We start from the raw sequence: 72,089 nt of genomic DNA on the forward strand, positions 1-72,089 counted from the left end.
AACCAAAGATGCCCGCTAATATGGCAAGAACCATGACAATAGACGTGGCGAAGCAAATTAAAAGTTACATTTATGAATCCTGGCAGAATGAGTGGTCCTTGGTGACGACAATAAGCTTAGGAAGATCAAAACTGTCGTCAAAGCTTGGGACTTATCATCGCGGAATAACCGCAGGGAAGAGGTATTAGTTAATTGCCTAAGGATCGGCCATACCCGGTTGACCTACGGTTACCTCATGTGTCACGAGAGCCCTCCCACATGCAGTACATGTTATGAAACCTTGACAGTACGACATGTACTTGTGGAATGTTCTGAGTATGATCAATGTAGACAACTTTACAGTATTCCGGACTCACTAGAAGAAGCCTTGGCAAATGACCCGAATAGAATAGATAATATAATAATGTTTTTAAAAGACATTAAATGATTTAATAATATATAGGAAAAGAAATTAATTTATAGAAATCATGTAATTAAAAAGTTTTAAAATATATATAGTATAATTGTATAGGATGTAATCTATAGTGTGTATGAATCTTAACCATAACTTTATAGCTTTAAGAATGTGGTTCTGTAAGTGTGGTTGTTTTAGTAAGAGACTCTGTATGAAGTTGGCACATTCTCGACAAGCGATCTAGTCTCTCACTACAGAATAAACGACTTATCTACACTATGATACAGGCGCCACGGTAGCCGAGCGGGTTAGAGGCGAGACCTGCGACGCTAATATGTATTGTGGTACTGGGTTCGATTCCCGGTCTTAGGCCTTGGATTTTATTTAATGGTTAATAAAAGATATTTACTGTAAAGTATGTTTGCTAGTCGCCTCCGTCCACGACACCTAGTTGGTAGTTGGACGTTAAGCCCCGCCTGAAAAAATAGGCGATTACTTTACTTTTTTTTTACTTACACTATGATACTGAAACCTGTCTGGACTTACGGAATGGAACTTTGGGGCTCAGCCAAAGCTTCCAATATCTATAGAATCCAATCCTTCCAGTCAAAAACACTCCGTTAATGCTCCTTACTTTGTTTCTAACTCTACCTTGCACCGAGATTTCCTTGTCACTTATGTTTCAGAAGCTGTAAGATCTCGTTACGATTAATAATTCCTCGCTTCAATTACCTAACATCCTAATCCAATAGTATCCCAACTTACTGCATTGCCTGGAAATACTGCAAGACGGTTGAAGCGCAGATAGCCACACGATCTTCTAAATGAAGTAAGTGCCAATGTACAATAGTTGAACTGTACCTCTTTGGGAGTTTCACCAATGGGTCCTCTCATGCTATTCATTGTACTTATTCTGTGTATCATATTGTATCAGCTTCACTTACGTATTGCAGAAATATACTGCAGTTGTGAAAATAAATAAAGTAATAATAATAATAATAAAAATAAAAATAATAATAATAATACACGCGGAGGTCCCGGGTTCGAATCCAGCTGCTGACCCTTAGATTTTCTCTTCCTAGGAGCTTCTTACAGCTCACTGTTCGGTGATGGACAGTGTTGTCTGTAACGAGAGAACACTGTCCGGAGGCCGGCAGTGCACTGGAAAAAGCTCCGGGCGCTAATGACCTCAGCTGTTGATGCGCAAAAAAAAAAAAAAAAAAAAAAAATAATAATAATAATAATAATTACCTATTGCTGAAATTAATTAGATAAGTTATTACTTTATTGCTAAATTGTGTGCAGAATGAAGTTAAAAGCATCTACGCAATGGGGACCTAATCTTGGCCTGCGCGCCCACCACCGGCTGACTTCCTCTAAAAGATTTGTGTTTTTACCTGGAATAAGGGAGTTAAATGTTACTCGGATTGACACTTATTGATTGTGGCGCCTTCGGCCAACTATCAGGAGGGCGGTATGTCCGTGCGTATTTTTTTCTTATAAATTGCCGACAAAAGTAGAGTTTCTTGGTATACCTAGTTATTATAATATCTTTAGGTTGCTGTTCTTGGGCTCTTCATATTAATCTATTTCAAGTTTATTAGAGACTATATCGGTATAGACTAAACGGCAAGTGTTTACCGTGAATTTATACTGCACTTGGCCAAAAATATTCTTCCTCTTGTCCTAAGAATGTAACTTTTTTCCAGAAACTTCGTTGCGCAAACGTATTTTTTTAAAATGTTTTAACTATAGTAAAGTAATCGCCTTAACGTCCAACTACCAAATTAGGTGCCGTGGACAGAGACGGAAGCTCATACTTTACTGTAAGCAATTTTTTCTACCAAATAAAATGTAGGTAGTCCTACGCGGGATTCGAACTGGGGATCTCCCACTTACAAAACCATGCTCTAGGCCACTAGACAAACACCCTGTTTTAACTACATGTATAAACTTATCAAAACCTAGATAACGAATATATAAAACATTTTCGATGTACGGTTTGAAAAGGTATATTTAAATCTGCCATTTCTATGATAATTGATAACTTCACAATTGCCAATTTGAAGTGAGCAACTTAAGTTTTTGTTTTATTTATTATTTTTTCTATTTATTTATTTATTTTAATCTTTTATTGAAATTTGCGACTGCAACGCTTGTTGCAGCAAGCAAATGTGATGTAATATAATGGCGACACTCCAATAACGTGAATAAGATGCACTATACTGCTCTTATGAGGAGAGTAGATCGCGGGACCATCTTCCCTTCAATCACCTGTAATGTGGAAGAAGATAAGTGTTCAATTAAAGGATCAGGATGAGCTGCTGTAAAAGAATGAAATTTTAAGAAACGAGTGTTAGCAAGATCTGTAATGAAAGGGATTGTGAGGAACATAGAACGGAGCGTTAAGAAGTTTTCGAAGTATTTTTGACTGTAATCTCTGGACGCGTAGTGAGTTGGAACGCTTAGTCGATCCCCATACTGCAATGCCATATGACCAAATAGGTCGTAGTAACAGAAGGTATAAGAGTCTTTTGTTACTGTTTTGATTGAGTTTCGATCGTTTGTCAAGTAGTCTGGCGAGAAGTTTGTAGCGTTGGTTAGATTCTTGTCTTTTCAGTCTAGTATGGGGGATTCCATGTCAACCTTTTGTCTGGGTACAGTCCAAGGTAGGGTACTTTGTCCACAGTTGGTATAGGAGTTTGGTTCAAGATAATGGGAGGTAGGATTTTTCTTCTTAGAGTAAATACTATATATTCTGACTTCGTAACGTTAGTTTTTGGTTCCTGTTTTTGGTTAGCCAGTCCTGTAAGTGGTTGATGTGCGTTTGAAGAGTTCGTATAGCGATAAGAGGATCGGAATGAGGAGATAAGATTGCATTATCGTCAGCAAAGGTGGAGAGAATGGTATTTGGATGTTGAGGTATGTCTGCTGTATATAAGGAGTAAAGAAGAGGACCTAGGACACTGCCCTGAGGAACACCAGCTTCTTTTGTACGAGGGTCGTTTGAAAAGTGGTAAACCTTTTTTATTTTTCAACATAGTCTCCTTTTAGGCTTATACACTTCGTCCAACGCTACTCTAGTTTGTTGATCCCTTCCGAATAATAGGATTTGTCCAAGTCTGAAAAATAGCCATTCGTTTCTGCAATCACCTCCTCGTTTGAATAAAATCTTTTTCCCGCCAGCCATTTCTTCATATTGGGGAACAAATAGTAGTCCGAGGGAGCCAAGTCTGGAGAAAAGGGGGATGTAAAACGAGTTGGAACCCTATTTCCATTAATTTTGCGACCACAACTGCTGAGGTGTGAGCTGGTGCGTTGTCGTGATGGAAAAGGACTTTTTTTGTGGGCCAATCGTAGGCGTTTTTCTTGCAGCTCGGTTTTCAAACGGTCCAATAACGATGAATAATATGCAACTGTAATAGTTTTACCCTTTTCCAGATAGTCGATGAGGATTATTCCTTGCGAATCCCAAAAGACAGTCGCCATAATCTTTCCGGCCGAAGGAACGGTCTTCGCCTTTTTTTGGCGCAGATTCCCCATTGGTAACCCATTGTTTAGATTGTTCTTTGGTCTCAGGAGTGTAGTGATGTATCCATATTTCATCCACAGTGACGAAACGACGCTTAAAGTCCTGCGGATTCTTCTGGAACAGCTGCAAACCGTCCTTGCAACACTTCACACGATTTCGTTTTTGGTCAAGCGTGAGCAATCGCGGCACCCATCTTGCGGATAGCTTTGTCATGTCCAAATGTTGATGCAAAATATTATGTACCCGTTCATTCGAGATGCCCACAGCACTAGCAATCTCACGCACCTTCACTCTTCTGTCATCCATCACCATATCATGGATTTTATTAATGATTTCTGGAGTAGTAACCTCAACAGGGCGTCCAGAACGTTCAGCGTCACTTGTGCCCATATGGCCACTCCGAAAATTTTGAAACCACTTATAAACTGTTCTAATCGAAGGTGCATAGTCACCATAATGTTTATTAAGCTTCTCTTTAGTCTCCTGAGGCCGTTTTGCCTTTCATAAAGTAGTGTTTAATCAACACACGAAATTCTTTTTCGTCCATTTTTTGAAAATCACTCGACTTCCTCGATTCAAACGAATGCCAAACACAAAGAAATAGACCGATCTGGCTGAAACTTGGTGTGTGTTCTTCCAAGAGATGCTACTAACTAAACATAACCTCGATACGCGCCAGAGGTGCTATCTCTCTGACTTTGCACGGACTTTTCAAACGACCCTCGTAAAAATATTCCTTGACCATTCTTTTATATTATTAAAAACTATTAATTTAAATGCCAAATAAATTTAACTCACGGATTGCTTTAAAAGAAACAGAATCTACCGTTGAAGTATCATTGCAAATATTATTGACAGAATGAAATGAAGTTCTTCTTGATGAAAAAAGAAGTGGAGGGAAGTAGAAGAATAAAGAAGGGTAATAGATGAATGAGTGCCAATGGAAAGAAAGGAGATGGTCTTTATCTAAACGTTCATTCGCCATTACCTTACCAGCCAACCTTCTTTTATCTGAATTCTTTGCTCACTATTAATGATAGAATTGACAAAGGTATTTAAAATAGATGCTTCTCGACCCCTAAAACGTTCCTCTCTAGAAAGAGCACGCAATGGGAGGAGAGTGGGCGGATTTGAAAGAGAAAACGAAATGGACAAAAAGACTGATAACAAAAGAACAGAAAAAAGGGAAGTCTTTCTGAGATTGAACCAGTTTTTTTTTTATTTACGATTGTTTTCTTCGAAGATTTGAAGAAAAATCTATTTAACCCCTCCACTTTGGCGCATCCTTCGCTTGTCTCACAACTTCTCCACTCGTCCGCTGCTCATTGTTTAAGGACTGTTGTTCTTATTCCAGCCCATCAGCAGGATAAAATGTCTTCCAGTATTCTTTACCTATCATTTATTTAGAATTAATAAAAGTTCTAACTGTCTAATATCATTAATAAAAAACGTAGAAGTTGTTACTCTCATAAATTAGGAAGTTGAAATTCGAGTGGCTGACTGAAGCTGTACTATCTCCAATAACAAAAAGCAGAAGTTCGCTTCGTTGCCGATTAAAGCTCTTTTAAAACGTCTTTGCTTTGTTCTTTTTCTTCTTTTTTTGAAAAATCACAATCTTTGTTTCACTTTAGAGTAAAATCATTTTACTCTGGAAACCAAAATCATCGTCAAAAACTGCAAAAAACTAAGCAATGTTAAAAAACATCCAACTTTGACAATTTTTTTGCTCTTTTCCTATAAAAGTTTACATTCCCAAATTTTCTTTAAAATATAGGGCTGATCCTTGTCTATAAATAAAATGTTACCGCAACAACATAAATTTAATATAGATTTCGAGAAAAATTAGCAAAAATGGCATTTTCAAAAATTGTTCTTCTTCTTGTTACCTTTTTTTTGTAAACAACACAGCGCCGAAACGTGCCATTCGATTTGGAATTTCATGCAGATGTATCTTTTGGGGGTCTGGTTGCGGTACTTTCTATGAGAGAGGAGTCGGCCCCATTTATGTGCGACCCCCCGCTTAAACACTGTAAATCTTTGCTCGATTTAGATAAAAATTTACTTAACATTCCTTTTCTATCACACAAGTCGATGCACGATACAGAACACTTGTCTTTCCCACCTGCAATCTCAAGTAAATCCTCTAGCTCAAAATCTATCTTCTAGAACTTTACCTGACAACCCAAAGAGACTTCTTAAAAGATATTGGCCTCGTGATCTCCTCTCAAATGAAGAGAGTGACTAACTGTCTAATGTTTTGGAGTGTTACCACTGGGTAACTTCTCCTCTCGTTTACTTCCAGCGTTTTCTTTTATTATAGTTACTTCTAGCACTGATTGTAGCACAAAAATAATTATTATTATTAAGAATACACGGACAATCCTTCTAATTGATCCTTAACTATTTTCATTTAAATTTATTTCAAAATACAAACTAATTTCACTAACCTTCTTTAATGTATTAATCTAATAAGTCTACGTAACATTAACGCACCATGCTGCTCTTTCACAGAGTATCGAAATTATCGATACTTTGAACGGATTTTCATTAATAAAATATCAATCGATTAGAAATTATTTTGTATATATAACTTTTACGGGTCTCGACGCATATGTATTTATTTGAAATTGAATAGTCTATTTGGTAATCAACTTGCTTTCTGAATCAGAAGACAATCGCAGATTATAAGCTCCGGATTTCCATTTAGTTTGCAAGATTCACTTTCAATATGAAAATAGTTATTTTTTTTTTTTTTTTTTAATTCGTGTAATATTTGAAATTCCTTCACTTTGAGACTTCTAAAGGTAATTGTGAGTAGTCCAAAATACAGCAAACTAAACAAGTGCTAAATATAATGAAGTGAACCGTAAAGAAAGAGAGACAAGCCTTATATCAAAATTTAAGGTGTTAACTAAAGCTGCAACTAAAGTAATTTTAATATCCACAGTGAATTATTACAGTATTCAGCAAGAATCAGCAGCAATTGTAGAGTGAGATGGAAAGAGTCTAATTCAATTCACCTAAGTGATTAATGAAGCTCTGATACTGGCTGAAAGTTCGAAGCGCTACGACGAATAAAATTTGCTTGGATATTATAATTTTAATAAATAAAATGTTTTAAAAAGTTAAACTAAGGCAAGAAATATATCTTATTTTAAGTTTTTTTTTTCTCACTTCATTAGATTCAACCTCGCTAGGGCAACCCGACAGCATATTACTCGTACCTTGTAAGACCCCAGCACAACTACCACTTTAAAAGTTCCAATATTGAACACGGTTCCCATTGTTACAGTTTAAACGTAGGGATATCTGAAATTAAATGTATTTTTCTGGGAGTGTGTCGATTTGACTTTTTTTATAGTAATATTTTTGTAGCTATTACTAGAGCATAAGTATTCATCTGGCGTGGGTGACACGTATGTCTGTCTATAGGGATGTTTTACCATGCAGGGAGTTGGTTTTCGCCCTGTTCGTACGTGGTAACTTACACTCTGAAAGTAAAGCGCATGTAATCACAGCACACATTGATTTTGTGGTAGAAGATGTCGGGCGAGGGTCAACAGAATGCAAGAATAAAACAAAATAACAGCCCGCTCCAGTAGCTCAATTGGTGATCTACTATAATGCTGGTTGACCTCCACCAGAGAATAACTCATGCACATGGTGGTAGAGAGATATAGCAAACTTTGGCAACAGTAGCCACAAAAATATAAGGTTATGGAGTGTTTTTAAATCTGGATCAGACTAGACAACGGCTTTAACCCAAACCAAACGCTGACATTCTGGATGTGCCCTGAATTCATCTCCTAAATCTCAAGCACCACTTTTTAGAATGGGGGACGCTTACCCTTCTATACTACAACTATTACGAAATTCTACACTTACAAGAACGGCTGTGTGCTTGTATATTTCTATCTCACACTCCTTTATTTTATTTCTTTTTTTGTTTTTTGTTTTATGTTTTGGAGTTTTTATAGTGGTTATTCAGATAGCGTTTTATGAATTCAGTTTGTGAAACTAAGGTCGGAAGGAGGTTGTTTCCATTAGGTATATATGTTGGACGGTTTGCTTGGGCTGTCCGCCATGGAATACATAACGCCGCTGATGTGCATATAATAACGGCAAACTCTGTACCGCCATATTTCTAGCTGAAACACTAGCTGATATCACAAAATGTTTTCTCTTGGAAGGAAATCTTAAGAATAAAACACACAAAAAAAACCTGTAAACTTTATTAAAATATTTGTAAATAAGTGCTGTCATCAGACAGAACGAATTTAAAGTTTGTTTTTTCGCTTTCCTTACTGAAAGAAAGAAGTCGAATATTCGAAAATTGACTTTTAACAAAAGTAGAGGATTTAAGGTGCTCCAAAATTTGCATTTTAGCGAATGTTCTGAATGTCTTCGAGAATGTTATTGTGTTAAAAAGTGTAATTATTACTTTGAATGTAATATTATTTTGAAAACAGAGCATCACGGTAGCCGAGCGTTTAGAGGTGAGACCTCTAAAGCTAATGTGTATTGTGGTATTGGGTTCAATTACCGTTCTAGGCCTCGGATTTTATTCAGTGTTTAATATAAGTAGTTGGAAGTAAAGTATGTTTACTAATCGCCTCCATGCACAACACCTAATTGGTAGTTGGACGTAAAGCCCGCCTGATAGATAGATTAGATTAGGGCGGCCTCAAGGCCTACGCCACTGCGGCCCCTTTGGATCTATTGTGGCTCCCCTCACTCTAAAGCTCACCCTACAGACCTGTTAATCAGACTCTTAATTCTGGAGATCGGCTCTTGGGGAAAGCTCACAGGCCTTGGTTATTCCTCCCCGAGAAGTAACAACCTTAGCCACAAGAGTCCCTCACACTGACACAACACGTGCAGTGCCGTTTCTCCTCTTCTATCATCCGTCAGGCCCGTGCGATGCATGAGTTTTCTGTGCCTGCAATGGCTAATTAATAAGCCTACAATCATCCTTATAGCCCACGGCCTTAGCGGATTAATTCTGCAGTCAGCTTCGGCGAATAGCCTCTAATGAACTCCTTCAGTCTATTTACCTTGAAGACAGGAGAGTGGCTCCTGGGTACAGTATAAAGGCTTGCAATTCCACCCCAACTAGCCCTTCTGAGCTGTACTACTTCATTTTCACCTGACAGAACCAACCCAAGCTGTATTTTTCCATGTATTTGTTTAATCAATCTATAAATTAATAGTGGTAAGGCCTACATTCATTCTAAAGGCTATCCAGGAGTTGTTGCAGTAATGCCACATTAGCTGCTTAACTTTTTTTTTGCCTGCTCCTAACGATATTTCTAGTTAGCTTTTTTTGTACACTAATAATTTTAGTATAAAATATCCACTCGGTTCTTGAACAACAGCTGCATATTCTATGTTAATAATTGTGACTGCCCTTAACCGAGAGTAACTGCAGTTAACTGCATAAAATCCTCAGTGCCTTGCTGAAATTTATGGCATTATACAGTTAAAGGACAGTAACTTCATGACGTGGAAGTATTTTCTCTATTATATTATAATTATTACATTAAGAGAAATTAAGATTACCATTCAATAAGTATTTTTATAGGCCAATTATTGTTTTATAGATGGCTCTAAATAATGTAATGTGTAGCAATAACGTTTAGTAGAAATAAATAGCATTAATGAGACTACTTGACTATTAACCCTAAGCTTAGGAGTACACTGTCGATGTGGATGCTACAAGGTATCCAATGAGATTGAGTATAAAGGTGGCTCGTGCGTAGAGCCTAGTTAAGTGATAATGATATGGTAACATGTTATGGCTGTGGTAGGTCCTTGTGAAGGTATACATACATATATATATATATATAAATGCATATATATATATATGTGTGTCGGGGTCACGAGATAAGAAGGACCAGAGTGTGGGTAAATAAGGACAACATTGAGAGGAGTAAGAGGGGTAGTTCGGTGCGGCAGAGATGCTGCCGATCAGCGAAGTAGAGCAACATCCCCAGGACCAGCAAGCGGACTTTGGGGGTGCTGTTGCCTTCCTTCATCATTACTCATTTACCTCCTACTCGCGCTTGCTCCACTCAACCAGTCTGATCATCAACAGCAGAAGATATAGAAGGGAGCCAGAAGTTGGTAGGTTTGAAAGTTTCTCAAGTAACAAACCTCTCCACTGTCGTCACCCTCCGACTATTCCTCTCTCTCTCCTTTAACCATTTTCTTCTCCATCATCCTTTTGACTGAGGAGGACGATTTCCAGGCAGCAAGTAAACCGCCCGCACCTTTCTGATACCCGCACACCAGCCTGCTATCTTATCGCAACATGTACTCCTCGTTAAATTATACACGAAGCGATGACACGGAATGTACATGTGTTAGTATTTATATTTAGTGTATATATTTGTGTAGTTGTGTGTTGGTGTTTGTAGGCAATGCTGGGTGTATAATGTTGGTAGTATGGAGTGAACCTAGTAAAACATAACACCCACACAGCCAGACTTGTCCAATGTATGGACTGAATGTATGTCTAAGTGGATGTAACTACTTAGCGCGGAGTTCCAGTGGCAGCAGTCTTATCTACCAGAGGTCTCTCTTCCTTCCTCATCGGCTCTCGCACCCTACCACAAAGACTTCTGTATACAACTTATGTTACATTTCATGTTGCCACATATTATACACTCTCATCATTCTAGAACTACTAAACAACACAAGTGCACTCATATGAGCTACATCAATCCCACTTATTTTTTTCAATCTTTCTCCGTAAAATGCTTGCTCCAAAACTGTTGCCAAAAAAAGGAATGTTAATTTGTTACCTTATCCTTCAGACAGGCGTTCTATTGGGAGTTACAAGACGCGATGCATGGTGAATTCAATTTACAGAGGTTGATTACTTCGAAAAAACAGATTAAAATTTTTGTTATCTTATCACAATCACCTTAACTGCGTTTAATCAATTACTATTATTGTTTGTGTCATTCTCACGTTATTTGTGCTACAATCAGTGCTAGGAGTAAATAAAATAAATAAATAACTGTATCTTGTGTCTTTTATGTTAAGAAAAGGAGATTTTTGGGTCAAAAGCTGATTGCCGAGTTCTCTAGTCGAAAAATTTCAAACGAGCCTTTACAATTAGGCGAGAGTACAAACTTTTTACACTTTAAACAAACATTTTTTAAAATCATTTATTTACTATAATTATTTATTTATTTAGTTACAATCAAAGCATTTTATTGCGTTATAAGCAACAACAATAAGCAACATTCACACATATCAGAGTGGAGTAGTTACCCAGCGTTAACACTCCAAAAACATTCTAAATTCTACTGACTCTCTTCATCAGAGAGGAGATCGCGAGGCCACTGTCTTTTAAGACTGTCTTGGAAATGTTCTGGAAGGTTGATGTTGTACAAGTGGATTGTGATGTGATTAGAATGTTAAGATGGAATTTTCTGCAACGTGTTTTTGCAACTTGTGTGACGAAAGGAATGTTCAAGTCTGTGTGAATGGTTTGATTGGAGCGTTTACTATAGAGCGAAGAATTTTAGACTGCAAGGACCTGGATCCTTTGCAGATTTGAGCGTTTGGTTGAACCCCACAGTTCGATGCCATAAGCCCAGACTGGCTTTAATATATTTACATATATAAGTCTTTTGTTGTCCAGAGTGAGTTTTGATCTGTTGTCGAGTATTCTTTTCAGTTGTCGGAAGCGTCTGTTGACTTCTGTTCTCTTAAGTCGAGTATGAGGATTCCATGTAAGTCTTCTGTCAAGGTAAAGCCCAAGGTAGCGGACTACATTAACTGCTGGTAAAGGAATTAAATTGTAAAAGACAGGAGGAAGAGTGATGCGTCGAAGAGTGAAAGTAATGTTTTGAGATTTTGTTTCGTTCAGTTTGATAGCCCATTTTTTGAACGATTTTTCTAAGGAGGTGAGGTGAGATTGAAGGTTTCTATGAGCTATTCATGGATCTTTGTCTGTAGATAAGATGGCAGTATCGTCAGCATAGGTGAGAAGAGTAGTTTGAACATGAGTAGGTATGTCTGAGGAGTAGATTGTGTACAGAATGGGGCCTAGTATGCTGCCTTGCGGAACTCCAGCGTCAGCAAGGCTGATTGGAGAAAGAATAGTTCCTACCTTCACTCTAAAATGTCTGTCAGTCAAGTATGTTTTCAAAATGAGGAAATAGGTGGCTGGAAGGATGCTCTTGAGCTTCCAGAGAAGTCCAGTGTACCATACCCGATCGAAAGCCTGCTTCACATCAAGGAACACCCCAGAACAACATTCCTTCTTCTCAAGGGAGGTGGAGATTATATCTACAATTCGATGGCACTGCTGTATGGTGGAGTGCTGTCGCCTGAATCCAAATTGGTGATCTGGGAGAATACCAGAAGATTCAATTATTGGAAGAATACGTTTTAGCAGGAGTTTTTCAAGAATCTTTCCTAGCTCTGGGAATAAGCTAATGGGACGATGTGACGACGGGAGCTTTGGAGGTTTATTTGGCTTTCAACAAACTAAAAATCTAAAATCGACCAACATCTCACGATCGTAGTACCTTCCCCTGAGAAGGTTTACCTGCAGGCCTTCAATGCTAAATAACTGGTAAACGTTCCTGTTTCTAACAAAATAGTTACTTACAATTTAATAGGTACAATTCCCAAATCTACGCCTACTTAATTAGTTCCGCTAATCTCTAATCCTAAATTGTTATTAGGGGCTCTTATGGCAGTGATTACAAGTTTAACAATTCTACGTGCAAATTATTTGATTGTGATCGTAACGTTATGTCAGTAACAGTAGTCAACGAGTGTAACTTTGGATCCCAAATAGTCTGCTATAGAGGAACCGTCTGATGGTCATCCTAATTAGGCCATCAACCAATGTCAGTCCACAGCCACAACTGCTCGCCTATTAAAACTTGAACAGATGAAGTATACTTGGGTTCTCTGATAGTTACGATGATACTTTAGCAAATCTCTTGAGTGATAATAGCAGTCAAATAAATCAATTGAACTAACCACTACTAAAATTCTATTTCAACTTTTTTTATTTAGGGGTTGGTGATGCTCTGGTATTTATGAGCGTGGCTATGACAGTGGGAGATCCCCAGTTCCAATCCTGCGTGTAACTACTTAGTAAAGTATGTGCTTCCGCCCCTGTCCACGATACTTGATTGGTAGTTGAATGTTAACACACCTGAAAAAATTGGCGATTACTTTAGTTTTATATTTTATTTATTTAGTATTTTAGAATTTAGAATATAAATTACATTCAATAAGTAAATATGAATGAAGATGTAAATGGTCGTGAAGACATGAAGGTGGAGAGAAACTACCCAGCGGTAGCACTCTCTACAGGAAGTATGTAGATGTTGACGATGATCTTCAGTTCTCAAGGAAGTCTCAGAGTCATTGACGCTTCAGAATATGGTAGATCAGATACCTAGGCAACCATGGTTTAAGGAAACCGTTACTAATAAATGGGTTGTTACTACAATAAGCAGGCTGAGAGCGAACCACGCAGGGTGTGCAAAAGTATCTTCACAGGATCAACAAAAGGTCCTCTCTCCTCTTTGCGTAGATTGCAAAGAGGAGGAAGAGGATTTCAAACATATAATAATGATATGTCCACGTTATGTGGTAGAAAGTAAACGAATGTTTGACGACATATACAGGTATTTAGATGCACCATTTCGCTACGAAGACATAACATTCTCCACCAACTTAAATCTATAGCAGAGCTAGCAATGAAATATGAATGTATTTAAAAGCTATAGCCGAATTAGAATGAATGCAAGAAAATAATTAGAGAAGGATTAATAATTTTGGTTAAGCTATAAGGATGGCAGGAGCACAGAGTACTGATCCATCCATTAGCTGTAGTTTATGTAAATGGTTGTATATAGTAGTGGGATGAATGTGTGAAGCGAATGTATTCATAAGTAAGAATGGAGAATGAGTAATATTCTAGCGATAAGCACCTAGACGATGCTGGCTGTACGGCCAATATGAAGAGTAAGGTTTACCACGTAGAAAAGAGCCTCAACTATCTACCGCGAGTAGTTTTGATTGGAATGTCGGTTCTGTCCTTATGTTCGCAGTTCCATTTTAAATAATTTCATAAACAAACCAAACTCCAATTAATCTTTTGCATTTTTCTCTTCATATTTAAATGTTCAATTTTGGTTATGTTTTACACAAACTATGAAGCTTAAAATAGTTTGGCTTCAGTTATTAAAGCGCCATATTGAGGTTAAGGATGATTAATTCCAGGATCATCTTCTCGGGCAGTAAACTGGTCTTCCCCAACGAATATAATCTAATCTTACTAATGTAATGAAATAATTAGCGCATTGTTTTAGTGAAGAAGACCAAGGATGTAGCATTTAGTTAACTAAAATGCCTAACTGTAATACAACCACCAGATGCTAACCCCTCTTAAATGGCCTAATAAAATAAATAGTCCTTTTTAAGTAAAACAATTAGAAAAACCTCATTTTATTAACAATTCTAGCCTCGTACTCATTATACGTAATATTTAACTCTTACAATATAAACTGCTAAATTGTAATAAAGATCTGCTAAGAGTTTTAATTTCAAATAGAGAGCAATTCGCTTTCTAACTACGTAATTAAATCAGTATTCATGAGTTTAAAAAGAATTAACTATGCAAATTTAGCCAAACCGGGGGCTGTGGGTACGATACAGTCCTCTTTACTGTTTCAAGTAAATAATCTTGAAGAAGTAACAGATATTTATCCTCTTAAAAAAAGCCAATAAAGTACATCTTTGACTTACAATTGCAGTTTAAATCAGCCAGATTTGTTGATTCCTTTAATATTATAATAATAAGCGTCAATAAATATTTCTTTCATAATTACATGTAATAGAAAATACTTATTACTTAAATGTGTTCAAATTTTCTAAATTGCAATTGACCTAAAATATTATTGTGTTAAAAAAAAAACAAAAAATAAATACTCCGCCACGGTAAGTATTTTGTATTTATTTACTCGTAAAGCAATGAATGTATTTTGGTTCGGTATATATATTTTTTTTTTTCTAAGTCCTGAGTCAAAAAATAAATATGTTATTTTTATTTATATATGTACTCGTACAGTCGAGCCTCCTATAAAAGACGTTCTAGCGACCACCTCCATTTACGGACAGTTTTTGGATTTCCCCGTTTTACCCCTATACACTTTCTATATAATCCTCCGTCTAACGGACACTCTACATAGCGACCGTGGACATTGATTTTGGGGAACGGATTAAATGTTTCACCTCCCACCAACGACCACCTTATTCTTAAAAGTCCGTTTGACGCGGTGATCAAAATAATTATCCCCTCTCAAGTTTTTTGTTTTTTTCTAAAGTTTTTTATATAAGCCCGTACATCTTGTACCATTTTAATAATTTTTCAATATTACTTTGGACGAACAATATTATTTTTTCCGATATGTCTCTCAAACGAAAGTAGTTAACTCTAGAAGAGAAAATAAATGTGTTGAAAGATTTTGCAAAAACCAAATCGAGCCATTGTCAACTTGCCGAAAGGTTTGTTCTATTTTTCTAATAATAGATAATAGTATGAAGATAATTTTACCATAAATTATTATTGTTATGAACAATTGTGATGATTATTATACAAATTGTTATAAAAATTATTAAATAAGACAATAATATGTAATTTTTTGATAATTTTTTTGGATAATTAAGAAAGATTTGATGCAAATCATATAGCTAAATAATTATACAATTATGTATGTTTTTAAATCTATTAATAATAACCAATTTTTAAATAGATGTTTGGGAAAAAACCCATATTTTTTCATTATGAAACTTGCCTACACTCCTTCTAACGACCACCTCCAAACAGCGGCCACTTTGCTTTCCCCCGCCAGTGCCCGTTATTGAGAGGATCGACTGTATATGTTCGATTTATTTTTCGTTTAGACGCAAATGTACTTTACTAGCTGAAATCTCACAACTAATAGCGCTGAAAAAGATTTTCAACTTTGCTGAGATTGCTATAAATAGAAAATAGGCAATAGTAAAGTAATGCTAATTTTTACAGCAGGGCTTTACGTCCAACTACCAATTAGGTGACGCAGACGGAGGCAATTAGCAAACATACTTTACTGTAAATTTCTTTTATTAACCATTAAATAAAATCCAAGACCTAAGACCGGGAATCGAACCCAGTACCACAATATTAGCTTTGAAGGTCTCGAGAACGACAATACACAGCTTTACGGATCTCTCCTTATATACTCACCATTTTAATTGCAGTGGCGTCTTTTGTTTAATTAGTTATTTGAAATATTTTAATAAATTTTGTCGCTAGAATTTCACAAACAATGTAATAAAAGTAGGAATTAATATATCTTTCCTTTAACATTAACTTGTTGCATGTTTTGTCCCAATAAAGGGAGCCCCTCTGTATACAAAGCACAACTTCCTTTAATTGAACAGATTTATAATATTTCCAAGTGCAATAAATGGTCTTTGTAAAACAAGGTTTCTAGTTTTTTAGCACTGAAATAACGTTTTAATAAATCAATGGTACTGGAAATGAAACCGTTAAAGCAGGAAGCAAGGATCTTTACGAACGTGCAAATGAAGCGAAAGAAAGGGAGTCAATCGTGCATACACTATTTTATAAATGAGGATCGAGTATTTTAGATGGCTTGAAATGTGTTAGCAAAATAAAGAGGGGACTTGGAATGCATAAAAAGAGTGTACAAGATAACTTCATTGTATTTCAAGACATTAAACGAAGAAAATTAAGTGTGGTTGAAGTATATCAATGGAGATAATGTAGCTGGATCAAAGAAAGGTGACATTTATTACTGGATAAAAAAGAATAAAGGGATAAATCTAATAAAACAAAATATATTTATAAATAAGTTGAAAACAGAAATTTGTTTGCAAGGATATTAAAAATGTGAGCTAAATTAAAAGAATACATTGGTTGAAAGAGGGAGGTCACAATAAAGGCCTAGCAAGATTTGCTGGTCTTCTGTTTTAATTCTAAGGAAGTGGATTGGCTGACTGCCCAAAGAAAATATTGCCGGAGAAAACTACAAAGATCCAGAAAGACTTCCAAGATGGAATAGGTAAAGTAGGAAAATGCAAGATGAGAGAAATAATATAATATTTACGGTTGTGCAAGTAATAGCGGCGCTACTAAGGGCGGATCCCCCAAGAAGCAAAGGAACAAAAAAAAAAAAATAAATAAATAAAAATAGCATGAGAGAGAGGACGAAGGCTAGGGTGGCATGCTAGGAGGGTTTGATAAACAGAGAGGAAGAAGCAAGGAGTTGGTTGGTCGCGGGCTGTCAGCTGGCAGAAATTATTCTGATTATGCTAATGCCGAGCCAACAGTGAACCCCACGGTAGCCGGGTAGACACCATGGCGTGACTGGACAGAGCGAGAGTGCGGGGGGGTGTTTTCAAGATTTATGCCGTAGTGCGGTAGATTTCTTATTTCTGCCAACACAAACCGCAAACTACCATCCCTTCTGTATCGATTGTAAAAGAAGAACAATCGAATTATTAGTGTGTTTTTCACCTTTTTTTAAAGAATATTTTTGCAATTATTAATATTCCACAGAGAATGATTTTATTCGATACCAGTTGAGGGTTAAAATCAGACAGTTGAATAACATCAGCCCAGTCTGCCCTATCTCAGTCTTCTAACGATAAACGTGCAAAAAAAGAGTTAAAATACTTCTTGATAAAAACTGGCATCACATTCCATACAAGGGATTGCATTGGATTGCTATCGGAGATCCAGGGCTCTAATCCAGCTGCTGATCTTTAGATTTTCCCTTCCTAGGAGCTTCTTACTCACTCTTAGGTGATAGAACAATCTACGGAGGCCGGCATTATGCTAAAAAAAGCTACATGACCACAGATGTTGGTCACGTGCCTTAAATTGTGAAAAAATCATCCTTTACGCCGAGCAATACATTTTGTAAGCCCTAATTTATCCAATTTTATAAATATTTATTGTAAATTATTAGATTTTAAAACTTGCGGACAAGTTTTTTCTATTTTACTGCAAGAAATGAAGCAATTCAGTTACCAAGCGAAGCAATTCTATCTAATAAAAACGCCCATATTACCCATTACATTTATTATTTCTTCTATAATGTACCTACGGCTTATTCAGGTCAAGAATTCTCCGCCTAATTATTCAATTAGACAAACTTTGTAAGCAATCAAACCAATATTCAATGCAACTTGCATTGAATAATAATTTATTTCAGAAGCCATTTCGAAGCCATAAATCGTTGCAATAATTCAACTCAAATTCAGTAGCAGGCGCTGAATGATAACGGTAAACTTATTTTTTTAATTTATTTGCTATTCACAATCTACAAAAAGAATAAAATGTAATAAGAAAGAAGACTTCATGGCTGGATCAACTTGAGGAGAGAAGCTGCCCACCGGCAACACTCTCGCTGGAGTTTCTTACATTACTGGGGGCTGATCACGAGGCCAATAGCGTTTCAATCGTCGTGGAGATCGATCTGGAATCGTTGTAGAGGGGAGATTTTGAACAAGAGGATTTGTACAGAATGGAAGAGAGTCAAAGAATTTTCTATATTTAGATTTAGATTCGTCAGTTACGTATGAGCTTTTGAGATCGTTATGGAGGGTGGAGTTAGAGACATAAAATGGAGAATTCGTAATCTGACGGAGTATTTTTGATTGGAAGGACTGGATCTTTTGAATTGGAATGTTTGGTTGAACTCCACAGCTCAACTCCGTATGTCCAGATCGGTTTAACCCATCAAAGCCTAAAGTGACCATATGGTCACAGTTGAATTTTGCCACATTTAATAGAATTCTGTTCATTTTAGAGAATCAATTTAGATTTTCTCTTTACTATTGTGTACGTTAGTGTGTGTTATTCGTAATAAGGGATGGAAAATCATAATAACCAGTGTTTTCAGTTAGTTACGCTTTTTTGAAAAAACCTGTTCCAATCAGCTTGGACCCTAGTTTATTGTTAGCAATTTTTTAGTTTATTAACTATGTCATAATTTTTGTTTTTTATATGAAACACAATAACCAATAGTTGTTATAAATTATGTATCAATAACAAAGTTCAAAACTTAAATTTATACTTATAAAATCACATTCAAAAACTGTGTTACCATTTGGTCACATCAGGTCTTTGGGGTACTACTTCATTTTTTCTTTTTTTTAAAAAAAATGCACATTTCAAAGTGAAAGATGGGCTGATATTCGAGGAGGCCTTAAATTTACTACAATAACAACGAATCCGATGATGAATTTGTTCGTGAGACGGAATTTTTTATTGTTCCGCCTGAAGCGGCTGTAATTACAGTGATGACGAAATGGGTGGGGGGAAGCATATTAGATTGGAAACGCGGAATTGAGGTGGTACATTGGAATGACCATTCCGCAGTTACTTTAGCAAGGATATTTCCACTTGGAACAGTCAATAGGTACTGCCATGTGAAACAAAAATATATGCATTTCTCGCCCGAATGTACTCGTAACTGTAACATGGGCGGAACTGATGGATGAAGATATAATGGCTTGCCGAATATACGTGGTAAGAAATGGTGGTGGCCCATATTCACGTGGTGGGTGGGTGCAGTGCTTCACAATGCTTGGGTGTTTTATAAAAATCACGTCATGTAATGCACCAAATTATCGATGTAATGCAATTGGACGATTGTGTTGAGTTACCTAACAAATTATAAAACGGCTTCAAAAAAACAGCCTTCAATATACACATTAGATGAACATTAAAACTGTCCGGTAGGACAGTTGTATAAGGGTTGATCATCAAAAACTGCACGAAAAAGCGTTAGGTTTAAAAACACCCAACTTTGACAATTTTTTTCTCTTTTTCTATAAAAGATAAAATTCCCAAATTTTCTTTAAAATATAGGGCAAATCCTCCTTTATGACTGTAATTTTTTTGCAACAACCTAGATTTGATAGATATTGAGAAAAAAGATGCTCAAAATGAGCAAAAACGGCATTTTCAAAAAATGTTCTTGTTCTTCTTCTTCTTCTTCTTCTTCTTCTTCTTCTTCTTGTTACCTTTTTTGTAAACAACGTAGCGCCTAAACGCGTGAACCGATTTTCATGAATGAGGTGTCATTCGATTCGGAATTTTATGTAGATGTGCCTTTTTGGGGTCTCGACGCTGTACATCGAATGGGAGAGGAGTTAGCCCCCTTTATGTAAGGCCCCCTCCAAAATTATTATTACTAATTACTCTGTAAATCTTGGCCCGATTTTGATAAAATTTGGTAGGGTGATAGGGTTAGGGCTCCCCTACGTAACATTAAAGCGACGATCTGCTCTTACACTTGTTAAGGGGAAGTATAGCAATCGTTGCAAATTATCGACACGTGAACCGATTTGCATGAATGAAGGAAGGGTCATTCGAATCGAAATTTTGTACAGATTTGCACTTTAAAAGTCTCGACGCCGTGGCTCATAAGGAGGGGAGTTTGCCCCACCCAAATAAGGCCCTTTCTAAAACTATTATTACCAATATTTCTATAACGCTTAGTCCGATTTTGATAAAATTCAGCTCGAATAAGTGGTTAAAGCTCCTCTACGTTGCTGATGCTCTTGCACCTACTAAGAGGAAGTACTGCAATCATTTAAATTATCAATGAGTGAACCGATTTAAATCAATGAATTGTCGTTCGATTAAAAGATCTTTGCCTCTTTGCCTTTTAGGAAGAAGTACTGCAATCGTAGTTTATTTTTCTTACTCCTCTTAAAAGGAAGTACTGAAATCGCAGTTTAATTTTGCTATTTACGTACAAATACCTTCCTATGTTATTCAAAATGCTTTTTCAAAAAAATTGTTATTGAGGATGGTTTGGGGGAACGCAACTATAATCATTCTTTAAAAAGATCTCTCCATTGGTAGTTACGGTTCCGACTTAACACCTTATCAGATTATAATGATAGAATTGTTTATTCCAAATTTTAAAAAAATCTGTAAAGAAGATATGTAACTTTGTAAAATAAACAAAAAGGAAAATCTATCCAAAAGGTACAAAAATCTCCTTAACAAAAACTTACAGTTTTAAAAGTTAAGTATAAGGGTTGATTAAACGCCAAAAGGTACACAAATCAGCGAGTACCCAACATTTCATTAATAGTTAAGTAATTCTACTGCATTAATTTTCATTAATAAGTTATTTTTTAGAATTTATTAGATGTCACAGACCCTTATGCTGGCCACTTCATTTATAATATTTTTTTGTTATAATTATGATAAATCACATAAATATGTACATGCATGTTAAAGTAGAAAAAGACAAAGTTAGAGTAGGCTACTGTCTTGAATTCGTCTTACCGAAATATTCGTGAGCACAAATAACACACAGTTAATAACAAGTAGATTATTCAACAACAATTATTCATTTCTCAATTGTAATTTAATTTAGTTCCCCTAATTTTACTTATAGTAAAATACTGGAATAATTAGCTGCCCTAAAAATATGCATATCTTATTTACTTTATATTGCATATATACAACATTGTGGGAAGAACACCTAGATGGAGAATGTAATTGAAGAAAACTATATTATTTGCGATAAAGCCAGATAATTATTACCTATTATTATAAGCGTTTGACTACTACATAAAATAACAATTACTTTAATCGAAGAATGAACTTAAACCGACGATTTTTATTTAAAATAAAAATAAATAAATAAAATAAACAAAATCATTGGTGTAAGTTTTTTATAAAAAAAAGTTTTGAATTTTTTTTTAAATTTTTTATAACGTTTTTCTTTTTAACCTGTAATTAATAGTTTGATTATTATAGATAACTAGATATTACAGTCAATCTACAGTGCTACTTGAACATATATTTTGTTGACGAAAATGGCCAGCATAAGGGTCTGTGACATCTAATAAATTCTAAAAAATAACTTATTAATGAAAATTAATGCAGTAGAATTACTTAACTATTAATGAAATGTTGGGTACTCGCTGATTTGTGTACCTTTTGGCGTTTAATCAACCCTTATACTTAACTTTTAAAACTGTAAGTTTTTGTTAAGGAGATTCTGAGATATGTTCTGATGATCTGGGACACTTTGTGATTCTAGTGCCAAATAATAAAAGAAGGAGATGTATAAATGAAGGATGTTCATCTGTGGACACAAGGCAGAAAAAACTATCTAGGCTTGTGAATACCTTGTTTTGAAACACACCTTTCGAAACAATTAGGTGCAATTTTTATGTTAAACATTTTTTAAAATAAGGAAAGTTTTTTCCGTATTTATAATCAAGGTAAATAAGGCATTTTTGTTGAAAAAAGATGGCGTTGTATACTAGTACCCTATTGACCTGATGTGACCATATGGTCACAGGCCATTACCAGAGATTGGCGAATAATATCTTAATTAATTTATGTTTTCTATATTATTAGCAACCTATTTGATAGATAAAATAATAAAGTTTTGGAAAATTCCCCCCCCCAAAAAAAACTCCGGCTTTGGAGGGTTAAGTACGCTGTTGTCGTTTATGTTCTAGTATTAGCTTCGATTGTCTGCCAATTAGTCTGCCAACAGTAATTTGTAATGTGCGGATTCCACGTTAGTCTTTTGTCGATGTACATCCCAAGGTAGCGAACTAAATTAGCAGAAGGAAGAGGAATTGAGTTATAAACGGAATTAAAAAAAATAAAATGTACATTATTTCATCGCATTTCTCCACCTTTTTGTTTAATGGATTTAATCGAATTGAACAGTGCAGCGCAGTGCACGGCTCAAATGACAATCTGCTATAAATCTTGTGGAATGTAATTAAGAGTTTCATTTCCAAAATTGGGCATGTGATTAGAAATCCAAACTAAAACTCAATCCAAACAATTCCAACATTTTTGAAGCCAATTGGCCAAATCAAGAATTTTTTTGTTTGTTTTGCCAATTATTTGTATGTTGCTTAACTAAACGATTATTAAGCAGTCCTAAAATCTTTTTATTAAACATTTCAAATAACTTATGAAGGCCATGTAATGCACCTGTTTACTAATTGAAGGACAAACAAGAAGTATTGATAGTATTTTTTTGCGGGGCCAACAGCATAAACAATTAATTTATAGTTTCTGTACTTTTGCTGAGTTGCTGGATACCCCAAATTCGACTACTTTGACTTATGAGTCAATTAACCCATTTTTGGCAGGAATCTATACATAATCATTCGTGATTAAGGCTGCCTAAGCACTATAATTTCCAAATAGCCTGCCTCGCCTATCATTTCAATGTAGGTTACAGTTGCAAAGAAGTTACATTTATTCCGTTGTAAATCCCACCTCTAAAATTTCTCTCTTTAATTTACAAATTTCAAGTATTTTCAACTTCTCTCCGTTAGCTTTATTGATTCAAGTCTTTGTCCAGCTTAAGAACTAAGTTCCATTCCTCTAGACATGTGCATATATTTTTAAAGATTAATACGTCATAATTGGACATATTTAGATTTGAGTTAATTTGGGTTTCACTTACAGTTTAACCAAATAACTGATGACAGGTTTTTGTCAGCTAAATGATGTATATTTATCTCGCCAGGTTGAAAACTGAAAAAGAAAATTCCATGTTCAACATTGTTTTTACAGCTCATTGAATAATAATTTTTCCGCGTCTAGTTTTCAAAGTACAATATTTTTTGAAGTAGAATCAAAAAAAAAAAATTAAAATCGGTGAGCCCAACATAGTGCCTTGTAAATTTTTCTAGATATTTATTTACATTTTGTTTTAAATGAAAGATGGTGAAGTTGGCGTCGTTATCTAATCAATCACAACCGAATGTCTTGTCAGTGTCTTAGAACAGTGGGAGGTTAAAGTGAAGTGACAGAGAAGAACAAGGTATGTGAGTGCGAAGACCAAAACTTGAGAGAAGGAGTGTGTTGCAAGGATGGTAAGGATGGTGCGGTACTGTTAGCGGCGGCGACGGCGAAGGTTGTTCTTAGTATGTAAATAGAAGGGTCTGTACGCTAGTTGTTAGTTGGTGCCAAAGTTGCTTACACGCAGAAGGTTTGGGTGCTGTTGAAACACGATGTAGTAGCAAGCAGGATAAGGAGGACTTCAACGTGGGCAGAGTTGCCAACAGCACTGTAGCAAGTGTATGCCTCAGTTGAGTGTGCCTGGTTGAGGCACTCACCGGCGGGGAAAGAGCTAGTGAGGGAGAGTACGGACGAGGGGCGGTTAACATATTGGTGAAGTTAAAGTCTGTGGAAGGCAACACTCCAGTACCCAAGGCATACGCTAAGAAACTTGGAGTCACGTCTTTCTAGCCGGCACCGCTGCCTCCAACTTACTATCGCACAACTTGGCACATACTATCCACCTGCCTACACCACCTCCACTGGACAGACTACTAATTTTTCTCACATAACAGTTCTTAACTCTTGTCTATAATCAATATTTGTGGTCTGCTGTGAGTCTGCACAGCTGCAACCCTGGGTTAGCAGCATCCATGATAATTATCCATTTATTCAAGTAATAACAATAACAATAATTACAAAAATCTGGAGTACTACTTCACTAATTTCTTTCAGACTCCGAACATTTGAATATTGTAATATTCAATTCTTATAAAGTTTGAAACGCACTACATTACACTGAAATGTAACCTTCCAAGAAAGCCAAACCTGTCCCCTCTTCGAAAACTGCTAAGGGCTACTGAAAGTAATACTGTTGTGGAGGCTACACGGGCCTCACATTAGACTATAGTGTATCGGAGCCTCGAGGATACAGTGTCTGAAAGACATCCACAACCATCGTGTCTAGGAAAATTGTATACATCATTTCAGCCTCAATGCCCCCAATGACCGTTCTAAGCCTCCGAAAGAGAAATACTTTTTTTTCGGTTGCCAATTCTTATCCTTGAGCATAGTTCATAGGACTATCCTGCTGGAAGTAGGAGAATGATGTTGACAGTTAATTATTTCTCGTTTTATGATCTCAGTAGAAATATTACTAGCTAGGAACACCAAAAACAAGAACAAAATACAGACTAAATAAAATTTATAAGCTAAAGATTGATGAAGCTTGTCACTTAAAGTAGCTGGGGTACCTGGGGGTGTTCGGTTAACCAAAGTGTGGAAATTCACAGAATATATGATTAGATTAGATTAGAAAGCAGGACGGTACCTATGCTCCACCAGGACCGCAGCCACAAGAGGCTTATTCCTTCCCCTTTTTGAGTCTAATAGTCAAAACCTCCCCTTCTAAAAAGGTTGAGGATTTTCCCTACCACTTCCTTTTGCGCTACAATCTCCTTTGGCCTCAAAGTTCCAAAGATATACCGCAACCGCTCGATTGCAACGCAATCGAACAACAAGTGAGAGGCCGTTTCTCCTCCTCTTCCAGACACAATCCGCACAACGGTTCCGAGCTAATAAGCCCCACCTTGTGCAGGTGCATTCTGAACCTGCCGTGCCACTGTGAGTTGGACTGTAATCAGAGTAATCTGACTTATACCCAAGCCCAGAGTGTCTCTTTGGTTCTTTGTTTACACAGCAAGGGCATAATACTCTTGCCGTGTTTAACCCTAGGAAGCGTCACGCTGTTCTAGAAAAACTGGCTCGGCACAATAAAGTTCGACTGGAATGGGTGCCGGGTCATATGGGGATTAAGGGGAATGAGAAAGCTGATCAACTGGCAAGGAATGGAGCTAACACTCCTTTCATTGGCCCGGAACCAGTCTTGGGGGTCACTGAAGGTGCAGTTCGTGCGGCTCTCTGGAAAGATCATGGAAAAAAAGAATATATGATTAAATACAAATATAAAATGTACTCTCGGAAACGGTAAAAAGTGAACATTCCACTTTTACTGACGGAAATAAAAATGAAGTTGGGACGATTCTATACAAAAAAAAAAGATTGCCTTCATTAAAGACATCCTGGACAAAAATACTAACATTTTCCAGGCATGGCTTTACGTTTACCAGAATGTGCTAGTATGTAGTCAGAATGTTTAGACGAGTGTGCTAGCAGCCGTATGGAGCTCTGGCCGTTATAAAAATGGTAATGTCGACCACTCACAGGTGGGTTTGCGAACTTGGAAGGGTACGTGTGCCGCACGCACAAAAACCCTTCTCCTCTAGACTAGGCTCCTGTAGCATTTGTTTCATTCTTCGCCCTAATTGTTTTTATATTACAGGCTCGAGGGGCGGCAGAAGAAGAAGCTGGGAGCCTGGAGAGGATGGGAAGTTACACCGAGTGCTGTACCACCTATGTGTGTCTGCAGTTTCCATTCCTGGCCCCCTAACTTTCTACAGGCATCTCAACCCCTTGCACCAGGACCTTCTTCCTCATCCTGCACAAGGCTAGCACATACAGACCTACCTTCTCACTAAACCTACCGCACTTAGTTGAACCTGTGTTACTTTTAGAACGTTATTTCTATTTTTATTCTTAAATCAAAACTAGAATTTTTATTAGCGAAAATGAATTCAATGAATCTTCAGAATTCAGCGAATTTCCTGTAGACATAAATAACTTTTTCTCTTCACTACTAGGGTTAGTGGAAGCAAATAGTACTTTCACATCCTCCAATATGTAGTCAGGGAAGGTAGTCTTTTTGAGTTTTCTGAAAAAGTAGTTTTAACAGAACGGTGTAGGGTGTATGTATTTGCCCCCTTTAACTCCAAAAAGGAACAACACAGTAAATAGAAATCGTGAAATTTGGCTTAGACAACATCTATGATGTTTAGAGCAGCAGCCCAAGTGTACGCTACTAATTCCAGATTTAATATGTCGGTAAGTCTAAACAGTTGCAAGATTTATTTGTGCTGATGAGATCATGAGACGAGGAATAATCAGTTCCAGAATCATCATTGTCCGAAGACAGCCAAGCGGCCCATTAGTGGCTAGATTGAGACAGCTAGGTGATCCTCTCGTGAATTGATAGTTACAATTGTTCTAACTCGAAGGCTGTGCGTGTAATAGGAGCAATGAGGCCACAGATCGCCTGGCCACAAAAGGATTTTGGGACCTAAACTCCTTCGTTGGAGCACCCACTAAATAATCGATGCACGATAGATCGCAAGAGTGATCAGTGCAAACTCTAGGTTCAGAGGTAAAGTAATCCAAGTTAATTCAAACTACACTCTTAAATGAATCTGCTGCCGACATAAATTCTGACTAGATCTTATGAAGACTGAGGCAATCACATGAGCCAAGCTGTGGACAAACTGAATAGCAATGTCAAAATCCTTTAACGTTCGTAGAGGACGCCCCTCACACCTGACTCCTCTTGTCTACTTAAAAATTGTCCAGTAAGGCAATTGTATAAAGGTTGATTAAGCAGATAATTCATGTGAGATGTTCTAGGCTTTTAGATGCCACCCTGTACACTAGCTTCAAAATGTTTTTGATGGAAACGCCGACTGCTGATATATACATCTGTAAAGATAAAGTTAAGTAATCGCCCATTTTCTCCAGGCGGGGCTTAACGTCCAACTACCAATTAGTTGGACATCTGTAATGACTTGAAAGCTCAGGATCCCTATCTCCTGTAACAGCATTCTCCCCAGTCTATTAGAATCATTTAAAAATAATCTAATCTGTAAAGATGTATCCTAAGGCGGTCGCATCATCTTATAATTCAGTTTTTAGAAATGTAAGTTCTTCTTTAGGACTTGGAGAACCGTATCTCTCCTTTCAGTGACAAATAAATATAGTGTAGCCAGCCTATTAAGGTTATTTAGTAGCAAGTCCTGTAGAATCTTCCTCAATAATGTTTCATATAGATTTAGATCCTTACATCTATGTACCTTGTGTAAATCTAATACTGATAATCTGAGACACTTCCTTTTATCATGCCCTATGTTTAATTGTTTTAGGCAAGTCTAGCTCTCAAATTATACTTTATACCCTATGGACGATGATGCACTGCCAAATTTATTGACAATACACTCTTATTGTAAACTGAATATTATCTTTCTTTACCTTCTCAAATCTTTAAAGTTAAAAAATTTAATGCAAAGTAAGTAACAGTTTTATTTGATTTATTTTATGTCACTTTTTCTCGCTATTTTTTTAGGTAAAATGATTGTGTCTTAATATTCTTACTACCATTTACCTGTATTTACTTTTCTACATCTTAACAAAAAGAGTTTATTTTTATAATTATTTTTTCCTTTCTTGGAACCCCCACACTAGACTTAAAAGAACAGAACCAAACAGACGCTATCGACTACTTAAAAGACTCTTAGACGACAGATCAAAACTCTCTCTGGACAACAAAAGACTAATTTATACTTCTATTTTGAAACCCATCTGGGCGTATTGAATAGAGCTGTGGGGTTCAACCAAACGCTCCAATCTCCAAAGGATCCAATCTCTACAACCTAAAATACTTCGAACTATTGTACACGCTCCTTTTTATGTCTCCAACCTGACTATACACACTGACCTTAACATTCCTTTTGTCACACAAGTTGCTGAAAACAAGATACAGAAAACTCCACTTCAACCTGCAATCTCATATAAATCCTCTAGCTAAAAATCTTTCTTCTAGAACTCTTCCTGACAACCCGACAAGACGCCTTAAAAGACAGTGGCCTCGTGATCTCCTCTCCAGTGAAGAGAGTGACTAACCATCCAATATTTGGGAGTGTTACCACTGGGTAACTTCTCCACTCGTTACTTATCATTTACTCTATTATATCATTGTTAATTATAGCGCTAACGCGCTGATTGTAGCACAATAAACGCAAAAAAAAAATTATTATTAGATATTATTTATATTATTTCGTCTTTTTTTTTTGTAATTAAGTAATTAAAAGATTGATTGATATACATCTATAATAACACCTGCAGACATTAAGTGGTTTCTGCATTCAACAATCACTTCAATTATAAATTTCCAAAATTATTATTAAATTCTTATTATCAACTAAGAATGTTTTTGCTTCTCTTTGTACAGTTTCATTTAAAGAAGGTTTCAAAATTAGTTGGGAATTTTAATTTTTTGTACGCATAATTTAAGTTGAGTAGGCAGTGGTTGACTGTAACCTTAGTGATTATATGAGCAATTCTATATATTTTCATAACAATATTGTAGAGAAAAGAAGTTGAAGAATGATATTTCTGGTAATTTTTAGATCGGATAATGGTGGAAAAATCTTCGATTCAAAATGTTTAAAAGAGTTATTTTTAGATAGAATAATCAACACAAAAGAAAATATGATAAAAAGTGGTAATGAGAAGCAGATATAAGATTTGAAGAGTGTAGGAGCAATTTTGAAGAGAAAAAGAGAATGAATGTTTTTCTCTCTTTTTTCTTGCGGAGTTTCAATAGAAAAGGAGATATAACGGATCAGTGAGGGGCTTTACTTGTTTACTTCCCTTGTTATGAGAGAGTAAGCGGTGTGCTCTGGGGAAGATCTGCAGGGGGTAGCCAGGAGCAGTCACAGAAGGGAGAGAAAGAAGAACAGAGAGTCATCCATCTTGTCTAGGGTGGTTTGGCTGTCCTAACAGTACTCTACTACTTCTCTACCATCGTGACAGGACCGCTGCTCCTGCAAGGGTGGCTCTGTGTGCGTTTGAGCTCGAGATGAGCCAGCAGTAAAGCTACGCCACTTCTACCACTACTTAGACACATAAGTAACATATAAATACTTATAACAAGTCCTTATCGTGTATATATATTTATATATATATATATATATATATATATATCCACCCACACATTCAGCAATATTATAGCTAATTTGTCCTGCTCACAAACATATCATCTATAAAAAGAAATAGACAGCATCCTTACGGTTCCTTAAGGATAACATCAGACTGGCTTCCATTAATACTGCCACACGCTATTATAAATGTAGTTCATCCCATTCTGATTTAAAGATTACCACAAACTTTCCTATTATATTTTAAAAGAGGAACTACCTACTGTGTAAAAAAAATTCTTTTAGGTTTCAATGTTTTGATTATTTTTTTTCGAAATATGGGTAAAATAAGTGATTTTAGAAATCACTAAGTCACTGTTTATACTGCCATTATGATTAGAAAAACAGCTCGATTTGAATGAAAGAATTATTAATTGGTTTAACTGATTTAATACAATTGTAAGTTTTACGCAGATGCTGAGTTATATCGCTACTTACGGGATTCCTTGCGATACACATTGAATTACACAATATAATTTCAGAACCTTTGCCTCAAACCTCGATAAAAAATATGCGCCATTGTTACAGAAATAAATAGAACACCGAGCACTGAAATATTTTCTTAACTGTTCAATTACTTTCAAGATATTTAACTAATTAAACTTTTAATTTAATTAAACTAATTTTACTAAATCAGTTATAAGAAGAGAATAATTTTGACCTCTGTTGTTGGAAATCATGTTTTTAGTCACAAAAATACGCCTTTTTACGAAATTCGCTTTTACTAACTTACATTTCTTCAAGCAAAACTAATACTGACGAATCCGCAAGTTTTTTTAATAGTTTGAACAGTTTCTTTGCAAACTTTAAATTAAAAAAAAAACAACTTTTGTAGGTACTCTTGTGGCTGCATTTAAGGCTGCAGTCAATAACCATTTAATATGCAATTTAATTTAATTCTAATGTGTTGACATAGATTATTTTGGCAATACCAAAATTCTAGATAAGGGAAGTTTATTAACTAGAAAACAGTTCTATTTTTTTATGGAATTTTCTAGGTACGTTTTCAAAATTCCATAAATTTTTTTTGAATAAATCAGAAGTCCTGGATAATATCATTGATTTGGTACATCTAGCAAGCACGTTTTTTTATTGTTTCAAACCAGTTTTGGATTTTCAAACAACATCAGAGGTTGAACATCAGTTCAGTACAGAGCATTTGATTTGCACATTTTTTATGTCTTCCACTATATTTATATCTTAAATTAAATCTCCATAACAAAAATTTACAGTTTAAAAAGTTAAGTATAAGGATTGATTAAACGCCAAAAGGTACACAAATCAGCAAGTGCCCAACATTTCAGTTATACTTCCGCCCGCAATTTCAGCCATTACGAGATTGTAATAATAGATATCATTTAAGTAATTTTTCTGCATTAAATTTTCATTAATATTTTTTAGAATTTATTAGATTTCACAGACATCTAACTCCTCTTCCATTTGATTTACAGCGTCGAGACCCCCAAAAGGGACATCTACGTAAAATTCCGAATCAAATGACACCTCATTCATGAAAATCGGTTCGCGCGTTTAGGCGCTACGTTGTTTACAAGAAAGGTAACAACAAGACCAATTTTTGAAAAACCCGTTTTTACTCATTTTCAGCATCTTTTTTTCTCAAAATCTATAAGATCTGGGTTGTTGCAAAAAAAAAAATTACAGTTATAAAGGAGGGTTTGCCCTACATTTTACAGAAAATTTGGGAATTTTATCTTTTATAGAAAAAGAGAAAAAAATTGCCAAAATTGGGTGTTTTTCAACGTTACGCTTTTTCGTGCAGTTTTTGACGATCAACCCTTATACAACTGTCCTACCGGACAGTTTTAATGAACAAAGTGGCTGGATACATAATGTCAATTTTTCTACACCAAGCTTATAAATAAACCTCTGATTATGGATGAAAAACGGAAAGCGGTAAGAAGTACTAAAAACTGTTTCTTAAAAAAAATCTTGCTACAATGGATAATGTAATGATATTTTTTCACAGAGTCAGGCCGTTAAATCTATAAATAGCTAATATAAAATATCATTTTATATTTTCATAACTAATAGAAATATAACTTCAATAAATAAAATAATTTTTTTTTTATATCCTTTAATAAATAATTTTTAAGAAATTCTGAAACAGAATCGATTGAGAAAAATTTTAAATTAGTTTTCTTGCCAAATTTACTATGAACGCGTTAGCTAGATGCCTTGCTCATCTTTTCACTAACGTATCTTCTTACTTTTAGGTTGATGTGCTATTGTAAAAATATATTTAATAATGCCATACTTGTGGTATTATACGTTAAGTACTAAATTTAATTTGAAGCCAGTATTGTTCACTTAATTTATAACCGATATTTACATTATTTACTGAGATAGTTTGATTTTATGATTCACTATAGTGAATTTATGAAGATTTATAATTGCGTAAATTGTTCTGGTGATAATTTCTGCTGAAAATCGTGCAGAGGATCGTGTAATTGTTCTTGATGTTGATGGCTTTGCCAGTAATATGGTTCCGATGAATTTACATACTCCTGTTTTATGTACACTTGAGATTGTTGCGCATGTTGTTGGTGATGAAAGGTTTGCGGATGAGAAGTGAAATAGTGTTCAGCATGCCAATCAGCGTTCACATCGCCTGTTGGTTGTGCAGTGCCCAGACATGTTGCTAGTAAGTCGTTGTGTACATCTTGTAGCGGTGGAACTGTGGAAGTTGTAGCCGGAAATGTTGGTTGTTGAGAATTTGGGTATGGTGTGTCTCCCCATGTCCACGATTGAGGCTGTTGTTGTGGAATTGATTGATGTGGATGAGGTAATTTCAGGGTGGTAGTTGCTGCGGGTGGTGATGGTGACTCGTAAGAGCATGTAGATAGTGGTGGACTTACTCCTCCGCCTCCGTTATGATGGCTTTGTTGTTCTACGCCCGTTGACGTCACGTCAGAATGCCCTAGGAAACAAAGAAACTCTTTTTAATAAAGTATTAGAGAACACTTCCTTAAATTGTCTATCATATTCGTTCATAATATCAAATAAAACTTAATTAATATATTTTTCTGTTCTTGTATTTCGTAAATGACGTCTGGACACCGCTTTGGTATCGCTACTGGAGAGAGTGCCTGCAGCAGGTTATGAACAAGTAGAATGAGTAAGTAAAGTAATCGCCTATTTTTTCTGGCGGGGCTTAATGTCCATCTACCAATTAGGTGTCGTGGACTGAGGCAACTAGCAAACATACTTTACGTAAATTTCTTTTATTAACCTTTAAATAAAATCCAAGGCCTAAAACCGGGAACCAACCCAGTACCACAATGCATATTATCTTTGCAGGTCTCGCCTCTAACCGCTCGGCTACCGTGGCGCCTGACAAGTAGAATATGTGCCCTTTGATTTTCGAAATTGGCCAGATATTGTGAAGAGAATTTTTTGACAATTAACGAATTAAAGATACAGATGGCATTGTCTTACTCGCTGAAGAAAAACAGCGTACGCACAGTCAATGAGCCAAGAAAAAAAAAATTGAATTAGAGAATGAGATTGTGCAAAAAATAGAGAAGCCTCTATTAGTCACATGTTGAGACGACGGACTACCGCTGGACTGAGAGTCTGAAATTAGTCTACTTCACGCTTAGTCACTGGGCCACGATCTATTGACGCGTTATGGAAGTACCTCTCTGGCGTCAAAAGCCTTCAAGCGGCTTTCAGTATGTAATGAGGGTCGTGTCTAAGGCAAAGTAGAGGCATGAATTGATGCGCTTAGGCAATCTCACTTCTGGCAAGTGCCGCATACTTGATAATCTAAGTAATTTCGACAAAAAAGCTTCATTGCTCAAGATAATGAACGTCAAGAGACACGAGATCTGCGCAAAAACGTATAACAAAATTCGAATAAAAGCCCGCTGATCAACATTATGTCCTGAATATTTGCACAATTTGAAATCAACAATAAACAGATTTAAAAAGTATCTACTTCAAAACTGTCTCCTGTAGATAAGTATTTCAAAAGAGTTGATAAAATTTCTTTCTACCAATCAAATAATTTTTTAATTTCTACTTATCTCATTTAACATTGCATTAAATTCACTAAAATAGTTAAAAATATGTTGAATTTAAACAAAATAGGTACAAAAAGAGGATGAATATTTCATTAACTTATTAGTATTTTTCTTAAATTAAGGAGAAAAAAGTCTGCTGGCTATTTCACAGGTCAGCGAGCTGAATCTGTAAAGGCTTTCAGGAAAATATAGTGTAAGGTCACATTTAAAAGATTTTTGAATATTTTAACGTTAAAAATGGGTGTTTTAGTTGAGATCAAAATCGTTATTTCGTTTGATCTTAGAAAATGCTGGTTCAAGGTTATTGATGAACAGTTAATGTCAGTTTTCGTCAAATTTCCCTATAGATATTTGATATCTTTAAAATTAAAAATTGTTGAATGCTGGTCAGTACCTTTACGACTTCTAGTTCAACAAGTTATTCTTTTTTTTCAATATTATTAGTTGTCTCTTTTTGTTAATTTCTTGCAGTGAAATAACCATGGACTGTCTAGTTTGCCGTTTGGTTAGTTGCAGTCTTTAAGGTTAATAATAATGGTTCTAATTTTAATCAATAAACATGCCAAAAAAAGCGAATCTTAATAAGTTATTGAGCCTAATTTGACGTAAAGTCAACAGCTTCTTTCAACTAAAAATTGATTGTTGATGTTTTGTTTTTAGTTTCACCATTTTTCGGTTTAAGTAAGTCTGTGTATGTGTGAAGTTGTCGACATTTTTCAGTTTTGAATTAAATAACCAATAATAATTGAAAAAGAAGCCTAAAAATAGTTATATAATGATGTCTATTCAATGACATTATAATGGCAGTATAAGAGCACAGCTGCAGGCTATTTTGTGGTGTATTTCGCATGTTTGTAGTAAATTCACACCATTATAGGCCTTCAATTAAAGGTGAAATAAATATAAAAAAAATCTATTTCTTTAAAAATTAAATAAGATAAAGCTACAAAAATTGCCAAATTTAATATATGTACATACCGACGGGAAGTCCTTTAGCTCGTTGATCTTTCTTGTATTTCATCCTTCGATTTTGAAACCAGATTTTAATTTGCCTCTCGGTAAGTCTGAGTAGCGCTGCCATTTCAATTCTTCTCGGTCGGCATAAATATTTGTTAAAATGGAATTCTTTTTCTAATTCGACTAGTTGTGCACTTGTGTACGCTGTTCTTGCTCTTTTCGTTCCAGAACTGGTTGGTCTCGAGTTCCCAGATTCGTCTGTAAAATAGAAAAAGAATTTCTGGATTAATTCCAGTTTTACAGCCCAGTAAGAAGGCTACATTTGGGGCACTCTTGCCCCTTTGTTACACAGCTAAATGTTGGAAAAAGTCTACAGTTTGTTTTAGCATTACTATGAGTAACTTTGCAGGCGCAAATAATTCAATTCATAGGACTCGGCATTTCCGAGGATCTGTGTAGTTATCTAAATAATTGATAGAAACAATTCTGTTACCGAAACTGTTCTGATACAGTGACCATATTGTTTGCGAGAAAATAAAGGAAATATCAAAGAAAATAAAAAAAATGTCTTATAAAATTCATAGGTTTATAACATTGAAGATAGTGCAATACAACGAATACATTAAAATTTTAAACAATCTTAATTATTACACATTACTTAATTACATAATTATTACATTTGAAAGTTGTATTTGACGGAATACATGCTTCTAATGTGCTTACCTTTAACTGGGTTTTTTTATTCGTCCACATATTATTCACCAATGAAAATATGCGTTTTTTTTTTTTATAAAGTTTGCGTCAACTTTACGAGATAAAGAACAAAAAGGCCTATTTTAGAAAATAAATAAAGTTAGAGCAGTGAAATAAAGGATTGTCCTCTTAAATAAAGGACGTATGGTCGGTCACCTTAGTTAGGATATACAAATAAATTTTTTTATTTTTTATAAATTTGCTACTGCAACGGTTGTTGCAACAAGCAAATGTGATGTTATGTAATGTCTTGAATATAGATTGGAGAAGGCACCCAGTGGCGACACTCCATTAACATGAACAGATCGCTACGCTGTTTTGAGGAGAGTAGATAGCGGGGCCATCTTCTCTTCAATCTACTTGGAGTATTACCTGGTAATTTGGAAGAAGATAAGTGTTCAATTAAAGGATTAGGATGAGCTGTTGTACAGGAATGAAATTTTAAGAAACGAGTTTTAGTAAGGTCGTTAATGAAAGGGATGTTGAGGTCATTATGAATGGTGAGTTTAGAAATATAGAATGGAGCGTTAAGAAGTTTACGTAGTATTTTTGATTGTAAAGTCTGAATGCGTAAAGAATTGGAACGTTTAGTCGATCCCCATACTTTGATGCCGTATGACCAAATAGGTCGCAGTAACAACAGGTATAAGAGTCTTTTGTTTTGTAAGTTGAGTTTAGATCGTTTGTCAAGTTTGTAGCGTTGGTTAGTTTCTTGTCTTTTCAGTCTAGTATGGGGATATACAATTATAAATCAGGAATTTTAAAAATGTATATAAGTTCAAATTTTACCAACAGCAATTATATTTCTTAAGTCATTTTTAACTGTTCAGACGAACGTAGCAAGCGTTTGACTATGTATTTATTTGTATTTTTGCTATTTTTTTGTAAAGGTTAAAAAATCGTATCTATTCTATGTGAATAAAAAATTAGACCTCTAAATTTCAACGTTTTTTGTCCTAATGTTTGTTTAGTTATCCCAAATAATAAATATAATAAGGTTGCCTTATCTTTGACTGAAATCTAAAGTTCAGCCTGTTCTATTGATTTTCAAATCTTGCTTATTGTTTAGTTGCCAAAGAAGGAATGTAAATCTTGGGAACAAAACAGTTGCATCCAGTCATAGCCAGTATGTTCCTAGAGATTACCGCATTTCAACATACACTAAATTCCACAAAGTCCGAAAGGTAGTTGTCTGATTTATGACCGTTTATAAAAAGGGCTAAACGGGGTGTGGCATAACTAAAGAGACGTTTGGTCCTGGTGGTACTTAGGGTATCCAAGGGTGCATACCAATGTGCAAACCATTCATTCAGTTTCTGCTGTCTTTTGGAATCGATTGACGCCAAAGAGAAAGAAAAGGAAATGAAACAAAACAAAAAAATTTACTACCACACTAACAACTTAAAAGTAGACGCTCACTCAAACTGTGATATTCTCAATACAAAAAGATATAAAGCACGATTTACCTACTAGAAAGAGAGGGCTAGTGGCAGTGTTCAGTGCCGATATGAATAAAACAAAAGGTATGCCACTGATATAAACACAGATACACTCACACTCTTATAAAAAAGACAGGGTTTGAAGGAAGGAAAAGGACAGAAAAGTTAGTAGAGGAAATAATGGATGAAAGAAAAACTAGAAGATTGATTCGTCTTGAGTATAGATAGGTAATTTATTCAAAAGGCTGTGGTTGCAGCCTCGACTAGGATTGTGGTAGTTTTGCATTTGCGAGGATTGTGACAAAAGGATTTGAATAGTTAAAAAATCATAGGCAAACCTTCATCTGAAAGATAGATACCTGCGCAAGTGTCAGAAAGGAACCAAAACAAAGAACATATAATGGTACAAATTTTGACCATGAAATCTCTAAAAAATACCAGTAAAGTTATTACGGATAATATATCTATTACTTGGTTAACAAGCCTATTGAAACTGTACAAAAAGCATACTTTCGGAAAAATTGTTTAAGGTAATTAAGCAAACTTTTCTACCGACCTTAACATTCCTTTAATCCCAGGAGTTGCTACAAGATACAGAAAACTCCACTTCAGCCTGCAATCTCATATACGAGGTGTGGCTATTAAATAACGAGACTGATGCTGGTACAGAAGAACTATGCAAGCGCCAAATCCTAACGACCGACAGCTGTGCAGCGTAAAGCCTTCTCTTTCGATTGCAGCATCTCACGTCTTTGTAATGAAATCTGTCTGACTGGAATCCTCGCTTGTGTAAGAGGAGTTAGTTTCGTTTTGCCGAAAACATGATACTACTACCCATGTAGTAGAGCAACGAATTGTCGTCAAAATTTCAAATGAAACTTGGTAAAACCGCTACTGAAACTTATCTTTTTTTAAAAGAAGTTTATGGCGATGAATGTTTATCACTTGCGCGAGTTTTTGAGTGGTTCAAGCGTTTCCAAGATGGCCGAGAAGACGTCGGAGATAACGACCGCCCGAGTCGCCTTTCCACGTCCAAAACGGATGAAAATATCGATTATAATTAATCAACCGTGAGGTTATTACTACCATGAGGTGCTTGCTCAACTCCGTGAAAGAGTAAGGAAAAAGCGACCCGATTTGTAGAAGAACAAGTCATGGGTTCTCCATCAAGGCAAAGCGCCAGCTCACACTGCATTGTCAGTCAAGACGTTTCTAGCCAAGTACAACATCCCAGTTTTAGGCCATTCGCCTTATTCACCTGACCTGGCCCCATGTGACTTTTATCTGCTCCCCAAAGTCAAATCTGCATTAAAAGGAACACGATTTCAGTCCGTTGAAGCTGTGAAAGAAAGAGCGGCACGCGTAATGCAGGAGCTCACAGAAAAAGACTTCCAGCACTGTTTTGAACAATGGTAAATTCGCATGGAGCGTTGTAGGGATAGGGGAGGGGTGTATATTGAAGGTGATAATAACTAAATATATATAAATTTAAAATAAAATGTTTTACAGCAATATTCTCGTTATTTAATAGCCACACCGCGTAAATCCTCTAGCTCAAAATCTTTCTTCTAGAACTCTTCCTGACAACCCGACAAGTCGCCTTAAGAGACAGTGGTCTCATGATCTCCTCTCAAGAGAAGAGAGCGACTAATAGCCTAATGTTTTGGAGTGTTACCACTGACTGGGTAACTTCTCCACTCGTTTCTATGTACCATTCATTTCTATCACTGTTACTTATAGCGCCAACGCGCCGATTGTAGTACAAATAATCGCAAAAAATAAAGAAAGCAAACTTTTCATTCAAAGGGCTACACAAGACTGTACAATTAGCCAGGGAAAATTGAATGAAGAATCGATGGGGTATCAGAGGTTTGGTTAGGGCAGTACAACATTCAAGTACGTGAGCTGTAAAAACAGAACAGCTTTATCAATTAAGGAAATTCAAAAATTAAGTGCGGTCACCAAAAGGCTGCGTAAAGTCAACGCACCAAACTTTGAATACGCATGCTAAGACTTAAACAGAAAACTAAACCGACGATACAAACTACTCACAAGTAGACTTCGGATGCTCCTAAATTCAATTTACTTATTAAGAGTTCTAATAAGCGACAAGCTGTGAAACAAACTCCATTATAGCAATAAAATGATATTTTTATTTTTTTTATTAGTGTGTGTAATAGAATTCACTAGTAAATTCAACAATTATTGGACGTAAAGCCCGTCTGAAAAATTGGGCATTACTTTAATTTAATCTAATGAGAAATTTCATTTCTCCAGAATTATTTTGACCCTGTTCTTGTTGTACATAATTCAACACGTGGTAACCTTTACTTCGGTGTTTTTTTATTTATTTATTTATTTATTTCTACATGCTTCATGGATATACTACATGTAATGGATTTACATATCAAAACAGTTATAATACATGTTTCACACATAAGTTATAATTTATTTATTTATTTATTTCTACATGCTTCATGGATATACTACATGTAATGGATTTACATATCAAAACAGTTATAATACATGTTTCACACATAAGTTATAATTTATTTATTTATTTATTTCTACATGCTTCATGGATATACTACATGTAATGGATTTACATATCAAAACAGTTATAATACATGTTTCACACATAAGTTATAATTTATTTATTTATTTATTTCTACATGCTTCATGGATATACAACATGTAATGGATTTACATATCAAAACAGTTATAATACATGTTTCACACATAAGTTATAATTTATTTATTTATTTATTTCTACATGCTTCATGGATATACTACATGTAATGGATTTACATATCAAAACAGTTATAATACATGTTTCACACATAAGTTATAATTTATTTATTTATTCATTTTTACTTTATTTTTACATATATATGTATATTCACATTATATTTACATATTAATTTCTCTAAAATTTATCGTAACAAACTTATTAAAAGCGATGATATAATCCGCAGACACGAGCTGCATTTCTGGTAATGGCCAAGTATCCCCTCTACAAACAACTAATCTAATAAGTGCCGATCTAAGCCTATCCACCAATGGACATGTATACAGTAAAAGCTCTTTATTCGCGGGGTATATGTTCCATAAATATGCCGCGAATACAGAAACCGTGAATACGGAATGGTAATTTATATGGGATTATAGGGGATACGTTCCTAGCTGACAAAATAAAAAAAAAACAAATATATAAAAAAATCAATTTAATTGAAGTTTTTGAACATTTTGATTAATTATCTTAAGGCTTAGGCAATGGTTTGAAGAATTTTGTAATTTTCTCTTGCTTGGCAGTTTTTAAAAGCTTTTGTTTGCAGTCAAAGTTTGAACTTACCACTCCAACTACCATCAGGTTCTTTAAAATGAGCGTAAAGATACTTTGCCTTCTCCCGGACCATTGGACCATTCAGGGGCACCCTTTTTTGGTTGCGGTCTTCGATCCATAATGACAACGCCACTTCCATTTTTTCTATTGCTGGATCACGAACAATTTTCGCTGACAGTGAAGTTGAAGCTAAAGACGACGATCTTATTTTATCTTCGGATTTTTTTATCGATCGTACAGTTGATTCGTTGACATTGAATGAGCGTGATATGGATGCAAATGACTCTCCAAGGCGTAAACGATCAAGCATTTCTATTTTCACTTTAAGCGGTAACACAGATTTTTTTCGTGTCGAAACTCGTTTCTCATTTTTTTTAGTTGACATAAATTAGATAAAAAGCGGTAGAGACGTGTTACTCGATCACAATTTTTGTAACGAATGTGAAAGACGAAACAATAAAACACGCCAAGCGGCTTTTACCATAGAACGGAACAGCAACATTTAAAAATTAACTTTATTCATCGAGTAATAAGGTTGCTTTCATTCTGTGCGTTTACATTCTCAAAAACACCGATCGCGGCGAAGGCGGCTTATGTCAAAGTCCTCGGCGTTATCATTTAACAACATACTTTGGGCAAAGTTGTAATAAGATCTATTTTACTTTTTTTATTAGTACATTTGACGGCATTTACAAAGGATATTGGGTTGGATACCTATTGGAATCCTTTTATTATCATAGAGTACTTCCGCGAATATAGGAATTGGGTCGCATTTTTTCAATCTGCGAATAGTGAAAACGCGAATGAAGGAAGCGCGAATAAGGAGCTTTTACTGAATATCATGTGGTGTAGATCTTGGATAGCTGTTGGATCACATGGACAATACGGAGATTCTATAACGTTGAACCGAAATAAATATTCTCTGTGAGGTCCATGACCCGACAGGAAATGTGTGAGGTTGCTATTTAAAGGAATATGCTTATATATTCTTTGAGAAACCTTTTGAAAAAAATCGCCTTGTTTGACTCCCTTTTTGAGTTTCGGACCACATTTTTTCCCATTTTTGGATACCTTCCTCAAACAGCTTGTTTATTAAAAATGTTTTAAGGTATCTGCAATATTCAGTAATCAAGGTGTTGTCTTTAGATGCTTCCTTTGCTGCCTTGTCCGCTTCTTCATTTCCTTGCAGGCCCGCATGAGCTCTTACCCAATCTAGTGTGACATTAATTTCATGCTGCTTTCCTTTACTTCGGTGTGCCTAAACTCGAATTTTTTTTTATACAGTTCCTTATATTAATGAACAGACTGCGAATATTTGTATGGAAAGTGGTACTATTCAATAGTTTTAGAAACGTATCAGAAGCAGATCTTGAAAAAATCTCCTAAAACGAATAGGAGAACAGATATTAGCTGTTTGATTCTTAGTTTTGCCTTGTTTTGTGGCAACTAGGTGAAATAGAGGTTGATACCTAATTTTACGATCTGTCCCTCTTTCTCCTTGGTGAGTAGGTGGGTGTTTTCACTGAAATCTCCCTCCAAAGCTATAATGTTTTGTAATGGGTCAACATCAGTCGATAAGTTTGTAATATTTGTTCTAAATAATTAAACGAAGAATGCCCAAGAATTTTGATGACAAGGAGAATATTTTAACTAAACAAAAAACTGTGGATCTTTGTTTCATTTCCAGCCTTCGAATGAGTTAAGGTATTAAGAAAACTATGTTCGGTAAAAATGAAAATAACATTCTAAATACGGTTTCTGCATTTACCTTAAAAGTTCATTGTTCATTGGTGTAAAGGCCTTCTAAAAATGTGGAAGAAACAATACACTGGTTTAAATATCTGTTTAAATAAATGATATTTCTCAAAAGATAGCTCATTAAGATCAGATATCGTAATACGTTAACCAAATTTTCGTGACTATATTGTGTACGCAATAATTATACAAATAATTAGAGAAGATATTAGGCGTAATTTTTAAACGATTCTCCTGTATAAATGAGAAAATTATAATTTTATTATGTATACATGTATATTATTTATAAATTATTTGTAATGCTGCAGGACTATTGAAGAAATAGAATTAACCAATTTTTAATGGCTACTTTTAGTTTACAAAAGCAGTGATTGACAGAAAGAGATAATTCTGTAGATCGAGTTGTACCGGATGACACATCAATACACCACTTCTGATCTACGGACTGGAAACCCATTACTATTATCTAATATTGGAAAAAAGAAAAAACAAATACCTACAGAAGTCAAACAACTAAAAGAAATTATTTTTTGTTTCTATTTTTTGAAAAAACATATTTTGTTCTCTAACACTACTTTCATAGTTATATTTCTTGGTTTAAAATAATATTTCGCATCTTCATCGGCTTCCTGAATTGTATTCCTCCAGAATGAGAACAGAAACTCTAGAATTGCCATTCCATTTAAGAAGAGTACGACCAGCGAACACATTTATACTGAAAGCAATGACATATTCGCCATGATTGTTCTAATCTACGCAAATTGTGAGAAAGAAATCTATCCCGTTAGAGGAGGACAGTTTCATTAATTATCAAAATTTCAAATCGAGGAAAGATGGAAAAGAAAATAAAATTAACCATATTCAACTACACATTTCTCCCAGTCTTTATTTGAAGATTAACGTCGCGGAAGATCCTGATTAAGTGTGCACTTTTTGAAGATTTACGAGAAAACAAAAAAGGCAATATTCTAGACTCAGTAATGAGGTTTCTTTGAAGTATGGAAATTAAACGCTGATTCCGAAACTATGCAGATCATGTCTAATCTGAAGGTCCGTCATTGCAGAAATCGAACTCTTGTTGGCTAAGGTAGATAGAGATTTTTATTAGAACGTTTGGAGGCAGGCCAAACAGCAGTTACTTTTAGCTGGATATAGTGGGGAACCGTGGGGGATTCACGTGAGAATAAAAAAATAAGGATTGATTAGAATTAGAGAAAAAGGAGAAAAGATCTGATTTCGGTTCAAGGATGCTGAAGATCGATTGGTGACGTCGTATGAAGTTTGCTCAAAGGATTGCTGAGGCTACTTTCGTTTAGTATAATATTTAGATTTATCTTTTTTCGACTGAAAGATACTCTCTTCGATACTGGCCAAAAGAACGTCTGTAGATTTCCTACTATTATTTTGATTTTAGTACATTGGTCACCCACATCCTTCTATATGCAATGACGGTCTTTAGACAGTGATCTCTTTCTACAGTCAAGGCTGTCCATCACCAGATATTGAGCAGTAGGGAATCCCACGAAAATATTGGAACCCGGGATCTTCTATTGATCTTCATTACGCTAACCAAATGAGTTAATTTACTCCATCTCTTTACTGTACGTATTATTATTACCACTTTTCTTATTTACTTTAAATATTTACGGTAGCACTAATTTGACATCTAATATTATTCTTCTTGCATCATTGCATAACCTATCAGGACTGTAAACTGAAGAATCTCAAAATGGAAACCACTAATCGGTACTCATAACACTGAGCAAAAATAAACAAAATTCAAAATCTTCCACTAGCCATTGCCTACTCATAATTTAAGGTTTCCCATCTAAATGGTTCTAAAACCAAGTTAAATAATAATTGAATTCGAAGGAAATATATTAGATTTTTGTTTTTATCAAAGGAAAGACAAAAAACCAAGATGACCGTGAAAAGCGAAAGAATATTACTGCTTTCTAATTTAAGGAAAAAACACAGACTATAATAGTTACAAAGATTTTTATAAAACTGTAAGTATTGACTATTGAATCATTTTCTGCAATTTACTCATTATTACATTCAGCAGAGGTAGGGACCAAGATAAATATAATGATTTTGTCGTCTAAGAAAATGTTGACAACTACAACTAAACAATAGAGGATATTGTTGCGTAATATTTTTCTAAAGAATATTTGTGTAGCTTCATATAATTAGCTTTATTTTTGTTAGAAAATTTTTGTCTATATATATTTTGAGAAATAAGAAAACTAATTGACTTTTATCTTATTTGTTTTTGCGCACAAAACCGAAAGAGTTTTGATAATGGTGATCAAAATCGAAGAAGATAAATAGTGAATTTTGATGGATTGAAAAATTAAAATGGAATTAATTGCAAACCAGTCAACAATATTAAGATGACAAACACGGACAGAATTTTCACAGTTTGATTATATAAATAAATTTTCTAGATTACTTGTTTATCCCAATTTGGTTCCTTGTTGAAATTCATTTTTGTCTAATAATTCTATTAGAAATCATAAACTATGGCAGATACTTGTCTCCTGTTCAGCTCACAATAATGTACCTGATCCTGCAACCAGTCACGATATAAACACCACGAATTTAGACTAATTATCTCTGAAATGATGAAGATGGCTGTGCTATACGAGGGTCGTTTGAAAAGTCCGTGCAAAGTCAGAGAGATAGCACCACTGGCGCGTGTCGAGGTTATGTTTAGTTAGTAGCATCTCTTGGAAGAACATACACCAAGTTTCAGCCAGATCGGTCTATTTCTTTGTGTTTGGCATTCGTTTGAATCGAGGAAGTCGAGTGATTTTCAAAAAATGGACGAAAAAGAATTTCGTGTGTTGATTAAACACTACTTTATGAAAGGCAAAACGCCTCAGGAGACTAAAGAGAAGCTTGTGAAACATTATGGTGACTCTGCACCTTCGTTTAGAACAGTTTATAAGTGGTTTCAAAATTTTCGGAGTGGCCATATGGGCACAAGTGACGCTGAACGTTCTGGACGCCCTGTTGAGGTTACTACTACAGAAATCATTGATAAAATCCATGATATGGTGATGGATGACAGAAGAGTGAAGGTGCGTGCGATTGCTAGTGCTGTGGGCATCTCGAATGAACGAGTACATAATATTTTGCATCAACATTTGGACATGACAAAGCTATCCGCAAGATGGGTGCCGCGATTGCTCACGCTTGACCAAAAACGAAATCGTGTGAAGTGTTGCAAGGACGGTTTGCAGCTGTTCCAGAAGAATCCGCAGGACTTTAAGCGTCGTTTCGTCACTGTGGATGAAACATGGATACATCAGTACACTCCTGAGACCAAAGAACAATCTAAACAATGGGTTACCAAGGGGGAATCTGCCCAAAAAAGGCGAAGACCGTTCCTTCGGCCGGAAAGATTATGGCGACTGTCTTTTGGGATTCGCAAGGAATAATCCTCATCGACTATCTGGAAAAGGGTAAAACTATTACAGGTGCATATTATTCATCGTTATTAGACCGTTTGGCCCACAAAAAAGTCCTTTTCCATCACGACAACGCACCAGCTCACACCTCAGCAGTTGTGGTCGCAAAATTAATGGAAATAGGGTTCCAACTCGTTTCACATCCCCCCTATTCACCAGACTTGGCTCCCTCGGACTACTATTTGTTCCCCAATATGAAGAAATGGCTGGCGGGAAAAAGATTTTATTCAAACGAGGAGGTGATTGCAGAAACGAATGGCTATTTTTCAGACTTGGACAAATCCTATTATTCGGAAGGGATCAACAAACCAGAGCAGCGTTGGACGAAGAGTATAAGCCTAAAAGGAGACTATGTTGAAAAATAAAAAAGGTTTACCCCAAAAAATTAAGTAGTTTTTATTTTTGCACGGACTTTTCAAACGACCCTCGTAGTTCTTACCGAATGAGGATCACCTTGCAGTGGTAAAACCTGTATTTTATATGTACTGTTAAGGGAGGTATGGTATGTATGGTTTAAATCCAGTTGAAGGAAATTGCTTAAATGAAAGAACGGAGGCAACAGAAGTTTGTACGGTTACAAACTATCTTGATGGTAAGAATTAAAAACGACTCAAATGTACGGAGTTGCAAAGATTTTTTTATCGCTCCACAATCTATTGATATTCATAACTACTTGTTCAATACAATGAGTAAACAGTTCTACTACATCTACAATTGGGACGGACAACATTTGTATTCAATGCCACCAGTACTGACATTTTTTTTGGTAATTTGGAGAAGATTAAACGATTGCCAGATTCCCTTGATAATAATATGAACCACTAATTATTAGTAAAAAAAATAGATTATCGCACGGGTTTTTGATTTTGATTAAATTGACAATAGTAATCCTAATCCCGTGATGGCGAACACATCAATATCAAAAAATTGTGAATATTTGTATTTATTAAATGTGACGTGGCACAAGAGTTAAGGGTTTTTCAAAATTTTGACATGCCTAGCTCAAAAGGTTCGCCTTAACTGTAATATACATTACTAAGTTATAAGCTATACATCTTTTACGTATACATTCATAAATTAAGAAGATATAGAGAGCTAAAAATTTTTTGGGTCATGACACGCTATGAAATTGGGCCCGTTGTACCACCCTTTGTAAACCACATATTACAATAGTATGAAATTTTGTTCTATTACACACTATACTTTTCTCAGTTATAAGCTATACTACGTTTGTGTACAGATCCGTAAATTGAGTAGATATTAAGAGTTGAATTTGGTTTGGGTCATAACTAGCTCTATAATTGCTCCCGCTGTAACTCTCTTTGTAAACAACATATTAGTATGACATTTTTGTTCTCTTTTATGCTATACTCTAATACACACTTGCAGCATGTGCAGGTTTAAACGAACATGATTTGGTTTGTGAGAGAAATTAACGCTGTATAACGTTCATGTTAGGTTACAATTATTGAAATCTTGCTAATTGATTGGGTTCTAGGTTTGTGTGTGATACCTTCTTTAGCAATGACCCATAATTATTAGAATTGTTTTTCTATGGAAACAGTAGATCTTGTTGCCACTGGCACTTTAGGCGTCGAGGAGGTTTATCCGGAATTATAGGAGGAGCCAACTCTCCTAGTACTAGAAGATTGGAATGAACAATAAGGGATCCATGGAATTTGTTCACAACTGGAGGTTATGAATTCGAAAGGAATTTCAAGATCATTGTAAGATTGGATACTAAGCTTAAGATTATGTAAGGAGTTTAGGAGATTTTACGGAGAATTGAAAGGACTGAATTCTTTTGTAATTTTATTGCTTAAATGTGCCCCAGACTTCAGCACCGAGTGTTTATTGTAGTCGTAAAATTTGTGTTTTATAAATCAGCGGTTAGTGAGAGGTTGGACTCTTGTCAGTTAAAGAAGCAGTCTGTATCGAGTAAAAATTAATTTGTAAAAAACCTTGGTAATACGAGGGGCACTATTTGTATTTAGAGCCTAATAATAAAAAACAGTAATTTGTCATTGAAAATGACTTTATTGTTTTTCAAAATATTCTCCTTTATGATCTATACACTTCTGCATGCGTTCGAACCACTTGTCAAAACATTTTTTCCATTCCGCATGAGACACCTCCAAAACATGGTTTTTGAATGCATCAACGGCTTCTTCTGCCGACGAAAATCGTTGTCCACGTAATTTATTCTTGACGTTCGGAAACAAAAAGCAGTCATTTGGTGCCAAATCAGGTCTGTACGGCGATTAATTCGATTTTTTGAGTGCTCAAATAGTCGGTTGTTACACGGTGTCACACGAGATGTGTCACAGCTGGCATTGTCTTGATGAAGAATGATCCGACGGCGCTTGTTTGTTTTCCTTATTTCATCGAAGACTTCCGGCAAACAAAATGGTTGTGTACCATTCAGAATTGACCGTTCTACGTTCCTCTAAAGGCACTGTTGCCACATGACCAGTTTTTCCGAAAAAAACAGGCGACAATTTGTTTCGAAGTGCTTCTAGTGCGAACAACTTTTGTTGGATTTGGTTCATCTTGAAACACCCATACAGTCGACTGTTGTTTAGTTTCCGGCTCATACGCATATATCCATGATTCGTCACCTGTTACAATCTTATACACGTCTTTTGAAGCATCGCCATTGTATTTCTTAAACATTTGTTTGCACCAATCGACACGAGCATCTTTTTGAGATTTTGTCAGATTATGTGAGATCCAACGAGAACAAACCTTTTTCACGGCTAAATGATCACGCAATATTTTATATATGCTGGTGGAACTAATGCCTAAGGTTGCCTCAATCTCACAGTATGTCACATCTTGCATTAATGTAAGGTTCTTAATTAGCATTGGGAATTCTTGTGTGCATCCAAATCAGATTTATACTTTTATTTTTGGATTCGATAGCCTAATATGTGTGCAATTGTATCTGATTCGGCAAACTTAGCCAACGACTTCAAAACAACAGTAAAATGTGCAATCCAAAAATATTCTTCTACGCTGAATATTTTTGCAGCAGAAATTACACAATATGTGTTATTATTGTACAAAAATCTGTGTTAAACAATAAATTTTACATTCCAAGGGAAGTACTAGGTAAGAAATGGGTTTGAAAGTTGGTGATGAAACATATTGTAGAGGAAATTGCGTTTGCAATCTAAGACATGTTCCTTACTATCTTCACTTGTCGAGGTTTACTGTCAACCGGGTCCTCGCCGCTAACTGCCAGTGTCACTCAACATATTCTAGCCTTCGCGTGTTTTCTTTTTTTGTAAACAAGATTCTCAGACAAGTTTTCCACTAGTTTTCTTTCTTAAACGCTGTTTGATTTTATTTCTCAACTTACAATTGGTACTCTCACCTTTATAAATAGATAAATCTAGCATGAATTCTCAACGACTTTATCTAACCGCTATATTAACGAAATTAATTGTTTTGAAACTTCTAATTTCAAACCAAAACTAGCCCTAAGGCTGTGAAAAATAACCAAACACTTTCTTTCTTTTTTAGACTCAGGGGACACAAAACGGATATTATCGGTAAAAGCCCTCAGAAACAATACATGGTTAAACCAAACCAAAAATATAATATACAAATGATTAGTTATACTCAGGAGATAACTATAATTTTATTGTTACGCTAAAAAAAAAAAACAGATTCTGTAATGTAACGTGTATTATATTGGGAAGAAAAACAAAAATTCGAACACCTACTTAAATATATTATATACTATAAACTCCTACCGTGTTAGGTTCATAAAAGTGCACTTCAGAGCAGCCTATTTCATAATTAAAAAGCCACTATTATTGTATATTTATTATTGTTTAGTCCAGGGGTCGGCAACCTATTTTAAGTCGAGAGCCATTTCTCCTTAAAATAATTTTAATAAATCTTACCAAGAGCCTCAGAGATGATGGTGTAAACAAACTCTGTAGATCATTTTGTATTCACAAATTATTATTTTATGATATTCAATAACATTTAAATGTTTTATATATTTATTTTCACATATTGCAAAGTAAATAAACGAATAAATAATAACTAAACGAATGAAAATGCGGCAATCTTACAATATATAATTACGTACATTATTTTAATATAATTCTATTCAATTTCTAACCTATCATATCTAAAATTGTTTTTGAAAAAATATCTTTACTTTAATAAATGAAATTTTAATTTTTTTCAACAAAATCAAAATATACAATATATTTTGGGCAGGCTGAAGAGCCGCCAATTTGGATAAAAGAGCCGCATGCGGCTCGGGAGCCGCGGGTTGGCGACCCCTGAGTTTAGTCTGTTATTAACTATATTTAGTGTTTATATTAAAACTGACTCAAGAGTTGATCGTAAAAAACTGCACGAATAGTGTAACGTTGAGAAACTCCCAAATTTGAATTTTTTTGTTTCTTTTTCTACAGGGTGAACCAGTAAGTATTGTCCATAGGCCTACTGTGTGCAGTACATCTAAAGTGGAGTTCAATGACGTATTGGCCAACTTCATATTTTCCTCTGTTCTTAAGTGACGTCACATTATTTTTTTTTCCTAAAATTATTACTTTTTTCCAATAAAAATGTTATTACTCAGAAAGTTATAGTCCGAATTCGATTCTGATAACACAGTTAGAAAGACAGATAAATTTTCTAAAAATTGATACCATTTCGAAGGATAAATTATTCTTCTAACAACCTCAATCTTCCTCCGATTGCTGGAAAAATAAAAGTAATCGAAATTTTTAAGAAAACTCATTAGGCCCTTACGTGATCATTATCAGACCTAGGTGCTGGCACTTTTTAGTAAAAGTTTCCTTGTTTAATGGGCTTTCAAACGGTATATCATTTTCCAGGATTCCTTTTATCTTCGTATGAGAAATTACGTTTGTTGGAGAATAACTTATGCTTCAAAATGGTATCAATTTTTAGAAAATTTATCTGTCTTTCTAACCATGTCATCAGAATCGAACTCGGACTAAAACTTTCTGAGTAATAACATTTTTATTGGGAAAACGTAATGATTTTAGGAAAAAACTTTAAAGTGACGTCACTCAAGAACAGAGGAAAATATGAAGTTGTCCAATACGTCATTGAACTCCACTTTAGATGTACTACTCACAGTAGGCCTATGGACAATACTTACTGGTTCACCCTGTATAAAGGATAAAATTCCAAAATTTTCTTTACAATGTAGGGCAAATTCTCGTTTGCAAAAGTAGTTTTGCATCTATTTAGATTAAATAAATTTTGAAAAAGTTGCCAAAAATGTGAAAAAAACGGCATTTCCCAAAATTATTCTTGATTCTTTTTTGTAGCGCCTAAACGCGTGAACTGATTTTCATGAATGAGGTTTCATTCGATATTTGTACATAAGTTCATATCACAGTACTACTCCTCCATCTATAATATACGAATTTGTATCTACAAAGAGAGCAAAATTATTAACAATACAAAAATTATTCGACTTGGAACGAGTTTTAAAATTTCTTCCTGTTTCCTTAAAGATGGGCTCAAATTTCTTACATTAGAAGTGGAGTTTTGTTTGTTTGTAAGTATGAGGGCCAAGGTTAAACCTTATGTGTAATATCGATTCGCCCGAACTTGTCCCAATATCGAACTTTCTGTTTTTATCATTACATCTATATCCATCAGCGAGTTGCATTCCAAGAAAGTTAGCAAATAAATTCTTTTCTAAATATTTAGAATACCTAAAATATTTTATAACTTCAATAATGACAAACTGACGTACATATCTCACTTTATTTATTCATTATTTAAACTTTTTTGTTTTAAATATTATTTTTTTCACATAAAAAAACAAGTTTAGAGGAGTTTAATTGCAAAGTATTCGTAAATAATCGGATACAGACCATTTATCACATAAAACGCAAGAATTTCAAAGCATTCAATTTATGATTAGGGAAGATATGTTTAACCTTTCCTAAACTGCCATTATTATTTCAACAAATAGTGAGAATCAAATTTGAAACTAAATTTCCAAATTGGAATAAAATCGGATAATTCGAAATTACCACTTAACTGAAAAGATTTTCTAATATTCTTAGATTTCCTCCAGATCGACTTCTACTATTAAGTTTAAACTTCTTACAGTGATTACAAACGCTTAAATCTACAACTTAAATTTAAAGCTTTTTTTTTTTTCTGGCAATTCGATTAAGGATATTTCTAAAAAAGTGTTTTAAATACAAGGCAAAGGTTCTATCATTTTTTGACTGTTAAGGAGGGTTAAATGTGTCGCTAAAATCGAGTTTTGTATGAATATTTCACGAATGGAAGACCTCTTTATTTAGTCGAAAGTTTACTTTCCCAAATATGGGTTATAAGCTCCACTTTAAACTTCGGATTGGTTGAAGCAGGTCACTTTATAAAGTTACTTTCGAAAGTAATGTCCGGCTTTACAAACTATAATGTTGCTGAAGCATTAATATGTTTCAAATATTCGTTTATGAATTCAGTATTCGCTGACTAATGGCCGGAAGTGCAACATGCGTGTACATATGTATGTATATTTGCACGATTTCCTTATCTCTCATCTCTTTTGCTTATTGCACATTGATTACAGTCGCAAAATATATGAACAAATTTTTTTTAAAAAATTATTAATGTGGGTTAAATTAATGCGCTAAGTATTCGTACATAAATGTCCTTACGAATTTGTCAAAACTTCAAATGTATTTTGTACACGTAGAGTTATAACTTTATTCTAAATTCGTTTTAAGGCAGGCTGAGATGCGTTAGTGGTGTGTTAAAAGTATAATTTCTGTGTAATGTGCAGTTCTGGAATGCGGTTAATACGAGTAAGGACTATTTATGTTTTAAAATTAGTGTTTCAAAAACTTGTATTCATATGTTAAAAGCTCAAAACTTGTAGTAAAAGTGTTTACACCCATTATTATTATTATTGCATTATTGTGAGTTTGCTTGAGATTAACTGCGACAAGAAGTTGTATATTTGGTAAACTATGATTTTGTAATTTCATTCTAATTTTCTTTTGATTTATGAAAAAAATCTGAGCCTTCCTTTACACTTCTAGGTACTGACTTTAATTTTTCTTTGAGGTTCCCTTGATCTGTAGAATATTCTAGATTTAAAAACATGAGGTACCAATACTCATAAGACTTGCTCTTAGTACTAATCTCGAGATTCTAACTCACAAATTTTCTTCCAAACATTGGAGACGTATTTAATTTTTACCAATAATTTACAGGGTTTTGTTTAAATACTGTTCATTACACTGGAATACAATTCTAGGGTTGGCAGACTAAAGCACATAAGTCAAAAAATTGAGTTATTATTGTAGATTTTTTCTTTTTTTTAACTCAAAATCGTACCAAAGCAAATAAGTCAGTCTCCATGGTATACGAGGGTCGTTTGAAAAGTCCGTGCAAAAATAAAAACTACTTAATTTTTTGGGGTAAACCTTTTTTATTTTTCAACATAGTCTCCTTTTAGGCTTATACACTTCGTCCAACGCTGCTCTAGTTTGTTGATCCCTTCCGAATAATAGGATTTGTCCAAGTCTGAAAAATAGACATTCGTTTCTGCAATCACCTCCTCGTTTGAATAAAATCTTTTTCCGCCAGCCATTTCTTCATATTGGGGAACAAATAGTAGTCCGAGGGAGCCAAGTCTGGAGAATAGGGGGGATGTGAAACGAGTTGGAACCCTATTTCCATTAATTTTGCGACCACAACTGCTGAGGTGTGAGCTGGTGCGTTGTCGTGATGGAAAAGGACTTTTTTGTGGGCCAATCGTGGGCGTTTTTCTTGCAGCTCGGTTTTCAAACGGTCCAATAACGATGAATAATATGCACCTGTAATAGTTTTACCCTTTTCCAGATAGTCGATGAGGATTATTCCTTGCGAATCCCAAAAGACAGTCGCCATAATCTTTCCGGCCGAAGGAACGGTCTTCGCCTTTTTTGGCGCAGATTCTCCCTTAGTAACCCATTGTTTAGATTGTTCTTTGGTCTCAGGAGTGTAGTGATGTATCCATGTTTCATCCACAGTGACGAAACGACGCTTAAAGTCCTGCGGATTCTTCTGGAACAGCTGCAAACCGTCCTTACACGATTTTGTTTTTGGTCAAGCGTGAGCAATCGCGGCACCCATCTTGCGGATAGCTTTGTCATGTCCAAATGTTGATGCAAAATATTATGTACCCGTTCATTCGAGATGCCCACAGCACTAGCAATCTCACGCACCTTCACTCTTCTGTCATCCATCACCATATCATGGATTTTATCAATGATTTCTGGAGTAGTAACCTCAACAGGGCGTCCAGAACGTTCAGCGTCACTTGTGCCCATATGGCCACTCCGAAAATTTTGAAACCACTTATAAACTGTTCTAATCGAAGGTGCAGAGTCACCATAATGTTTATCAAGCTTCTCTTTAGTCTTCTGAGGCGTTTTGCCTTTCATAAAGTAGTGTTTAATCAACACACGAAATTCTTTTTCGTCCATTTTTTGAAAATCACTCGACTTCCTCGATTCAAACGAATGCCAAACACAAAGAAATAGACCGATCTGGCTGAAACTTGGTGTGTGTTCTTCCAAGAGATGCTACTAACTAAACATAACCTCGATACGCGCCAGTAGTGCTATCTCTCTGACTTTGCACGGACTTTTCAAACGACCCTCGTATGTCACCGAAGCCACAAATGTTCTTCTTCACTTTCCATGATGATAAACACTTAAGTATGTACCTAAATTACCTAAGATGACTTAAGTGAAAATTGTTATTTTTGACTTATGTACTTTATAGTCTGCCGACCATAGAATTTTGTAGCGAGGTCCTATCCGAACTCTTTGCTGAGAACTGCCATAAAACTATTGTTTTTTTTTATTTCAGATAAGTGATAAATCTATGTTATGTTTACGAAGTTTACGTAGAAAATCTTAGGAGCCATTCTAGTGAAAATTCTAAAAAAAATGTGAAAAATCAATGGACTATAGAAAACGGATTAAACATAAAATTTTAATAACAAATATAACCTTCCTTAACAGTTTAAAAGAGAGATAGGACCGTACAAATGGCTCCTTAAGGATATCTAGCCAACCCATTTTTTTAAAAAAATATCCTTAATCAAATTTTACCAGAAAATGTTTCAAAGAAAAAGATTGATTGGTTTGTAATCGGTGTACCACGTTTAAATAAAATCATAGGTATGGTATTTTTGAGAACTATCTGAAATAAATGAACAAAAAATTAAATAGTAATGAGTAATGTGGTTATTTTCGATTAATGAATTTTGATTAATACTTTACTGCAGCATCCTCTGTTGGCAACTAAATGAAAAGTCAAATTTCAACGGTTTTCGAGTTATGGTGGAAACTTACCAATTTGTAAAACCACTGTTTCGAACTCGAAAAATCAATGTTGGACTCAGCACGATAACTTCCTCTTTTATGAGGAGTAATAAAAGGATAATTAATTTAATTTCTTTTCTTTTCTTTTTTGCAAAAATTTGGTAATTTTGAAGAAGTCAAGTTCAAGAAGGAACTTTGAAAGTGAAATCTTCTCAAATTACTATTATTATAGTGTAGCAAATGAACAAAATGAACAATACTTACTTCTCATAGATGTTGAATGAGGCTTGATTGAATTGTGCATATATTGCGATGTCTCTTGATGGTTGTAGCTGATCTGATCATGCCATTGTCCTCCAACAGATGTAGTATCTTCGTTATTGTGCACGTTGTACGAAGCTGTAGTCCATAAGGCTGTCGTCTGCCTTATGGGTTTATTGTTATTAGTTATGTCCAAACTAGAAGTCACAGTATTGTAATAGTTTCTGGTATTCTTGTACGGATCGGTATCTTCAGCTACACTAATTCCAGTCGGATCACTTAGTGTCATCACTTCCTGTCTCCACAGATTATCACTCTCTTCGTGTAATTTTAGTATTTCACTGTTATCAAATTTATTATTTGTCTGGTCTAAATCTAGTAACAATCTTTCTCTATTTATTCTACTGTCAATATTTTGTTCAATACTAGGCCTTTGAACTGTGGCTAGTTGTGCCCGATTTGAAGTGAAATCCGTACTACTAATGTTCTCCATAGAGACAAAAACACTGTAAATACAGCCCAAAATATCCCTTTCACAAAGACATACCTCACTAGAGGATCTCCCCACCACAGCAGAACACTAACAACTGACTGATTGGAACCTGCTATACTAACTCCTTCCGCTTGTTTGCTCGTACTACCTGATAATAATTTAGCTTTTCAAATATTTCGGACCCTCTCTCTTTTCTCTCCTTATCCTTTCTCTGTCTTCCCCCCCGCTGTTTTCTAAATCTTACAAAAATCATTTTTTTTTTTTTAAAAAAAAATGTCTATCCTCACTGATAAATAAATTTTGTTGAAAATATTAGGCGACTAATTGAGCAATTTCCGCTTTTAAATCAAAATCAACTATAATCTCTGGAACGCGAATTCTAAGATGTAGATAATTAAAATCACTTGAAATCATCTATTGTATTAAACTTAATCCTTTAGTCTTTTAATTTGTGAAAATTAATCTTTGCTCGTGAATTAGTGGTTAAGACATATAAACAAAGTTGAGTTTTCGCGAACAATCTACCAACCATAAATATCTAAACATTCTATAATATATTCAATACATAATTTCGTTGTAGTATTTATTTATTTATTTAATTTTCACTTTATTTACTTTCATAACTGCAGTAACAATAAAATATTGTTCCTCTGTGAAAATCCTTGGTATCAGTTTCGATCAAAACCTATCCTGGAAAAACCATGTTTCCCAAATCTCTCCTCGTTCCATCCATATCCTTAAGCAGTTTAATAGTTACCGTCACCTTTTTCCAATTAAGACCCGGCAACTCCTAGTTTCCTCTCTTATATTCCCCCATTTCGACTATGGTTGTTTAGTGTATGGCGGTCTTTCTGGTGATATTGAAGCTAAGCTTAAGCGCCTCATGAACAGCTTCATAAGATTTATTTTCAACATTTCCAGAGACTCTCGCATTTCGCACTGCTACGATGAGTTGAAGTGGCTTTTTCCTGTCTATCGCCGCCAATATTTTTTGGATTCTTTCCTTTTTCAAGTCATCCAGTTTCAAAGGCCATCCTATATTTTCCAACTCTTTAAGTTTAAATCCTCGGTACATTCCCTTAATACTCGCTCATCCGATCTCTGTATTCCCTCTCACCGTACCTCATCCTTTAACAAATCCTTCCTAATACGTGCTACCTCTCTCTGGAACTTCTTACCATCATCTGTCCGCCATGCTCCTACCCTATCCATCTTTAAATCCCGTCTATTCAGTTATCTACTTTCTATTCAGCTTCCTCCGAAATTCTAATTGTTTTAATTTATTTCCTTAATTTCTGCTGTTTTATTATTTTATTTTTACTTTCATTTTCACTTATTATATTTTCACTTTTTGTAAATACTTATTTATTTATTTTCTGTTTAATTACAGGCCAAACTGTTGAGGCCTCTATTTGTTCCTGTATTTATTCTTAGGGGACAATTGTCCCAAAATAATAAATTTCTTTTCTATTTCTATTTCTATTTCTAAATTTCTGCAATAAATGAAGCTGATACATACAACATGATAGTAATAGATAAGTACATGAATAGCATGAGGGAAGAATTCACCCATTGGTGAAACTCCCAAAGACTATTGTCGACTGGCACTTACTTCATTTAGAAGATCGCGTGGCCACCTGCGCTTTAGCCGTCTTGGAGAATTTCCAGGCAATGCAATAAGTTGGGATACTAGTGGATTAGGATGTGAGGTGACTAATGTGTGGAATTTAATATAACGGGATTTTATAGCTTCTGAAACATAAGGAACAAGGAAATCTCGGTGCAAGGTAGAGTTAGAGACATAGTAAGGAGCATTTACGATTACGGAGTGTTTTTAACTGGAAGGATTGGATTTTATAGATATTGGAAGCTTTGGCTGAGCTCTAAAGTTCCATTCCGTAAGTCCAGGCAGGTTTCAGAATCATTGTGTTGATAAGTCGTTTATTCTGTAGAGTTTAGATCGCTTGTCGAGAAGTCTAGAAAGAAGTTTGAATCGTCTGTTTAGTTCTTTCCGTTTGAGTATAGTATGTGGATTCCAGATTAGGCATTTGTCCATGAAGAGTCCTAGGAACTTAACACAATCTGTTGTGGGAAGAGGAGTGAGGTTTAGGTAAACGGGTGGAAGGATAGATCTCGTTGAGGAGAATGTAATTATATTTGTTTTCATTTACTTTAATTTTCCATTTCTTTAGTCAAGGCTCGAGAGATTCAAGCATTGTCAGGTGCGAAGGACCTTAGATGTTGAGCACCTTTAAAAAGAACGATCGCCTTAAAAACGTCTCGAAATTGGAAATATCAATGAATATAGCCAAGATTTTTTCGACTTAGGGCACTTTTGGAAGAGAAGGATGATTAACCTGATCTTTAAAGTGTCATTACTAGTTGTACTGTCTCGCTATCTATACAATAATAAGAATCAAATTTGATGAAACTAAATTTTCAAAATTTTGATTAAATTCGGTGGACCGAAAGTGGCACATTTTTTCTGAAAAGATTTTGTAGTATCTATAAAGTAGATTAGATTTTTTTTGTATCTACAACTTAAATTTAAAGCGTTTTTTCTGGCATTTCGATTACCTCTAAAGTGTCATTATGCTGTAAAGTAAGGTCCTACCTTTTTTGGACTGTTAAGGGAAGTTAATTATGTTGCTAAATTCGAGTTTATATGAAAAATTCTCGACTGGAAGACCTCTTTATTTAGTAGAAAGTTGACTTTCTCAAAAATGGATTCTAAGCTCCACTTTAAACTTCGGATTGGTTGAAGAAGGTTACTTTGTAAGGTTACTTTGTGAAAGTAATGTCCGGTTTTACAAACTATAATGTTCCTTGAGCATTAATATGGGTCAAATCTTCCGATATTGATGAGTATTAATGAGATAGAGCCTAGAAAATAGACGTAACAGGATGTCATGCGGATGTTCACTTCAAAAATCCAGATTTTTTGAATATAAATTTTAAAAGGAAGATAGATTCTAACGGCAGTGGGTCAAGACATCTATGAATTAGAACCTTCATTACAATAAAATAAAATTCAGCTCCTTTACCAGCAACAAACAAGAAGGGCTTCGACAGAGAGGGCAGAAGGAAAGTAACTATAGTCGTCCCAAAGTAAAGGAAAGTACCTAGGAATCTGCCTGGGTTCAATGTACCCTAAACACTGTTTCCTTTCTCTCCTCAACAATTTCTAGAATACTCAGACCAATCCTATTAAAATATTAAATTGCATAATGTTTCCTCTATGACGAAAAAAGTGCATTAACAGCTTAAAAGGCTAGGGCTAATATTTTATTAATATTCAAGTAAACTCTGAAATATATGTGCTTCAATTGATGCCAAATCTTTTACTATTATTGTGTATCTTTAAACGTAACTTTAAACATGCAAAGAACTTGTCTTAACAACTTAAGTAATGAAATGGGAATGCTTAAAACTAAATACGGATTATGCAAGGTTTTCCCTACAACTTACTATTTAAAAAATAAGAATAATGTACAGATTTATGGGGCATTCTGCTGGAATTTCCTTACACAGCTAAGAGGATCTCTTGTTTTTTTTTTGTTTTTTTTAAGTAAAAGGTCTTTTTAACTACATAATATTGTTAAATTTTGAAAAATGAAAACCACGTTAAAATAAAATAAATAGATCTTAAGTCTTCAATTAGTATTTCTTCTCACTGTTTCAAAATATTCTATGGCTCCTTGATTCTGTTAAAATTATGTAAATAACAGAAAGTAAATGGTTTGTATGTGAGACTACTAATTACTAAAACATGTAACTGTGACATAATCTAATTGTAAAATCAATTAATGTAACTTTTAACAATACGCCACATAAATGGAACTTCCATTTTGATCTGAATTGAAAAACAATAATTACTTGGATTTTCTCTGAAATAAAAACAGTTTTGTAAAGAACTATTTTAAGTATTTGTTCAGGTTTTACTTTATCTTCAGTTTGATTCAGTACGAAGAGGAATCAATTTCATTAGGATCAAGGAAGAATGAGATAGTCCAATGGATAGTGTGGTTAGTGCACTTTACATAGTGATGTACTATGTTCTGTTCAACGAACACGTTCGGAGATTGGCCATGCACGGAATAAAAAGGCAATGGGCACCTTTTACCTCACAAATTGCCGATAAATAATTACTTTTAACTCAAATATTGGAAAAAAGACTTTTATAATCATACTAAAAAACAGTTTTTTTTAAAATAAAAATACAGAGTTGTTCTACAGTTTTTAAGATCAACCATTCAAGTTTTGCAGTATAGTTGGTATTTGTTGAATTCTCTAGCCCAGTGGTCGGCAACCTTTTTTAAGTAGAGAGCTATTTCTCCCTAAATAATTTTAATAAATCTTACCAAGAGCCGCAAGGAGGATAGAGTAAACAACTCTGTAGATCAATTGTATTCACAAATTATTATTTTATGATATTCAATAACATTTAAATGTTTTATGTATTATTTTTACAAGTTGCAAAGTAAATAAACAAATAAAGAGTAACTAAACGATTGAAAGGGCGGCAGTCTTACAATATAGTATATAATCAAGTACTTTATTTTGATATTGTGTAATTCTACTCAATTTCAAACCAATCACATTTAAAATTAATTTTGAAAAAATCCCTTTAATAAATGGAATTTTCATTCGTTTCAATAAAATTGAAATATACAATGTATTTTAGGCAGGCTGAAGAGCCACTCAATTTGGATAAAAGAGCCGCATGCGGCTCGCGAGCCGCGGGTTGCCGACCCCTGCTCTAGCCGATAGCCAATTAATTTTGAAGTAGATTTTTGCGCAAAAAATTATGGAAGAATACAATGCTTTGTGACGTTAAACCTAGAAAAGTCAATATTCTATATTTTTAGAACTATTTTGGCAAAATTAATAACAACTAATATATAAGAAAATAAACTAATTAGTTAAAGTTGTCACTTGCTGAAGATATTTCCCGCCTTTTGTTATTGTCATATAAGTGATGCCGCCATTTCTAGATAACGAACTGAGTACACTGTATATCAAGATTGAATTTTACTCCGTTAGACATTTTGATTTTTCATAATTTGCATAATTTTGGGATAGGAAATTAGCATTTTTATTTAACAAAATATAGTTGTGTCCACGAAGGTTGCACTTATGAGATGGAGCATTTTGTAATAAATATATTACAACGCCAATGAAGGTTGGACAAATAAATATAATGAGTAAATAAAAATAAATTATATGTAAGGCGCTTTGAGGAGCCTCATCAGAGATGAAGAGAGTACACACAAGTTGTAGGTATCTGTAATTAAGAGTACAGGATGACATTTATTGACAGGAGTCCGTCGGTAGTAGGAGCAGGCATGGTTCGCCAGCTGACAGCAGCCCATATATCACTCAACATGGCTTCCACCCCTTGGAACAGCCGCTGTCACTCAAGTCCGTGCTCACAGCTAGAGGGGAATCACACTCTCTGCACACTATTTCAGTTCGCCAGCCTTGCCTCCTGCTCTGGGGAACACTCATAAATATGGAACCTGTAAAACTGGATCAATCAGAATTCTAGTTTGCCTAAACATCGCCAGAGTAAACAGGAGCGGAAAAAGCTGAGGATAAATAAGAAATATTCCAGATGAATGAGTTGGATGTTTAGCCGTTGCCAGTAGAAACTTCAATGGCTGACTAGGGGCCAAAAAATAATAAAAAAGTTTCTTAAATGTTCGAAGTATCTTAAAGTTTCCGAAACGTCCAACATTTAATAATAAGTATTTATCCTTTTTGGGCCCAGCTGATCAAAAAATGTTTCCAGTTTGTCCAACAACTTAATCATAAATTTGACCATCTTTAATGTAGATAACTTATTCCATTTCCAATTAAACCCGGTTGGGCTTCAAACTGTAATCATTTTTCAGTAACTTGTAAATGAAAACACAAAAACCATATCTTTGTAAAAAGGAGAATAAGATAAGTTTATATTTGTAATAACTCACATTTTCGCTCAGAATTATCAGCCTGTTCTTCTTGTAGAGCTTATTTCTAATGTAATTACAATTAGTAGCTCAAAAGAGAATAAAAATCTTCAGCACTTACCTCAAGAAGAGAAGAGCATCTTAAATACATTAAAATAGAAAATACAATGAAAGAAGAAAGCAATATAGAAAAAATGGCGAAACAATAAAGAAACTTTTGTGGCAGAGATTACAGCAGAGTTAACTGGTTTTGAAGAGATGAGTAAGGAAGAGGTTCCAAAAGGAAGTCAGGAAATAAACCGCAGCTACAAAAACTGACACCGAAACGGATGTATAGGTAAAAATAAAAATTGTTAACGTGAAAATTTAACTAGGAAGGTAGCTACATGGTTATAAGGGATCAATTAGAACATTAATCAGATAATACCAAAAACAAAATTCTTCCTATATTAAGCATTGTTGTAAATCCTACATTACGGTAGGAAAGGAGAAGTATTTGACCGAATATGGAATTTAAAGTATGAATAAATGGAAATATGGCATTATTAAGTCAAATGGCAGTGAAAATATGGTAGCAAAATACAAGTATGTAACGCAATCATTGAGCTCTAAGTGAAGGCAGTGAAAGACGTAAACTTTCATTAGACAGTTCTTTGAATAATTCGATTGCAGTTAAAAAGTATTTTTAGTCATGAAGTATTTTTTTATTTTATTTAAGACCAACAATTAACTACAAAAATATATGAAATTATTAGACATTATGTAAAACAGCATCAAGAAATGGAACAATTAGATTTGTTCTAAATGACTGAGCAAGTAAAGTAATCTAATTTGATAACCATGTCTAAAAAACTCGCCAAACTCGGATACCAAGTTTATACTGAAGTTCCGCTTATAAAACTGTAATATACTTGCCTAGGTTCACCCAAATAATGTTTGTAAGCCTTAGGCAGCTCCAGTATCTTTTCCACGATCTTGAACCTTCGTCATACAAGTCAATTATAACAGTATTCACTCTATAAACTACAAAGAAGTTCATGTTGAATAGTATAGGCTCTAGCCAAAAACGAAGATGGTGGATCAACTATAAAAATGTTTTAGTCTTTCTGTGGTTAAGTACGATTTTGCTGGTAAATAGGAGGGTCGTTTGAAAAGTCCGTGCAAAGTCAGAGAGATAGCACCACTGGCGCGTATCGAGGTTATGTTTAGTTAGTAGCATCTCTTGGAAGAACACACACCAAGTTTCAGCCAGATCGGTCTATTTCTTTGTGTTTGGCATTCGTTTGAATCGAGGAAGTCGAGTGATTTTCAAAAAATGGACAAAAAAGAATTTCGTGTGTTGATTAAACACTACTTTATGAAAGGCAAAACGCCTCAGGAGACTAAAGAGAAGCTTGATAAACATTATGGTGACTCTGCACCTTCGATTAGAACAGTTTATAAGTGGTTTAAAAATTTTCGGAGTGGCCATATGGGCACAAGTGACGCTGAACGTTCTGGACGCCCTGTTGAGGTTACTACTCCAGAAATCATTGATAAAATCCATGATATGGTGATGGATGACAGAAGAGTGAAGGTGCGTGAGATTGCTAGTGCTGTGGGTATCTCGAATGAACGGGTACATAATATTTTGCATCAACATTTGGACATGACAAAGCTATCCGCAAGATGGGTGCCGCAATTGCTCACGCTTGACCAAAAACGAAATCGTGTGAAGTGTTGCAAGGACGGTTTGCAGCTGTTCCAGAAGAATCCGCAGGACTTTAAGCGTCGTTTCGTCACTGTGCATGAAACATGGATACATCACTACACTCCTGAGACCAAAGAACAATCTAAACAGTGGGTTACCAATGGGGAATCTGCGCCAAAAAAAGGCGAAGACCGTTCCTTCGGCCGGAAAGATTATGGCGACTGTCTTTTGGGATTCGCAAGGAATAATCCTCATCGACTATCTGGAAAAGGGTAAAACTATTACAGGTGCATATTATTCATCGTTATTGGACCGTTTGAAAACCGAGCTGCAAGAAAAACGCCCACGATTTGCCCACAAAAAAGTCCTTTTCCATCACGACAACGCACCAGCTCACACCTCAGCAGTTGTGGTCGCAAAATTAATGGAAATAGGGTTCCAACTCGTTTCACATCCCCCCTATTCTCCAGACTTGGCTCCCTCGGACTACTATTTGTTCCCCAATATGAAGAAATGGCTGGCGGGAAAAAGATTTTATTCAAACGAGGAGGTGATTGCAGAAACGAATGGCTATTTTTCAGACTTGGACCAACCCTATTATTCGGAAGGGATCAACAAACTAGAGCAGCGTTGGACGAAGTGTATAAGCCTAAAAGGAGACTATGTTGAAAAATAAAAAAGGTTTACCCTAAAAAATTAAGTAGTTTTTATTTTTGCACGGACTTTTCAAACGACCCTCGTATAACTAGCAAAATAAACTTTTCATACGTCTTTTTTTTTGTAAGATTCATTCACATTTATCATCTAACAGAGATTCTGGTGCTTTCAACCTATTTGTCAACCAACTGCCAAGACACTACCTGGAAAGATACATATATTTTTCTAACCATTTTCTTCATATAATTAATAGATAACCAACTGTCACTAAGCAGAGTGATTATTGCCACTTTTAGCGCATGTTACATTCAAAATGTGAAGTTCGTGTGATTTACTTTTATAATGTAATACTTCAATTTTGGCGAAAGCGTAATTTGAGAGGATAATCATATCTATAAACAACCTGATTACAACAAAACACTCTGTACGGATTGCTATTAATATGTTGTCGTTGTGAAACCTTCCAAAATTAAGGAATAAAGAGCTGGGTAGTTATATAATTGGAAAATTCCTTGACTGTTTATTTATCGAACGACTGATTTCAGTAAAAATTTGTTTTAAATCGATGATATTCTATAAAAAAGAAAAAGAAAAAAAGCGATTTTAAACAGAAAGTAAAACAAAAAATCTTGTGCGGGGTCAGCAAAAAAGTGTTTTATTTTGTTATTTACTTTTTAAACCGGGGACAAATCATTTAATTGGTCCGCGTGATTGGGCCGAAGTTTGTTTTTTTAAGAACAGTTTTATTTGAATACCGGCATTTGGCGCAAGCGCACTGTGGACCTACATCTGGCAGGAAAAAACCAGACGCTATTACGGAGACATACTGCAGTCTTTACGTTTTATTTGTGAGAATTTGAAGTGCCTCCGCTAACTGTGAATTCCGCCGACTATGAAATCACTCGCTATGATTCGTTTTCTTAGTGCTTAAGATGTAAAAGCGGCCATAATTCATCGTGAGATCAATGAAAGTTTTGGAGGAAACATTAAAGAACCGTAGAATTGTTTGGAATTGGGTTATAGCAGGAGTGTCAAACTGACGGCCCCCGATGTAATTGGCCCATGATGTTCTGAAATGAAATTAAAATAAAGATAATTTTTATGTAGAAAATAGCGCTTAGGGGAGATCCAGGCAATACCGTACATACACATCCTTCTTAACCCCTTTAAGTGCTGAAGACGAGTATACACGTGGTCTAGTGTCTTTCCTTGGAGCCTGTAGACCTGTATAAACGCGATGACTAGTTGCGGCGGCGATGTTTGGAAACGATAAGTGGAATTCCAGAAAGATTTGGTTTAAAAATAACCAAAAAGAAGTAGGAATTTCCAAAATATATTCTTACGTTCTCAGTCTTTGAATCCAGATATAGCAAAACTTGTACGAGGAAATCGCTGGCCAAGTTTCGGGTAAAAAAGAATAATTTTCGTTTTATAAATACAATTATATAGTGTTTGGATTATCCTATCCATAGTCTTGAATCCTCACTTCGGAATATACATTTAACGAAATTTGTAAATGTGATGTGGCCCGATTGAATCTTGCCTGTAGCACCAATTGGCCAGTGTTTTAATTGAGTTTGACACCCCTGGGTTACAGCTTTTCAAGATGGCCGCACGAATATTCACAATATGGAATGAATTAAGGGTGACCTTCACTCATTACTGGAAAATTTAGTGTAGTGCTGCACGAGAAACGAGACCGAGACCGAGACGAGACATGATATATATCTCGTCGAGAAATCTCGGTCTCGTCTCGGTTTTTCAAATATTAATTTTTAGCTACAAAATTATAAAATTGTGTTCTTTATTAATAAATACTCATTACGGGTATTGAATTAATTATTAAAAGATACGATTTTATTATATATGTTCAATATTACTACATCTATTTGACTTCGAATTACATAAGTAAAGTAAGCAAAGTAAAGTAATCGCCTATTTTTTCAGGCGGGGCTTACGTCCAACTACCAATTAGGTGTCGCGGACGGAGGCAACTAGCAAACATGCTTTACTGTAAATTTCTCATATTAACCATTAAATAAAATCCAAGGCCTAAGACCGGGAATCGAACCCAGTACCACAATACACATTAGCTTCGCAGGTCTCGCACCGCTCGGCTACCGTGGCGGCCCCCTTCGAATTATATAATTTTTACATAAATTCGCTAAATTTCACTATTCATATCATTCATTCATTCAATATCATAAATTTTACTATTAATAATCTAATACTTTGAATTTTGATATTATTTGAATTATATTTTAGAATTTTGGAATTAGTGAATTTGAAAAAAAAGACTATCTATGCACCTAAAAAATATTGCCACAAATTTTCGTTTTTAAGATACACTTTGCCCAAGCATTGATACATAAAAGAGCTTTTACTGAGTCAGAAGTTAGAGAAGATCTTCTTTTGGTCATTATCATCGCAGCTTGCGAAAATAATCTTTCCGATGGCACTGAAGTTGCACAGATACTAAAAATATCTTTTGCCATTCTAGACAAATTTTTGAAGGACTTCTCAAGTGTTTTCCACCATTCTAAAATGTCAACGTCTATTGGTGCTTGGTCTAATTTGGTGTAATTAATTATTTCTGTCTTCCATGCTTCGGTGATATTTGCTGATTTTTGAGCAAATGGTGCAAAAATATTGATGCAGTCGTTGTCGTCGTCAAAAGGTGAATCATCAGATTCTTTATCTTCACCAACAGCCATAACTAATGGAGCGGGAAGTTTGTTGGGAGGTGTATTTTTTATTTCACGAATCGACTTGTTATAGCAGGCAGATATGTTATTTGGGTCTTTCATTTGGCGCGTTTTTAACATCTTTTTGAAATTATATAAAGATATATAACAGTAATGGTAATATATGATGCATTGAAGTGTAAGTAGTTGTCTTCTTTTACACACATTTTCATCACCAATATATAAATTAAAATAATTATTAGAAAATAATAACATTTTTTGAAAAGATTTTTAATAGCAAACCGCTTTTAATACTTAAACAAAAATTTAAAAAACCGAGACCGAGATATCTCGACGAGACCGAGACTTGAGCGACCGAGACCGAGACCGAGATCGAGACTGCATAAAGTCTCGCCTCGTCTCGGTCTCGTGCAGCACTAATTTAGTGCAGAAAGTTGAGGAACAAGTGGCATTTCTTTATGAAATTGTGACCAAACGCTTAAATTCACGCTGGGTACCAAAAAATGTTCATAGAGGTGCACAAAAAACTTGGCTCATTTTAATAAAAAAAAAAACAACGCTTTTTCGACTCAGAAAACCTTAAACGGATACTTGAAATGTCCAAAATCGAAAATCAAATAACTTTTTTATTCATTGAAGTAAGAGAAGGGCAGAATTTGGACGTAATTTCTTACCATTTTGGATGAATTAACCTTACGCCAACTACCATACTTTCTGAGGTTCTTATTTCACAACTTTAATTCAAGTCCAAGGCGAATAAGAAAACAAAATCAATAATCTATTAATTTTATTGTTTATAATTCAATGTAAACAATAAGTACGAGCGTTCTAGCATTTATTTTCTCTGACTCTCTCAGCCTCTATTTGTGTCTTTTCGGCATAACACTAACCGGAAGTTGCTTTCATCCTACCATAGAGTACAATAAAGATTCGGTCCTAAATTAACATAATTGTTGGTGGGGTCTTGCTATTGTGTATGACGAGAACAGTAGAGGGTCTAGCGCTACACAGAGAAATAGAAGTCAAGAGGCAATGCTGTGAAAATGACGAACTTGGGTAAGTCCATAGTCTTTGAAGCCACCAAAAAACCGGATATATTATAACACAAAGATGAAATTTTACAAAAGAGCCACATACTTACGCGCGCAACATGTACATAAATAGTGCACCATACATTCCACTAACACTATCACAAGTTCACTTACTTTTTATCACATATATTATGGTAAAAGAGGGTTGCACTGTACCCCCCATAATGTGTGTCTGTGAATGTGTACAGGGTGGAAGATCTGTAGAAATGGGGGAGGCTATGCCCGCAGTCCCTACAAACTGTATAACACATACTTACTCAACAAATTGCACCCCCTACTGCAGCTTGTTCGTCTCCCCTATCTATAAAACACATCTTTCACCATCTTTAACTTTCAATCGTTCCTCTACAGTTTCCTATACTTAAAAACATAAAGTACACTTTTATTTCCTTTTTAAATCAATAATGTCTTTTTGGAAAATCAGTAAAGGCCTAAGGAACTCACTATAACTGAAAACTAAGGTCAAATAATCAGGGAGAACACAAAGTGAGTTAGGGAGCGTAATTAATAATTAGGGGACAATTAATCAATGAGAAACTGCAATCATTCTGATTGATGGGAGAGTGGGGCACATTTGAACAGAATTTACATTTTCTGTTACAGAGTGCACAGAATCGTATTATTGAACCTTTTTATTTTGTTTTCTACAACTTTCAAGTCTTCTGAACAGATCTATATCAATAAACAGTTGGTACTTTACATACATATCTTTATTTTATTTTTTTGTATTTATCCTTTTAATGAAATTTGCACCTGTACCTACAGGGTACAATAAGTAAATGCGATAAGTGTATATGAATAGCGTGGCAGGCGTGAATGACAGTCATCCAGTGATGGCCGCCATTAGTCACCCAGTTGGTCACGGGGCTTCGAGGATTGGAGGGTAGCGTAGTTGAAGACAAGTTTGCAGCTAAAGGGTTGGGATGAAGTGAGAGTTTTTGGTGAAAATTTTTATATCGAATTTTGGCAAGTTCGGAGATGAGTGGAATTTGGAGATCTGTATGGATTGTGTGGTTGCTAACATAGAATGGAGCGTCTATGCGGCGGAGTGTTTGCAATCTATTGATGTTGGATTTTTTAGCTGTTCCGTAAAGTTCGAGTCCGTAAGTCCATATTGGTGTGAAAAGAGCTGTATAGAGTCGTCGTTTGTTCTGTAGTGAGAGTTTTGAGCGTTTGTCAAGTAGTCTAGCTAGAAGTTTGTATCGTTTGTTTAGTTCGGTACGTTTAAGTCTCGTATGGGGGTTCCAGGTAAATCTCTTGTATAGGTACATTCCAAGGTACTGCACATGGTCGGCTAGTGGGATAGGTGTATGATGTTGTCTTCTTAGGTAGGTGTATGATGTAGGGATAGGTGGTGGAGTTTACATACACATCTATATTTTTTTAATTTAAAAATTTGTAAAATGTTAATATCTGCCCCACTGGTGGGATAGCTTTGAACACAATATAAAATAGAAAGAAATGATATTACTTTACTCTGAATCTACCTTCTATCAGTTATTTCTCTCACTACTACATTACTTTCTCTTTTAAACCACTGAAATCTAGTTCAAAAATCAAGAATGATTCAGTTTGGGATGTTTTACCTGAAGGGTGATGAGTTTAGGAAGTTTGAACAAAATATTCGGTTTGTTGCGCTTCTTAATGTAGGTTCGGACCACTTTCCCCTTCTCTGCGATTAAACAAAAAAAAAGTCACAAACTTGCAGGTCGGTAGGGCACATTTTAACTGGTGATGTAGAAATGTGCCCCCTCTCCTTCCATAAAAGAAAATAAAATATCCAACACTTTTGTAAATGCTACATTTAAAAATACGAATTCCAAATGTTAATGTGGACTAACAATACTTACAACTTGTCCACTACAATCTTCACAATAAACTTCCAAAGCTGCAACAAAAATTTTACTTCCACCTTACAAAATAAAACATTCCTCAATTCTGACTTTACAAACAATGAAAACGAAGGGAAACTCTGTCAATTATACAATAGGTCTACTACAAAATATGGAGAAAATTACCAATCATGTTTTAAATATTTGGCGAGAAATTAAAACTGTTCAAAGGTACCCCCCTGTTCAAAGGTAGCCTCTGTTCAAATGTGCCCGCTTTCCACTACACATCTGTTTTCATTATAGCGGTAAAAATACAGTATATTCGCTTAAGATGTTGCGTATTTTCCAGAATTTTCACTACGTCAACTCTTTCCTCGCAATCTCCTGTTACTGACTATCTCTGCAAACAAGGCACTATTGATTTCATTACCTAAAGATAAGTTTCTAACTTTATGTAGGTATAAAAAAAATAATTATATTCCTCATTTTTAGTTCTGGAGTGTTTTCGAGAACAACTCATAAACAACAAATAATAAAATAGCAAACAAACAACCGTTTCCGGAAGTATACGGACAGAATTGCAAGGGATGTTTTTTTGCCCTCCTAACGTCTGACTACTCAGCTGTACTCTGTTCATAGCTTCTTTTTTTTCCCTTTTCTACTTCTTCTTCTTCTTATTTCCCTTATTGCCTGGCGGTGTCGACATTAGTGAGAAGTCACGAAACAAGCCAGTGGAGCATGTAACCGCTTCTTTTAGTAGCGTGTGAACAAAACAACGTAGAAACAAAAGTTTTGTTGATTTGATAAATGTAACCTTAACAACAATTTGTACATTCCAAAGTTGGGGCTATTTATATATATATATTATGTTGGTTGTAAAACAATTCATTATATTTAATTTTTCCAGCAGGCTTCTAGTGATAGATTATGTACAAATAAATAGTCATATTGATTCACTATTAAATCTAAAGCAACGACTGGGAATCGAATATCTAAAAACTTCATAATCCAATCATAAGACCGCCTTGTTACATTTAAGATAGGAGTTTCAATTGCATGGTAAGTCTTAAATGAAGATTTATAAGTAAATCCTGGCTGATGCTGTGAGTGGTCAGTGTTTATCTTTGTTAATCCGAAAATTAATTTGCCGGACATGCATTCCCCTCACAACCATCTTGAAGATGAAGCTTTGGCTTCATCAATGCAACATCCTCTCCTCCAATTTCTTTGAAATTTATAATTACTAAAAAGTGTTAAAGCAAAACTATTATTCGAACTCTTTTCAACTGGTTGATTTGTAGAATAAATGTAAAGGAAATTTTTTTGATGCAGTCCCTACCAACCGCTCAAAAACAGGTTGGACTGAGTATATGATTGTCTCAACGGTATGAGTAATTAAACAGCTGTCAGAGGTGAATAACTTGCGGATATTTTTAGATCTGTCATTCTACGGGTTACACTAATTATTGTGCACAGGTATTTGCATGAGGTACTAAGGTAGGGTTTATCCATTTTTAGTTTCATATTGCTGACATTCCCTCAAGCAGAAATATTTTTCTCCACTAACAAAAAGAAGTCAAATTTACTAATTTTGCTTGCAAGTACCCACCGCGCGATATGAGACATTTATTTCTATTTCTCTGTCCAGTTACTTGTTACTATGGTTTTCTTAAGAACAATTATTTTGGTGGGGTCCCTTTAATTAGATCTAATTCCCCATTAGTGCCAGCATCTTGCAGCAATCCTGATGATGAAGCAGCAACAAAAGTTCAAGGAGGAGAAATAGGAGCAAGCAATACTATTTTATGAAGCCGATTCACACCTTTCCCAATTTAGCTTCCTCAACATTAGGAGGCAAACTCCCCAGAAGAATTTTAAGTAAGGTACACTTAGCGAATACCTAGGCTGTCCACCTATGCGGTACCTCAAATGTTTCATCTATTTTCTAAGGATAGCTTCTCCAGGTTAAAAGGAAGCCATCTCTAATAAGATCTAGAAGAAAGGGAAGTCAGTTTTAATTCCGCTTCCTGTAAAGCCCCAATATTAGCCCCTAATTAAAGGATCGGAATGTTCCAAGTGAAGACTCATTTCCAACTATTAAATTTTTTTATTAAAATTGTCAAGGTATGATCCGGGTTGATTGTCAAAAACTAATGCTGCACGAGAATCGAGACAAATCTCGGTCTCGGTACCATAATATATTTTAGAATGCCGGAAGTTTGTTGGGAGGTGTATTTTTTATTTCACGAATCGACTTGATATAGCAGGCTGATATGTTATTTGGGTCTTTCATTGGGCGCGTTTTAACATCTTTTTGAAATTATATAAAGATATATTACAGTAATAGTAATATATGATGCATTGAAGTGTAAGTAGTTGTCTTCTTTTACACACATTTTCATTACCAATATATAAATTAAAATAATTATTAGAAAATAATAACATTTTTTGAAAAGATTGTTAATAACAAACCATATTTTTATTCATTTGATTGCCTCAGATTAATACTTAATACTTACCAAAAAAATTATAAAAACCAAAATATCTCGACGAGATCGAGATCGAGACGAGACAAAAACCGAGACGAAACACTTGTCATACGAGACCGAGGCGAGATTTGCATAAAGTCTCGCCTAGTCTCGGTCTCGTGCAGCATTATCAAAAACTGCGTAAAACTTAAAAAACAC

The 72,089-nt window shown here is 35.1% G+C and overlaps 1 protein-coding gene across 1 annotated transcript; it reads right to left on the reverse strand.

Annotated features, from left to right (window-relative positions):
- Positions 1–31,730: 31,730 nt before the first annotated feature.
- LOC141452235 (uncharacterized) lies at positions 31,731–55,476 on the reverse strand. The gene is made up of 3 exons (XM_074124162.1): positions 54,987–55,476; positions 34,640–34,876; positions 31,731–32,556 (listed from the first exon to the last, which is right to left on the reverse strand). The coding sequence occupies exons 1-3, from the start codon at positions 55,474–55,476 to the stop codon at positions 32,024–32,026; spliced, it is 1,260 nt and encodes a 419-aa protein (XP_073980263.1). The 3' UTR covers positions 31,731–32,023.
- Positions 55,477–72,089: the final 16,613 nt, after the last annotated feature.

The sequence above is a fragment of the Rhodnius prolixus genome, unplaced genomic scaffold (genome assembly GCF_049639745.1).
Source record: "Rhodnius prolixus isolate KJV_2025 unplaced genomic scaffold, Rpr scaffold_3, whole genome shotgun sequence".
In the NCBI taxonomy this organism is placed as follows: Eukaryota; Metazoa; Arthropoda; class Insecta; order Hemiptera; family Reduviidae; genus Rhodnius; species Rhodnius prolixus.

Coding starts and splice junctions, on each gene's coding strand:
- LOC141452235 (XM_074124162.1), bottom strand. CDS start 55,476: ATGGAGAACATTAGTAGTACGGATTTCACTTCAAATCGGGCACAACTA. Junction 34,877..54,986: donor TCATTCAACATCTATGAGAA/GTAAGTATTGTT, acceptor TCTATTTTACAG/ACGAATCTGGGAACTCGAGA. Junction 32,557..34,639: donor AGCTAAAGGACTTCCCGTCG/GTATGTACATAT, acceptor TTTGTTTCCTAG/GGCATTCTGACGTGACGTCA.